The sequence below is a fragment of the Emys orbicularis genome, chromosome 1 (assembly GCF_028017835.1).
Source record: "Emys orbicularis isolate rEmyOrb1 chromosome 1, rEmyOrb1.hap1, whole genome shotgun sequence".
Taxonomy (NCBI): Eukaryota; Metazoa; Chordata; order Testudines; family Emydidae; genus Emys; species Emys orbicularis.
The window spans coordinates 234,852,156-234,910,624 of record NC_088683.1 but is presented as its reverse complement, the minus strand read 5'-3'; the positions used below and the strand labels follow the sequence as shown (position 1 = coordinate 234,910,624).

Here is a 58,469-nt window from a genome sequence, read left to right as displayed (position 1 = left end):
CAATTTTAATGAAGAAAGCAAGACTAGAAAATAATATATGTGAATCATGTAAGAGTTAATGGTGTGTTAGAAATCCTAACTTCTGAAAGCTGACTTCTGAGTGTTCATTTCTCGACCACAACATTGCATCATCTCCCGATTTTGTTTAATTAAATTTCCCTGTTTCCTTTAAAAGACAAAAGGGAGGAAGTTGGTGCTAAACCACAGAGCTCTCTTCCCTGAATTGAACAAAAGTTAACTGTGAGACATTCTTTATTAAAGAAGCTTTAATAACACAACCTGAAAAACCCAAAATAGAGTAATTCTAAAATCTGTGTATGAAATTGCTGACTTTGCACATAAAGTTGAGATTTACAGAACCAGTTTTCTTCAGACTTGGGCTGACATTTAAGTCTCACTGGGAACAACAAAACAAACTGAGTTTGATGTTTTTAGCTTGAGCTGATTTTGAGTTATGTGAGTGCAAAAATTCCACTTGGAACATATGGGGAAAGTGGTTTGTTTTGGGGTTTTTTTCTTCTGACATAACTCAACAGCTGAACCAATTTTGCTCAAACTTTCCAAGAAAACTCAAGCTGTGACCAAACACAGCATATTTCAGACCAAAAAGAATTTGTTTGAAAAAAGACTTACAATTAAACTGAAAAGGGAGGTGCCGGGAGAAAGCTTAAGATGAAAGCTAGAAGTTAACCTTAAATATAGTGGGTGCTACCATCACAGGTGAGGCTGTGTTTTAGCATTAGCAGGGACAGCCTTATGATTTACAGGGCGCCTAGCAAGAGCTAGAAGACAGGAAATCGGGCCATAAATTCTTGCTGCTTCCTTTCCCGTTGGCAGAGAGGAGCGAAGGCCTGGCAGTGAGAGACTGCCTCCCCATACATTCATGCTGCCAAAGATGCAGATTGTGTTGGAGGGTGAGTTTCAGAGTGTCCATGGATTCTGAGGCAGCAGTGGACACTTGCTTTGCTTGTTCTTAAAACCAGCTCTATTATCCTCACTATGCTTTTGTCCTTACGTGGAATAGCTGAGAGCTAATGGCTGGAGATCATGATTTAATCTGGAGCACGTCTTTCCCTTTGTGCCTTAAATTTCCAGTGATTATCCCATGTGTTTTTCCTTTCTTCCAGAATCTCTCCCATGCGATGCTATGCCCTATGTTTTTTCATTACTGCTGCAGCTTCACATTTTTTCCATGGAGATTATTCAGGGTATTATTCAGAGATTATACAGCATCATAGCAGGAGACTCCTTTATATGTGGTAACCAACCCATATAAAAACGTACCACAGTATTTTAAAGTAATGTTTCAAACCACTTCATCTCTCTGTAGAGATGCTGCTGTTTTAGGTGAGTGCTGTAGAATATAGTAGTATGTTTTCTCCTGATAAGACCAGGGGTCGGCAACCTACGGCACGCGTGCCAATTTTGAGTGGCACGCAGCTCCCTGCCGCGGTCCCAGCCCCCAGCCCCCCCGCCCACCGCTCTCCCCTGCGGGGGCAGGAGGCAAAAGCTTGGTCCTGCGGCAGCCAAGCTTCCCCCCTCCCCCGCTTCTTCCCCCCAGCGTGGTGCTTTCCTGCTCCGCCTCCTCTCCTTCCCTGGCCAATCAGCTGATGGCCCTAGCGAGGGGGAGGGGGAAGAGCGGCAGCGTGCACACAGCTCCGTAGAGGACGCAGAGAGAGGTAGGGACGGAGCCTGGGGGAAGGGGATGGAACAGGGCATATCCCTGGGCATATCCACGCCCCCACACCCCCATACTACTATATTCCATGAGCCGCTCAGGGCAGGGGGCTGGGAGCACCCCCACGAGCCGAGCATCCCAGCCTTCTGCCCTGTACCCCCCCACCCCAACACACACCCATCCCTCTGCCCTGAACCCCCCCACTCAGCCTTCTGCCCTGCACCCCCCATGCCCCCAGCTGTCTGCCCTGAACCCCCCACACCCCAACACACCCCCAGCCTTCTGCACTACGCCCCCCAGTCCTCTGCCCTGAACCCCCCACCCCAACACACACCCATCCCTCTGCCCTGCACCCCCCACACCCCAACACACCCCAAGCCCTCTGCCCTGCACCCCCACACCCCAAAACACACCCAGCCTTCTGCCCTGCACCCCCCACAGCCCCCAGCCCTCTGCCCTGATCTCTGAACCCCCCCACACACACCCCAGCCTTCTGCCCTGAACCCCCTCCCCCAGCCCTCTGCCCTGACCCCTGAACCCCCCCCCCCCCCGCCGCCGCCAGGTCTGGGGTCCCGGCCGCAGGCCCTAATCAGCCCTCTGCCGGCCTAGGTGAACAGAACCCCAGGCTGGCAGCGAGCGGAGCAGGCTGGTGGCGTAAGATCAGCATTTTAATTTAATTTTAATTGACGTTTCTTAAACATTTTGAAAACCTTGTTTACTTTACATACAATAGTTTAGTTATATAATATAGACTTATAGAAAGAGACCTTCTAAAAATGTTAAAATGTATTACTGGCACGCGAAACCTTAAATTAGAGTGAATAAATGAAGACTCGGCACACCGCTTCTGAAAGGTTTCCGACCCCTGTGATAGACCCAGAAGCATAATAATAATAATACTGTTAGTTTTAATCTCCTATTTTTTCCCTGGGTTGTCCAGATCTAACTGGTCTCCACTTTCTTAGGCTATATCATGCTTCCAAACAGGCTTGTACTATTTTCTTTGGGGGAGGGAGGCACTGTTCTAATTAAATGACCTTTTAAAATTTTAAGTTGATACGGAAGGTCAATAGATCAATCAATATGCTCATTTATGACTTTGAAAACCAACAGCTTTACATTGCCCACAGGTATTTTTAAACACAATTAAAATGCAGTTTAACATGCCAATGGTTCAGTCATGCCTTCACTAAACATATTTTGTAAATCATCACTCACTACCTTTTCTTTAATATTTAGAAGAATGTTCCATAACCTTTTAATTACCTTCAAGTGCACTGAAAATGATGCAGCATCATGTAGCTGTTATAACGTCATTTTCCTGTCTGTATATTGGTTGTTGATATGGAAAGATTTTTTAAAAGGGGAAAGAGATATTTCTTGTGTCAGGGCTGTGGGCAAATTCATCATCATGATACTTTTGAGGGTTAGAGTAAAGTAAGCATCTTTACCTGAAAGTATGAAAGGTGTTCATAAAATACTGGAAATTAAATATAGAAATGACTTTTTCTTTGTTGAGTATATGTCCGTGTGTACTCCGACGTAGGTGCACATGCATGCAAGATCAGTTTTTTTGACTAGCTGTGTCTGTCAGGGCTGCACATACACCCTCTGCCTCCTTGTGCCCCTGTGTGAGGTCATAAAGGACAGAGTCGTTGCAACCCCCCCATGGCAACAAGACAGAACTTGGCAAATGTTCAACCTGCTACTACTTACTCCTAGAGTCTTTAAAATATTTTTTTCACCAATTTTGTGAAAAAATCTTCCTTCATTCTTCATTAGGGCATTATCAGCAACTCTGCCATACAGAGGTCCAGCCACTTTGAACCAGCCACCATGCCCCTTGGTGGACTCCAAACCCTGCCTGTCCTATTATGAACTGATCCCTATCAAGATGGGCACAGTGGCTTTTCTACCCAGATAGATATGCTCTGTGTGTAAGTCCTTTTCCTCCACAAATCCAGGGAGGCTTGGCTCAAGCTACACCTGCAGGGGCAGTCCATTTGGATTGCTTCAGACCCAGAGGTGACCATCACTACCAGATCAAGGCGAGATAAATCAACATCAGCCAGTGCTCCTGTGAGTACACCTTATACTCTAGGATTGGACACTGGAAACAAGGCAAAGAGAGCACTGGCAGAACCAGACCTGGTGTCTTGGACACCAACCACCTCAACATCAATGAAATCTTCAGCACTGGACACCTCAGTATGGATGAACCTGGCACCAACATCCCAGAGAGTAAAGCCAGCATCTGTGCTCAGACATAAAGTTGACATTCTTTCACAGAGCTGGACGGAGCCCAGTATAGCACCAAATATGAAGGAAAGTCCCGGAAGGAGGACACACAAGAGCACTTCTCAAAGCACAGAGCCTCTGAGTTCTTGATCAGAGCAGGAATGGCACAGGGAACAAGAGACCAGGCACCAACCTCAGTACCCAGCAATGCTCTGATACACACCTGGAGGACACTGGATCATGTCCAGAGATGTTCCCTATTCCAAAGAGGTGACTGGTGCTGGAGATGGCCATTGATACCTTATCGCCCTATGGCACCACTGTTTGAAGAGAAGATATATCCCTCCTCACTATCACCAGTGTACTTGCTTTCACTGGTTTCAAGTACAAATCTGTCTTCTCTGCCCTCAAAGAAAGCACCAACCAGGGAGCTGTTATTCGCAGCTCCTCCCCAAATGGGATGTGAGTGGCATTGGGTTGGCCAGCCACAACCAAGCCAGTGCCCATATGGCATGCCATCTTGGCCACATCTCATGAATCCAGGAGCAGATCCCCCTCCCACATTTCCAGAAAGAGGAGGAGATCCCATTCCCCAGTGGCATCATTAGCCGGGCTGTTCGTGCCAAAACCAGATGTGGACCTCCAGGAGCAAGAAGCAACAGAAGGATTACATCAACCTTGTCTCCACCCAAGGAGTCGTCCTCATTGCCAGATGAGGCAATGACACCATCCCTGACACTCGGATGGACAACTTGAAAGCTTTTAATGACTTCCTGTCCCATATTGTGGAGACCCTGGTGTGACAGACCCAGACCAGTGGAGTACAGGATTCTGGTAGAGGGCAAATATACTGGTCACTGGATGAGTAGTTTTCTGTTCCCTGAGTGACCAGAGCAGGGGCTGCACTAGAGTAATCAGGAACCTGCTAGAACCAGTTAAGGCAGGCAGGCTAATTAGGACACCTGGAGCCAATTAAGAAGAAGCTGCTAGAATCAATTAAGGCAGGCTAATCAAGGCACCTGGGTTTTAAAAGGAGCTCACTTCAGTTTGTGGTGCGAGTGTGAGGAGCTGGGAGCAAGAGGCGCAAGGAGCTGAGAGTGAGAGGGTGTGCTGCTGGAGGACTGAGGAGCACAAGCGTTATCAGACACCAGGAGGAAGGTCCTGTGGTGAGAATAAGGAAGGTGTTTGGAGGAGGCCATGGGGAAGTAACCCAGGGAGTTGTAGCTGTCATGCAGCTGTTACAGGAGGCACTATAGACAGCTGCAGTCCACAGGGCCCTGGGCTGGAACCCGGAGTAGAGGGCGGGCCCGGGTTCCCCCCAAACCTCCCAATTGACCTGGACTGTGGGTTCTTCCAGAGGGGAAGATCTCTGGGCTGTTCCCCAACCCACATGGTGAATCTCTGAGGCAAGAAAATCCGCCAATAAGCGCAGGACCCACCAAGATAGAGGAGGAACTTTGTCACACTGGATACACTGCTCTACAGCCAAAATGCTTCTGAAATAAATGTAGTCAAACTTTACTAATTCTGGGTCACTGAGAACAAAAATGATGCTTAACATAGTTGATTGGCTCTAGTTTGCAAGATATGCTATTGGGTCAGTATATACGACCCTTGACTTGGGAATGGCGGAGGATAAGTGAGTTGTAAAGGGAAGGGATCTCAGTTTAAACCAGAAATGACTAAAATACATCTTTGACTGGATCTATGAATAAATCTATGACTGGGTTTGGACAGTACTTGCTTTTTAGGGAAAACAATGAATGATGCAATCTGAAGCTGGTATTGCGTCTGTCATAACTATAAAGGGAAGGGTAACAGCTCTCCTGTGTACAGTACTATAAAATCCCTCCTGGCCAGAGACTCCAAAATCCTTTTACCTGTAAAGGGTTAAGAAGCTCGGGTAACCTGGCTGACACCTGACCCAAAGGACCAATAAGGGGACAAGATACTTTCAAATCTTGGGGGGGGGGGGGAAGGCTTTTGTTTGTGCTCTTTGTTTAAGGGTTCGTTCGCTCTTGGGACTGAGAGGGACCAGACATCAATCCAGGTTCTCCACATCTTTCTAAACAAGTCTCTTTTATTTCAAACTTGTAAGTAAATAGCCAGGCAAGGCGTATTAGTTTTCCTTTGTTTTCTCAACTTGTAAATGTACCTTTTACTAGAGTGTTTATCTTTGTTTGCTGTACTTTGAACCTAAGACTAGAGGGGAGTCCTCTGAGCTCTTTAAGTTTGATTACCCTGTAAAGTTATTTTCCATACTGATTTTACAGAGATGATTTTTACCTTTTTCTTTAATTAAAAGCCTTCTTTTTAAGAACCTGATTGATTTTTTCCTTGTTTTAGATCCAAGGGGGTTGGATCTGTATTCACCAGGAGTTGGTGGGAGAAAGGAGGGGGATGGTCAATTTCTCCTTGTTTTAAGATCCAAGGGGTTTGGATCTGTATTCACCAGGAGTTGGTGGGAGAAAGGAGGGGGATGGTTAATTTCTCCTTGTCTTAAAATCCAAGGGGTTTGGATCTGTATTCACCAGGGAATTGGTGAAAGGTTTCTCAAGGCTTCCCAGGGAAGGGAATTAGCTTTGGGAATGGTGGCAGCGGACCAGATCTAAGCTGGTAGTTAAGCTTAGAAGTCTTCATGCAGGCCCCCACAGTTGTACCCTAAAGTTCAAAGTGGGGATACAGCCTTGACATGGTGGCATAGCGGTGGAGATCATTTTAAACCCAAAAGCCAGTAAGAGATTTTTTTTTCCTTCTAGCTGCTTGGAAAGCAGAGCTGAAGGTAGATGCATAACTTATCTCTTCTTGCCTGAAGGCAGAGGTGTTAAGTTTTTTTAACAAGAGCCTTTGTTAAGAGAAGGGTTCAATTAATGAGCAAACGACTGGTAAAAGGAATTTACAAGTTGAATTGTTTTTTTTTTCTTTTTACATCCTCGGGAGTAGCTAGTTAGAAAGTCTCTGTTAACTCAGCAGCAACCTGAGCTGAGTACATCCCAGTTTCAGTCAACTGCAAAGGGGTGTGACCCAGCACAAGAAAACAGAAAAATGACTACAAAAGAAGAAAAAGCCAAAGAGGAGGCCCACAAGAGCGCTATGGAGCTGAAAGAAAAAGAGATAGAGCTGAGAGAAAGAGAAGAGAAAGCCAAAGAGGGGGCCCACAAGAGAGAGATGGAGCTGAAAGAAAGAGAAGAAAAAGCCAAAGAGGAGGCCCACAAGAGAGAGATGGAGCTGAAAGAAAAAGAGATAGAGCTAAAAGAAAAAGAAAGGGAGGAGAGAGAAAAAGAAAGGAAGCATGAACTGGAAGTAGCAAGGGCTAGGGCGGATACAACAGCCAGTCCTAACAACCCCTCTCCAGGTACCACTTCCCATCCCAGAAAATTCCCCACCTACAAGGCAGGCGATGATACTTAGAGGCCTTCTTAGAAAATTTTGAAAGGCCTGCCTTGGATACAGCATCGCTGCAGACCAGTACATGGTAGAGCTGAGGCCGCAGCTCAGTGGACCCTTAGCAGAGGTGGCGGCTGAAATGCCTAAGGAACACATGAACAGTTATGAACTTTTTAAAAACAAGGCCAGACTCAGAATGGGGCTAACACCCGAGCATGCCCGTCGGCGGTTCAGAGCCCTAAGGTGGAAACCAGACGTGTCATTTACCCGGCATGCCTACCACATTGACAAAAATTGTGATGCCTGGGTATCAGGAGCAAATGTTAAATCTCTGGAAGATCTGGTTTCCCTAGTAAAAATGGAGCAGTTTTTAGAGGGTGTTCCTGAGGAAATAGAAAGGTACATCCTAGATAGGAAGCCCAAAACTGTAACCGAGGCGGGGGAGATTGGAGCCAAATGGGTGGAGGTGGCAGAAAAGAAAAAAACTAGTAGCAGTTGGAGCGAATATCAGAAAGGGCAAGCCGAAACAAAACCTTACCACCGGGGACAACCCAAGGCCCCACCCACATCCCAAGGGAAACCCCAGATGCCTTCTCACCCCACAACACCAGTCTCCATCAACCAACATCGCCCCGGTGATACCTTAGCAGGGCGATGTTTTAAATGTAATGAACTGGGGCATATAAAGGCTCACTGCCCCAAGAACCCCAACCGATTACAGTTCATTACACCCCAATCACACCAAAGATCCCCAGACCCAGATGCCTCTCTCATACCCTCGGAGCGAAGGGAAACTTTGAGAGTGGGCGGAAAGAAGGTTATCGCTTGGAGGGACACCGGGACACAAGTGTCAACTATCCACCAATCCCTAGTGGACCCCAAACTCATCAACCCGGAGGCTACAGTGACAATTCAACCCTTCGTGTCACAGTCTGTAACCTTGCCTACAGCCCAGTTGCATGTCCAGTACAAGGGCTGGTCAGGAATGTGGACTTTTGCAGTCTATGACAATTATCCCATACCCCATGCTGCTGGGGGAAGACTTGGCCAACCATGTGAAGCTAGCCAAGAGGGTGGGAATAGTCACCCGCAGCCAGGCTAAGCAAGCTTTCACCCCCATCCCTGTTCCTGAGCCGTCCACCAGGGCCCCGTCTGTGTTACCAGAGACCCAAACAAAGGTGGTGGAACCGGATCCCCTGCCAATGACTGCAACAGCCGTAGTGGATCCAATCCCAGAGACCCAGCCAAAGCCAGTCCCAGAACCGGAACTGGCAACGCAGCCAGCACCAGAACCATTGCCAGCACTGAGTCCAGCGCTTGCAAACCCGTCTACAACTCCAACGCCAGAGGGCACCAGCGAGCCTGAACTGGCGGAAGCAGCAGATAACCCTACCCAAGAGGCTCAGCCAGAGCCTGAAATACCACCTAGTGCACCAGCGGACAGCGGTTCACAGTCAATGGAAACAGCCCCAGCACCTGCATCGCTTCCAGATTGGCCAACCCCCAGTCCACAGTCCAAGGAGGAACTGATGTCTCCAGCATCAAGGGAACAGTTCCAGGCCGAGCAGGAAGCAGATGACAGCCTTCAGAAAGCTTGGGCGGCGGCACGGAGCACCCCACCGCCTCTCAGCTCTCCTAACCGATCCCGGTTTGTTGTAGAACAAGGACTTTTATACAAGGAGACTCTTTCTGGTGGGCACCAGGAAGACTGGCATCCTCAAAGACAGTTGGTAGTTCCCACTAAGTATCGGGTAAAGCTCTTGAGCTTAGCCCATGATCATCCCAGTGGCCATTCTGGGGTGAACAGAACCAAAGACCGGTTGGGGAAGTCCTTCCACTGGGAGGGAATGGGCAAGGACGTTGCTAATTATGTCCGGTCTTGTGAGGTGTGCCAACGATTGGGAAAGTCCCAAGACCAGGTTAAAGCCCCTCTCCAGCCACTATCCATAATTGAGGTCCCATTTCAGCGAGTAGCTGTGGATATTCTGGGTCCTTTCCCAAAGAAGACACCCAGAGGAAAGCAGTACGTACTGACTTTCATGGATTTTGCTACCCGATGGCCGGAAGCTGTACCCTTAAGCATCACCAGGGCTAAAAGTGTGTGCCAGGCATTAGCAGACATTTTTGCCAGGGTAGGGTGGCCCTCCGACATCCTTACAGGATTTCCTGGCAGGGACCATGAAAAACCTGTGGGAAACTCATGGGGTGAATCACTTGGTTGCCACCCCTCATCACCATCAAACCAATGGTCTGGTGGAGAGGTTTAATGGAACTTTGGGGGCCATGATACGTAAATTCGTAAATGAACACTCCAATGATTGGGACCTAGTGTTGCAGCAGTTGCTTTTTGCCTACAGGGCTGTACCACATCCCCGTTTAGGATTTTCACCATTTGAACTTGTGTATGGCCGCGAGGTTAAGGGGCCATTACAGTTGGTGAAGCAGCAATGGGAGGGGTTTACGCTTTCTCCAGGAACTAACATTCTAGACTTTGTAAGCAACCTACAAAGCACCCTCCGACACTCTTTAGCCCTTGCTAAAGAAAACCTAAAGGATGCTCAGGAAGAGCAAAAGGCCTGGTATGATAAACATTCCAGAGAACGGTCCTTCAAAGTAGGAGACCAAGTCATGGTCTTAAAGGCGCTCCAGGCCCATAAAATGGAAGCGTCGTGGGAAGGACCATTCACGGTCCAGGAGCGCCTAGGAGCTGTTAACTATCTCATAGCCTCCCCCACCTCCAACATAAAGCCTAAGGTATACCATGTTAATTCTCTTAAGCCCTTTTATTCCAGAGAATTAAACGTTTGCCAGTTTACAGCCCAGGAAACAGATGACGCGGAGTGGCCTGAAGGTGTCTACTACGAAGGAAAAAAGGATGGTGGCGTGGAAGAGGTGAACCTTTCCACGACCCTTGGACGTCTGCAGCGACAGCAGATCAAGGAGCTGTGCACAAGCTTTGCACCAATTTTCTCAGCCACTCCAGGACGGACCGAACGGGCATACCACTCCATTGACACAGAACACCTGGAGCACCTGGAAAAAGTCTTCGAGCGCATCCGGCAGGCAGGACTAACTGTTAAGGCTAAAAAGTGTCAAATAGGCCAAAACAGAGTGACGTATCTGGGGCACCAGGTGGGTCAAGGAACTATAAATCCCCTACAGGCCAAAGTGGATGCTATCCAAAAGTGGCCGGTTCCAAAGTCAAAGAAACAGGTCCAATCCTTCTTAGGCTTGGCCGGATATTACAGGCGATTTGTACCACACTACAGCCAAATCGCCGCCCCGCTGACAAACCTAACCAGAAAGAAACAGCCAAATGCAGTTCAGTGGACTGATGAGTGTCAAAAGGCCTTTAACCAGCTTAAGGCAACACTCATGTCTGACCCTGTGCTAAGGGCCCCAGACTTTGACAAACCGTTCCTAGTAACCACAGATGCCTCCGAGCGAGGCGTGGGAGCAGTTTTAATGCAGGAAGGACCGGATCAAGAATTCCATCCTGTCGTGTTTCTCAGCAAGAAACTGTCTGAAAGGGAAAGCCACTGGTCAATCAGCGAAAAGGAATGCTACGCCATTGTGTACGCGCTGGAAAAGCTACGCCCATATGTTTGGGGACGGCGTTTCCAACTACAAACAGACCATGCTGCGCTACAGTGGCTTCATACCGCCAAGGGGAATAACAAAAAACTTCTTCGGTGGAGTTTAGCTCTCCAAGATTTTGATTTTGAAATACAACGCATTTCAGGAGCTTCTAACAAAGTGGCTGATGCACTCTCCCGGGAAAGTTTCCCAGAGTCAACTGGTTAAAAATTGTTCTTGGACTGGAACATATTGTTAGTTTTTATTTAATCAGTAGTATGTCTAAAGGTCCATGTGTCTTATTAACTCTGTTTTTTCCTAGAGCTCCAGGAAGAAATCACAGCCAGTGTGGAACCGGACGTCCAACACTATCTGTGATTTGGGGGGCGTGTTATAACTATAAAGGGAAGGGTAACAGCTCTCCTGTGTACAGTACTATAAAATCCCTCCTGGCCAGAGACTCCAAAATCCTTTTACCTGTAAAGGGTTAAGAAGCTCGGGTAACCTGGCTGACACCTGACCCAAAGGACCAATAAGGGGACAAGATACTTTCAAATCTTGGGGGGGGGGAAGGCTTTTGTTTGTGCTCTTTGTTTAAGGGTTCGTTCGCTCTTGGGACTGAGAGGGACCAGACATCAATCCAGGTTCTCCACATCTTTCTAAACAAGTCTCTCCTATTTCAAACTTGTAAGTAAATAGCCAGGCAAGGCGTATTAGTTTTCCTTTGTTTTCTCAACTTGTAAATGTACCTTTTACTAGAGTGTTTATCTTTGTTTGCTGTACTTTGAACCTAAGACTAGAGGGGAGTCCTCTGAGCTCTTTAAATTTGATTACCCTGTAAAGTTATTTTCCATACTGATTTTACAGAGATGATTTTTACCTTTTTCTTTAATTAAAAGCCTTCTTTTTAAGAACCTGATTGATTTTTTCCTTGTTTTAGATCCAAGGGGGTTGGATCTGTATTCACCAGGAGTTGGTGGGAGAAAGGAGGGGGATGGTCAATTTCTCCTTGTTTTAAGATCCAAGGGGTTTGGATCTGTATTCACCAGGGAATTGGTGAAAGGTTTCTCAAGGCTTCCCAGGGAAGGGAATTAGCTTTGGGATGGTGGCAGCGGACCAGATCTAAGCTGGTAGTTAAGCTTAGAAGTCTTCATGCAGGTCCCCACAGTTGTACCCTAAAGTTCAAAGTGGGGATACAGCCTTGACAGCGTCATACATGATATGAATTGCATCATGTTATTCCTAGAAGTCATGGATGATGCAATCATAACGAAGCTTACATCACTCTGCGGAACAAATTGCCCTATATCAGCTCTAGAAATCATACAGTGTCGTGCTCTTATTCGTCAGTGTTTGATTTTGCAAAGGGACACATTTCTGTTTAGCCAAAGTGAGCAGAGATGCCTTGTACTTGTGTGAACAGTGCAGATAACTTCTGCTATGTTTGTGGTGAAGTGACTTTTGCATCACAAAAGCGCAGTATAACCACTATGGTTAAGAAAGCCTATCAGCTTTATTTTGGCTGCAAAATTGGAGATCAGGACAAGAGGTGGGCCCCACACATATGCTGCAACACTTGTGCAACAAATCTTCGCCAGTGGTTGAACAGGAAAAGGAAATCTATGCCTTTTGCAGTGCCAATGATTTGGAGAGAGCCAACAGATCATACCAGCAATTGTTACTTCTGCATGGTGCCTCCAGTTGGGAAAGGTGTTAAAGAAGAAAAAGTGGACTGTGCATTATCCAAACATTCCATCAGCTATACTCCCAGTACCCCACGGAGAAGGACTGCCGGTTCCTGATGCACCAGAATCATTCTCACTTGAGTCAGACGAGGAAGAGGATGAAACTTCTGGTCCTGAACCATCAATGTCACAGGACCCACATTTTCTCCCATCCTCCTCCTCTGAACCACACCTCATAACACAAGGTGAACTGAATGACCTTGTCAGGGATTTGGAACTACCCAAGAGTAAGGCAGAGCTGTTGGGCTCCAGACTACAGCAGTGGAATCTCCTGGCAGGTGATGTTAGGGTTTCCATGTTCCGTGACCGTCAAAAGGATCTTGTCCCATTCTTCTTCATGGAAGGTGATCTTGTAGCCTGCAACAACATCGATGGTGTGATGGCAGCCCTCAACATCGTTCACGATCCAGATGAGTGGAGACTGTTCATTGATTCATCGAAGACGAGTCTTAAAGCTGTTTTACTGCATAATGGCAATGTTTTGCCATCAATTCCAGTTGGTCATGCAGGCCATATGAAGGAAACCTATGACAACATGAAACAACTTTTGAGGTGCATAAACTATGACCAACATCAGTGGCAGCTTTGTGGCGATTTGAAGGTTGTTGCTCTCTTGCTTGGTCTGCAGACTGGATACACAAAGTACTGCTGTTTTCTCTGTGAATGGGATAGTGTGCAAGAGATTCCCACTACATCAGGAAAGATTGGCCACTCCGACAGTCATTGGAGCCTGGGAGGAAAAGTGTTCAGCATCCACCACTTGTTGAATCAAGGAAGATTTTGTTACCACCCTTACACATCAAGCTGGGTCTGATGAAGAACTTTGTCAAGGCCATTGACAAAACACAAGCAGCTTTCAAGTACCTCCGTGGAAAATTTCCAAGGTTAAGTGAAGCTAAGATAAAGGAAGGTGTCTTTGTTGGTCCTCAGATTCGTGAACTTCTTCGAGATGATGCATTTGACCATGCACTGCATGGCAAGGAAAAGACGGCATGGAAAGCCTTCCAGTTAGTGACAATAAATTTTCTCGGAAACAACAAGGCAGACAACTACAGGTTGTTGGTGGAAAACTTCCTCAAGGCATACAAAAGCCTTGGTTGCAACATGTCACTAAAGATACATTTTTTGCACTCTCATCTAGATTTTTTTCCACCGAACCTCGGAGCAGTGAGCGATGAGCACGGCGAGCGATTTCACCAGGACGTTGCAACAATGGAGAAACACTATCAGGGCAAATGGAGCCCATCAATGCTTGCAGACTATTGCTGCACAGTGACAAGAGATGCTCCATTTAATGAATATAAGAGACAAGCCAAGAAGCGCCAGTAGACACTGAATAGGACTAAACTATGTACAGAATAGTTTTTTGCCTTTTGTTTCATAATAAATTTTATTTATATAACCCTTTTGCTGATTTTGAAAGTGTTACATAAACAGGACAGGTGAAATATTATCATGTAAAGCAACCATAAACACATGAAAAGACCTAGGTTTACAATTTATGATTAAAACTCGACTAGCTACACAATATACATAGACATAAAATGTAAAAACTTAAATATCTTAGAAACAGTAGCCAATCAGTTGTTTTAATTGTCATATTTGAACTCAGCACATCAAAATACATAATAAATAGCACATTTTATCTCTGAAGCAGACGACTTCTCAAAAATTGTAGACCAGTGATATTGAGACTACATTTATATGAGAGAAGTCTCACCAACTCTTTGACATTTTGAGTGCCACATAACATTGGCCAGAATTTCCCTCCCTATTAACAGTCGATCCTGGAACTGGGCAAAGGACCATGTAAAACCCTACTCTTCCTCCCACTTTTAAAGGAACAGAGAAGAGAGATCAGGCGCCCCCAAAGGGGCACTTTACAACTATCCCAAACCCAAGTTCCCTGGTTGTTTTGGCAGCTGAGGAAAAATCACAAAAGAGATACGTACAGACAAAAATCCCAAAACGTTTGACCTTTATCGATGTAAGGCACATTTTGTCATCCTCACTGCAGCTTTGGGTGGGTGAACTACCAGGTTCTGTTTAACAAATACAATTTCCTCACTTGGAGAGGGTCACTCACTTCCTATTTTATATCCCACAGGGAAACGGGTAAGTTAAAGGAGATCATGAAGGAGGGTTAGTTGGTCATGAGAATATCTCTACCGGCAGCCATTGATGCATCTGATATTCCCTCAAGGTTGATGGCTACAGCTGTCACTGTGAAACTGGTCTCATGGCACCAGGTATCTGAAGGTACCATGGTACCATATGAAATACAGGCTATTACAAAGGACCAGCCCTTCAAAGAGATGGAGCTCTTCAGACAGAAAACAAACACAGCACTCTGCTCCCTCAAGGGCCACACTACGGTCCTTAGGGATTTACCCATTGGCCCTCTATAGGAAGTCATAGAATTACCAGAGGACAGTGTCCTACTCCTGAAGCTGACAGTCACAGTACCCACAAAGAAAGAAGCCCAAGTACTCTAGGGAGTGCCAGTTTTCTGCCTCTTTGTCTAACCCAGCCCCATCTGAGGCAGCAGATTTGACTGGAGAGTCGAGTCATACTGGAGTCAATCTGGAACCTGCACCCACCTTTGGGAATCGCCTTGGTCCTTTCTACCAGGCCTGAGTGGCCATTACAGCTGACTGGTTCATGGCTTTTGATTTGGAGGATGCATATTTCCATATAGCTATACACCAGATCCACAGGAAGTATCTAAGACTCATAGTGGGACCAAATCATTCCCAGTACCAGGTACAGCCATCCAGACTCTCCATGACACTGAGAGTCTTCATGAAGTAGCAGCACAATTCAGGAAGAAAGACATTCCCATCTATTCTTACCTGGACAATTGGCTGATCAAGGGCAGATCCCTGCAGGAGATGGCAACAAGCCTAGAATATACCCTCTCCCTGTTCTCTCAGAGCTCCTGGTGAACTATGAAAAATTGTCTCTAACCCTATCACAAACTATATTTCACAGACTATAGTTCATAGGAGCCTTGATTGACTCCATGGTGGCAGGAGTGTACCTCCCCAAAGACCGGTTCCTGTTGATGCAGTCACTCTTACTCGGACTAGAATCAAACCTGATTACGATAGCATGGACATGTCTGGGGCTGCTAGGTCAGATATGACTCCACTTGCCAGACTTCACTTGAGACTGCCCTAAATCTGTCCCTCTGTGAAACACCAAATGAGCAAAAAGATTTTGGTTACACTTCACATCATTGCAGAACTGAAATGGTGGAAGGAACCCAAAAATGTGTGTGGAAGGTGTGCCATTCTCTGATTTCCCCCCCCCCCCAGTCAATGTCTTTAATCACAGATGCATCAGGCACAGGTTGGGAGCCCACCTGGACCATCAAAAATGCAAGGGACCTGGTCCCCAGAAGACGTCTGGTCCATATCATTTTCCTGGAATTCAGAGCCATCAGGCTAGTATGCCTGTTCTTCAAAACTCCATAGTGCAGACCCTGACAGACAACACGTCTGCAATGCACTATGTAAACAAGCACGGAAACGTACATTCATCTCCCCTCTCTCTGGAAGCCATCCAGCTCTGGATATGTTGTCACCACACAGGATAGCAGAGATGCTCTTTCCCTTCCAGGAGTTAGCAACAACCTGGCAGACTTCCTGACCAGACAACCGGTGACTGCTCACAAGTGGTCCCTACAGAGATCCATCGTAGAACCAATATCCCATGGCTGGGGGTTCCCAGGACAGACTGTTTGCCACCAAGGTTAATGCCAAGTGCCAGAATTATTGCTCTAAAGGAGGCATGAGCCCAGGCTTATTGCCCAACACCTTCCTTCTGCAGTGGAGCCCACACCTCCTTTATGTCTTGTCACTGTAATTTCCCTGATCCCCAGGGTGGTTTCCAACATCAAAAGTGATTTTTCTCATAACCCCATCCTGGGTAAGGCAGTTTTGGCTGACAGACCTGTTACAGATGTCTGTTCAGCAGCTGATCTAGTTCTCACACTGCACAGACCTGATCTCACAGCACTATCGTCAGATACTCCATCCAGACCCGAAGTCTCTGCACCTGACAGCCTGGGTGTTGGCTCATTAAGTACCATGGACAGGAACTGCTCTAGGCAAGTCCTAGAGATCCTGCTATAGAGCAGGAAGACATCCACCAGAGGGATTTATTTATCTAAATGGATGAGGTTCTCAATTTGGCTGGCCCAGCAGAGCCACGTATGCTTTGATACCATGGATCTTCGACTACTTGCTGCATCGGTAGCACCCTGGCAAATCATTCTACTCCATCAAGTTTGCAATGATCTTAGGATGCCGTCCACCAGTACAATCATGCTCCATCTTCACTCACTGGCAGTATCAAAGTTCCTCAAGAGTCTGTTATGTACATATCCACTGGTCAGAGAACCCTGCTCCTGGGACCTCAGCATCATCTTTTTGAGATTCCTAGGCCTTCGTTCGAATCCCTTTCAGAATGCTCCTTACTTCATCTCAGGCTGAATACTCTCTTCCTACTGGATATCACTTCGGCCAGGAGACTGAATGAGCTTTAAGCATTTAAATGCTGACCCTCCCGCAATGACCTTTCACAGAATCAAGTAGTGCTGAAACTTCACTGCAAGTTCATCCCCAGGGTGGTCTCAGAATTCTACCTAAATCAATCCATTATCCTATCTGTTTTCTTCCTGGAGCCCCACACTACATTGAGAGAAAAGAAGTTACATACACTGGACGTTTCCAGAATCTTATGTCAACAGACCCAAATCATTGAGGCTGTCTCCTCATTTATTGCTGGCTGTAGCTAGCCATTCCAAGGGCCGGGCCATCTCACTTCAAAGAATATCTAAGTCGCTATCACAACATACCATACCATGGAGAAATCCCAAGGCAAACTCCACTATGTTGTGCTTGCATGGCAGCCAACTAGTACCACATTTGGCACAGGGCAAAGATAGGGTTCTGGATGCTTTAGAAAAGACGATCCATACAAATATAAACAGCAGGAGTTTACAATGCCACCTCAATCTTCACCAGCCAGGTCCCTTCTTCCCTCAGTCTCATTTCTTTCTTTTGTTAAAACACAAAATTACCTGAAGATAATAATGACTCAAAAGCTGCAAGGGGCACAAATTCCATACAGCAAAACCAGATTCTTATCTTCAAGATAATATAAAGATTGAAACAATAAGGCATAAAGGTGACTTTTCTATAGTTGATACTCAATTACTTCTCTACCTACAATATTGCTAACTGTGATATGTTGAAAGTAACTTGAAACTTGTTGGAATTTCATTAATAAAACCACTGTCTGCTTCTCTCTGATGTGGCCAATTAAAACAGAAAACAGGATGAAGAGAATGTACCATGGAACTAACATGTCTAGTTGCAATAAACTACAGCCAAGCATTTTCCTTTGATGGCTTTTCAACTAGTTGTTTCCAGTCAATATGCTTTTCAGTTTGCTCTGGGCTGCAAGACATTCTAGTCTGTCCTTGCTAGAGCAAATATACTTTACATCAAATCAATCACCATCCTATCTAGCACACCATTTCACTCATACATCCCTTCTAGCTGTGTGTGGTTTCTACATTAGCACATATTGTAACAATGCTACAAAGCTGAGAGTTTCAGTATTTTCCACTCTAAACATAATTTTATCACCCATCTGTAAAACTTTGCTCCAGGCAGGGCCAATCAGAGGGGGGCCAGGAGGGCCATTTGGCCTGGGCCTCAAGCTCAAAGGGGACCTCAGATTTAGACACTTGCTAATTTTTTGGCATTTGATAAGTTTTGTAACTTGTTTTTATGCACATCCCTATCGGACCAAAATGTGACACACTCTCTCAGCTTAGAGCTGCAAATTTAAGCAAATAAGAGATGTGATTTGGTTAAAGAAATAACCACAAAACAAAAACACATTTAAATCTACAACCAGAGTCGCATCCAGTTTATCATCCTCACAACTGTGGCAGGTCACGTACATCCAAAATTGTACTCTGCCGGCGCCAAGCCACAAAACACAGTCTTTGGTTATGAAGTGATCAGTGTTGGATGAGGAGTGGAAGGATGGTCCAGGGATTAGGGTACTAGCCTGGGACATTAGAGAACTGGATTAAGTTCCCGGCTCTGTCACAGACTTCTTGTGTGATCTTGGGCAAGTCACTTAGTCTTTGTGCCTCAGGTTTCCAGCTGTAAAATGGGGATAATAGAGTGCTATTACCTAATGGGTGTAGTGAGGATAAATCCATTAAAAAGTGTGAGGTGCTCAGATACTATGATGATAGGGGGCATATAAGTACCTGAGATAGATTAAGATAAGAGTTTCGTATGTGCAGGAGAGTCTTTGCCATCCGCTGGGTTATCTGCCATTATTCTCAGTGTCACTCTTTCACTGCTACTTTTACTAAAAAAGCCAGTCCAGCAGCAAATTATTCATGCATTACATTGCTGTGTTGGACACCTTGTCTGGGTTTCATGTCCTTCCCAACCTTTGGACTCCCCTAGATTGATTCATTTTCAGATAAACATGCCATGGTGCTTGAAGATTATTTGATTTCTGCACTTAAGACTTCCTATAAATTTGTCATCATGGCTGCTGCACTCCCTGTAAGATTATGCTTTTTTTTTTTTTTCAGTTGTCTGCTCAGAGCAGATTATCAATGTAGTATAAAAGTCCCTAATTGGCAGTGCTCAAAGGAATAGAAACTCAGAAAACTGATCTCTGGTGCTTATGTCCTGTATGTTCCTACCACAAAAAATTAAAGGGATAGAAAAAGAGGGATTAAATATAATTTAAAATAAAAAATATAGGCAAGTGGACTGGGAGGAGCTGAGCACAGCACCAGGGACAGGTCTGCCACATTTTTGCCTGTTTTAATTATAGGAATCAGTAAATTTCCTAAGGAATTCATGGGGGCCAGATTCTGCCTTTACCTGCACATGTGTAGCACTCATTGACACACATGTGGGATTTGTGTGTTGATGTCTGAGAGCAGAATATGATCCAAGGTGTTCAGGATTTTATTTACCTTATCAATCTATAGCAAAAGGACATTCTTTCTGCTAAGGAATTCCAAATGTTGCAGTACTGCTCCTGTCAGGTTACCTAAGGATCTGTAAAGTCCATATTTATCTCCAATTTTTCCTTGTAAATTGCAATTGGTGTCTACAGCAGTTTATTTAATTGGTACCACCCCCACCACTTGTCAGACCTCACCAGGAGCACGGGCAGTCTTTTTTGAACTATCACCTGAGTGGCCACATAGGAACCTGCACTTCCAACAGAGCTTGCATCTTATATGTACTTGACCAGCCAGCTAAAATACCTTTGCTCAAGCTTCTTGGGGAGAGAGATGTACAGTAGTGCTGTGTGAACCTTCTTATGCTTGGCTTGTGTGAGTTACGTGAGCCACATATGGTTTTCAGGGCTTGGTAGTAATGAGTCTGGCAAAACCCTGCCTTCAACAGTAACTGAGACCATCAGCCCAGAACTATGAAAGTTCTGTGGAGCTGGGCTGAAGAAGCCACCCACCCTGCTTACAATCCTCTAGGGCAGCCTCTACCCTGCAGCCTCTTCCCAAGCCCTGTACTATTAAATGTTTTCTGAGGGCTGGGTGAGTCCTGTTTCTTATATCCTGGAGTCAGGTGGCCCCTCTGTAATTCCTAGGGCTGCCAACTTTCTACTCACACAAAACCAAACACCCTTGCCCTGCCACCTGTCCCACCCCTCCTCTGAGGCCCTGCCCCTCCCCTTCTCTGAGGTCCCACCCCCCACTCACTCCATCCTCCCTCCCTCTGTTGCTCGCTCTCCCTACCCTCACTCACTCATTTTCACCAGGCTGGCTCAGGGGGTTGGGGTGTGGGAGAGGATGAGGGCTCCAGCTGGGGGGTGCGGGCTCTGGGATGGGTCCAGAAATGAGGAGTTCAGGGTGCGGGAGGGAGGCTCGGGCTGAGGCAGGGGGTTGGGATGTGGGAGGAGGTGAGGGCTCCAGCTGGGAGTGTGGGCTCTGGGGTGGGACCAGGGATGAGAGGTTTGGGGTGCAGGAGGGGGCTCCGAGATGGGAAGTGGAGTCGAGGGGTTTGGAGTATGGGGGGCTCCGGGCTGAGGCAGGGGGTTGGGGTGTGTGTGGGGGGGGTATGGGTTCTGGGCTGGGGGTGTGGGTTCTGGGGTGGGGCCAGAAATGAGGGGTTCAGGCTCCGGGAGGGGGCTCTGGTCTGGGGTAGGGGGTTGGTGTGTGTGTGAGGGGATGAGGGCTCTGGTTGGGGGTGAGGGCTCTGGTGTGGGGCCAAGGATGAGGTATTTGGGGTATAGAAGGGGGCTCCAGGCTGGGGCAGAGGGTTGGGGTGCAGGAGGGTGTGAGGTCTCAGTCTGGGGGGTGTAGACTCTGGTGTGGGGCTGGAGATGAGAGGTTTGGGGTGTAGGATTGTGCTCCGGGCTGCAACCAAGGGGTTCTGAGAGTGGGAGGGAGATCAGGGCTGGGGCAGAGGGTTGGGGCATGGGACGGGGTCAGGGGTGCAGGCTCCTGGCAGTGCTTACCTCAAGCAGCTCCCAGAAGCAGTGTCATGTCCCCACTCCAGCTCCTATGCAGAAGTGCGGCCAGGCAGCTCTGCATGCTGCCCCGTCCACAGGCACCGCCTTCGCAGCTCATTGGCCATGGTTCCTGGCCAATGGGAGCTGCAGAGCCGGCGCTTGGGGTGTGAGCAGCGATACAGAGCTCCTGGCTGCCTCTACACCTAGGAGCTGGAGGGGGGCATGTCGCTGCTTCTGGGAGCCGTGCAGAGCCACGGCAGGCAGGGAGCCTGCCTTAGCCCCGCTGTGCCACCTGACCGGACTTTTAACAGCCTGTTCAGTGGTGCTGACCGGAGCCTCCAAGGTCCCTTTTCAACCAGGTGTTCCGGTTGAAAACTGGACACCTGGCAATCCTAGTAAATCCCCTAGATCTTCAGAGTGATTATCATGTTATGAAGATTTGTGTGATGTGCTATGGGTGTCATTTTGTTTTGCCATTATGAATGGATAGAGCTGGGATTCTAGGTAAGTCCCACCACTTATTTTCCAATGTGGCCCCTTTGACTATAAAGTGTCCTGCAAGCAGCTAGTTTGTAAGGTTATGCTGACTTGTTCAGACATGGTCTGATGTGCACCATTTCAACTGAATTCTGAAACCATCCCGGTTTAGTGGACTAGGAATTCTATGCAAACATTTTGCTCAGGGTGCATGTATTTTTTCCGTTGATGTAGGCTTTAGAAACCATTACTTTTCATACAGACTAAGCTCCTTTAAACAAGACCTGTTATCTCATGCTCCCACCATTCTTGCATTGTGTGCGTAGTGGCGGGTCGAGGGTTTTCTGAATAATTTTGTTCTGAAACAAATGGATATGTTGCATGAATTTTCTAAATTTGTGTTTTTTTCCTCCTACAGGTACTAATATGGTTAATGCAGGAGACATGAATGGTTCTGGCAATCTGATGGATTTCCTGGATGAGCCTTTCCCTGATGTTGGGACATATGAGGACTTCCACACAATTGATTGGCTGAGAGAGAAGTCGCGTGACACTGACAGACATAGGAAGGTAAATCAAAACCAAGTGGTTAACTATGACCTTTTATTTCAAAAGGTCAGACTTTGGAAAATTAAGGGAATTAGTTTAAAAAGTCAGCTGGACTGAGGAGCTCAAGGGCTTAAATATGGAGGAGGGTTGGCATTTTTTCAAATCAACTATACAAAAAATTTGGAAATTTGCATCCCAAGTAAGAGGGAGGAAACTTGAAGAGAGAGGTTGTAGACCCACCTGGATAAATAATCACCTCAAAAAGGTTATTAGGAGTAAGCAGAGAGCCTATAAGGATTTGGAAAAGGTGTTAATCAACAAAGAAAGCTACACTATGGAGGTTCGAAAATGCCAGAATAAAGAGAGAATTGCTAAAAGTCAAGCTAAATGAGTTCTTGCTAAGGAAATTAAAATAAATAATGAGGTTTTTTAGTTGTATAACTAGAAGTAGACTAGGGACGGTTGAGGTTGGGCCACTATGCAGTGTGGATGGGAAGGAGATGAAAGATAATCAAGGTATAGCCCCAAAACTAAATGAATACTTTGTCTTGGTTTTAATAATGATGATAATATGGAATGTGGGTATGAAGGCAGTGTCTAGAAATGGAAATGACCACATCTGAGGTGGAAGAAAAACAGAAAGAGCTTAATGCACTCAAATCAGGCATACCGGACAATTCCCACCTCAGAATACTGAAAGAACCAGCACATGAGATTGCTAGTCCAGTTGCAAGGATTTGTAATAAATATATCTTTTTGGGGTAGTACCATACGACTGGAGACAAGCTAACATTGTACCTATATTTAAGAAAGGGAAAAAAGGTGATCTGGGCAATTACAGACCTGTTAGTCTGACCTCAGTAGTATGCAAGGTTTCAGAACAAATTATGAAGGAAAGAATAATTAAAGTCATAGAGGTAAAGGGGATGCAGTGTAACATGGTTTTACCAAAGGTAGATCAGGCCAGACTAACCTGATTTCCTCCTTTGACAAAATAACTGATTTTTTAGCTATGGGAAATGCAGTAGATCTAATATACTTGGACTTCAGTAAAGCATTTGACGCTGGGCCACATGGGAAATTATTTGTTAAATTAGGGATTGATATAGGCATTGTAAGGTGAATAAGGATTTGGCTAAAGGAGAGCAGGCAATGGGTTGTGTTGAAAGATGAATTACCAGACCGAAGGGAGGTTACTAGTGGAGTTCCTCGAGGATCAGTCTTGGTCCAACCTTATTCAGTATTTTTATTAATGACCTTGGCTCAAAGAGTAGGAGTGTGCTAATGAAATTTGCTGATGATACAAAGTTGGGAGGCATTCTCAATACAGAGGATGATCGGAATATTACATAAAAAGATCTGCATGACCTTGAAGACTGGAGTGATAGAAATGGGATGAAATTCAATAGTACAAAGTGCACTTAGGGTCTAATAATAAGAATGTCTGCTTCAATCTGGTGGCTCATCAGTTGGAAGCAACAGAGGAGGAGAAAGACTTGGGTGTGTGGGTTGATCTCAGGATGACTATAACCCACTAATGTGATGAGGCTGTGAAAAAGGCAAATGCAATCCTAGGATGTATCAGGCGAAGCATTTCCAGTAGAGCTAGAGAGGTATTAATGCCATTATACAAGTCACTGGTAAGACATCACACTGGTTCTTGCTCATATGCTCCATGTCTAATTGATTGCCATATGTGATATTCGGCTAGATTGGCAGTGCCTATGGGTTTTGTTTTTTTGCCCCATAGGCATGGGGGTGCAAGTCAATTGCCAGAATTATCTGGGAATATCTCACTTAATCCATTTTCTGCCATTGCAGAGACCCTGGGCATTGGTCCATCTCACTCCCTCCTGTTCTCTCATGGTGGCACACATTAATCTAGTCTCCTGTGGGCTGTAATCCTTTGGTTTAATTTCAGTTGTTGGGTTTAGCTTGCAGTGGTGGGTGATGTTGGTGTCATAATATACAGAAGGTCAGACTAGATGATCTGGTGGTGCCTTCTGGCCTAAAACTGTATGACTTTATGTAAGAGATGCAGACTCAAACACAAATGCACTCATCAACAAAAGCCCAAATTATATCTATACCTAAAGCAGGCAAATGTTGTTTTCAAAACTGTTGTATCATCTCATTGTGCACGCCCTGGTTCTTGAGCAGGACCTACAAAAAGATGGTCGTAATTTGCCTTTCATTGCTCGTGGATTTCATCTGTCAATATGGGAAGAAAAAAAAAAGGAAGAAAAAACATATTGAATCTGGTGGATTAGAACTGAAATAATAAGTAAAATTGTTAAGGTTGGACAAATTCACTTTAAACAACTTGATCACGAGCTCTGTAAAAACAATCAATGTTTTTAGTGTTCAGTCCATCTGTGTTCAAATCAGAGTCTTGCCTTGTAGATGTGACACAACAGAACCAACTCTTATGAATCAGTGTATGTATTTTTACAGATTACAAGCAAAAGTAAGGAATCCATATGGGAGTTCATCAAGAGTTTGTTGGATGCCTGGTCAGGATGGGTTGTAATGCTTCTCATAGGACTACTGGCAGGTATGTGCACAATAGCAGAAGTGCTGTGTCTGGAACTCTCTCTCTCAGTCTTCCTGCAGAGCCATCTGCTTATCTTTTACTTACTTTGTCTGGTCCCCAACTTTTCAAGATGGATGAGATAAAGAGACAGTTATGCACCCACACAGTTTTAATGCTTCACTTGGAAAGTCTCACACTGAGTGCTGACCTAGAAAAAGTGCTATTAACAAGTAATGTGATTTCTGTATTGCTTTTGAAAACATGCCTCTGAGTGGAAGTGCCTTGAACTGTTTTGACTATCTCAGCCTCTGATTCACATGTTCCTTTCTTGCTCTTGTGAATTTAATTCCATGGATAGATATTTTGATGCAGGAGGAGAGTACTGGTGTAGAGTACAATGAAAATATAGTTCTCTAATGCACTAGATTCATTGTAGACTGAGTTATCTCTTTATACATGCCTGAAAAAAAGAAGAAAAAAAAAAAGACCCGACACACAACCAATTTCAGACTGACTTCCAGATCTGCTCACAAGCCAGACAGACATTACATATTTAACAACAAACTCAGATGGGAAATTCATTAATTTCCTGAGTTGCTCCTGCTCAGTTTAGCATGTCTTCCAGTTTGGAAAGCTGCTCTCATGTTACCAACCTAAAACAGCGGCCTTGAATAGTTTTTATGCTGTCTCAGTTATGTCAATGTGATTATGACTGCTAGGAAACAGCACAATGCCAAGTTTTACACACCATGTTCTCACCAAAACTAGTGTGAATCTCCTGGTTTAACAAATGTAAAGTTAGTACCCTTAATATCAGTGTTTAGAACTGTGATTGAAAGCTGTTCTGGAACATTATGGCTAAAGCTAGCTGGAGCATTTTTGTTGAAGTGAAATTTTGGCAAAATATGCTGTTTCATGGAGACACATAAATTTACACAAAACTTTTCTTGGGAAGATATGAGACACCCACCCCCACCCACCCCTGGTGGTTAGGGTACCAATCTGGGAAATGCTCAAGTCAGTGCTCTGCCTGAGTTGGGAAGAAAAGCTCTGCTCTGAATCAGGGACTTGGACCTGTCTCCCCCACATTCCAAGCCAGTACCCCAATTACCCAGCTGTACAGTGAAAACATATGCTCGCTAGCTCTCTCATTCCAATGTGGAACCAAAATATTTTGAAACGTCAAAAGTTGATGCCAGATGGAATTGTTGTCCTTCATGTATGTCGTATGGGTACGTTGAGGTTAGGATGGAGCTAGTTAACATGTTAACTAACTCCACCCTTTCCCCGAATGTGGATACAGGTTAACACCTTTTATCTCAACCGGCTAAATCGAAATAAAACATGTTATCCTGCACCTATGCTAGGGAAAAGGTTGTGGTTAGGTTGGGCTTAGTTAATGGATATTAACTACTCACAGACCTACACCTTACCACTTCTTTGACTACTGTACACCACAGACAACACACAACACATTTAATTCTGCCCTTTTAGGGAAATGTGCCTTCCAGTGTCCCCTTTACCAAACGATCCTGTCCAAATACATCAGACTACCCCTCAAGATTGTCTTCTGCACACTTCTTCATCACTGTGGTGGCTTGATGTAGTAGAAAGAAAAGGCAAGTGGTTAGGGAACTAGCCTGGAGCCTGAGAGGCTCTGCCACAGACTTCCTGTGTGACGTTGGGAAAGCCATGCCGGCCCTGATTTTTAAAGGTGTTTAGGTGTTGTTTCACTCAGCATTGCAAGGCCTAAGGGATCTAGATGGCTAAGTCCCATTTTCAAAAGTGATTTAGGCACTTAGGAGCCTAAGTCTCACTGAAAGTCAATTAAACTAGCCTGACTTTCTGAGGTTTCCGAGCAGCTGCATCTCCCATTGACTTCCTTGGAGTGATGAGTTTTCAGCACTTACGGAAATCAGGCACAAGGTTTTCTGGCTCATAGGGCTCTACCTAACCTATTAGCACACAGTACTGCCCAGGCAGGTCATTCAGCCTTTCCATGTCTCAGTTTTCTTATGTGAAAAGTAGGCCACATGTGTAGCACTTTCATCTATTAGCAGATCTCAAAGCACTTGACCCCAGCAACCTCATTTTGCAGCTAGCATAACTGCAGTTTTCTCAGAGGCACCATAGTGTAATGGATGAAATGTGAGTCTATCACATCAGAGGTCCGGACATATGTCCCCAGCTGTGCTACAAACTTTCTTTGTGACCTTAGGCAAGTCACTTTATAAGGTTAAAAACAATCTTATACTCCAGGGGTGGCCAAACTGTGGCTCCCAAGCCACATGCAGCTCTTTTACTGTTAAAGTGCGGCTCAAGGCGGCACCACCACCCCCATTCTCCACCTACCAGACTGGTGGGGTGGGGGGAAGCTCAGGACCTTGCAGTGGGGTGGTGGGATGGGGGCTTCTACCCAGCAGGGAGGAGAGTCTTGGGGCTTCAGCCCTGTCAGATGCACCTGCCGGGGGGTTGTGCTGAAGCCCTGAGCCCCATCAGGCACCTTCCGTGGCGCTGAAGCCCCAAGCCCCAGCTCCTGGCAGGTGTGCCCCGGCTATTGAACTTCTGAAGATTGTCGTATGCGGCTTGGAGGGCCAGTAAGTTTGGCCACCCCGTTATAGTCCTTATTTACTCCACCTCTGAAGTGACACGAGTATTGATTTACCTGACAGGGCATGGTGGAAGGCGTCTCTAAGGATCTGTCTATACTGCACGCCACGGGCGGCAGCATGGAGGGGATGTGTAGCTACATGCCTCAGTGAATAAGCAGGTGGCATCCACACTGCAATGTGTAGCTCCATGTATCAGTGAAAGGCTCTGGCAGAGGGGTGAGGCAGCGGTGCCTTACCCTGTACGCTGCTGGGGTGTGTGCGTAGTGTATGTACTCGACATGCTGCCAAAAGCAGGGTGCAGGGTAGATGTACCTTAAGCGAAGCTTGGGAAGTGTAGCTAAATAGGGAGGTCCATCAGAGGCTGAGGTAGAGTCCGAACTCTGCACATTTTGGACAGGGCAGAGGTTTCCTTGTGCCAGTCCCAGATCTTGTGTTTCCTTGAACCAGTTAAAGATTCTGATCAGTGGGAGGTTTTTCAGAAAATCATAGAGCTTACAGCGAAACTCACTTAGCTAGGCACATTGGGGTCAGTAGCGTTATGGTGATTTACACCGCCTTAGGATATGGCCCACTGTTTCCATAGAAACTTGAGCAACCAGAAATGACAAGCCACAAAAAAACAAACCAAATCAAAAAAAAAAAAAAATCAAACTAACTCTACAAAAGCAAATACTTGGATTGCTACACCAGCTTTCCCCTTTGCTTCTCTAGTGATCTCACATACCTCTCATTGGCATATCTGTGTTCTCCTTTAGTTTGGAGAGAGATTCTTCCCATATCACATTAAATCCTTTATTGTTGTCATATGGCCTTACAGTGGTGACAAGTATTATCCCTCTTGCTGACGTGACAATAAATGTGATGTACTTTTGAAGTTATTGCAAAACCTTTCAGTTGTCTTTTTAAAGAGTTTGTTTCTAATTTAACTTTTGAATACAATTGTAATAGTTTTTCAATAACAGCATCTGGAGACATCAGTGTAGAATAAGTCCAAAATAATCACAGTAGAACCTCAGAGTTACGAACACCTCGGGAATGGAAGTTGTTCATAACTCTGAACAAATGTTATGGTTATTCTCTCAAAAAGTTTACAGCTGAACATTGACTTAATACAGCTTTGAAACTTTACTATGCAGAAGAAAAATGCTGCTTTAATTTAAATGAAACAAGCATGGAAACAGTTTTCTTACCTTGTCAAATCTTTTTTTTAAACTTTCCCTTTATTTTTTTAGGATGTTTAACACAGTACTGTACTGTATTTGCTTCCTCTCCCCCCCCCCCCCCCCGTCTCTGCCGCTGCCTGATTGTGTCCTTCCAGTTCCAAATAAGGTGTGTGGTTGATCAGGCAGTTCGTAATGCTGGTGTTCATAACTTTGAGGTTTTACTGTGATGGAAGACAGGCTTTCACAGTCTTATGCACGATGCAAAATGCATTGGTGCTAAGGTGACTTCTCTGTTTTCACAATACTAGAGCTATGGTAGATTACGCTGTTTGATTAGGACTTATACAGGAAAGTCAAGATCTTCTCTGGGAATCCACAGCATAAGGCATATACTCAAGCATTGTTTGGCCACTGGATGTCACTGTTGCTCTGTATAATTTTTGAAAAAGCTGGCTCCGGCAATGAAGGATGAAGTTCATAAAGAAAGCATTTTAAGGACATTTTTATTCTTGGGCTTGAATTACTATTAGGTATCTATATCAAAGACTAAATCATAGTCCCATTGATCTTAATGACTAAACTATCATAAAATTCAGTAAATCAGGATTGGGCCTTAACATTATTTTTATTACTTAAATTGCTCATTTTGAAGATCTGTGTACTGGGACCAACAGAAATAGGTGTGTGTGTGCACGCACACACCCCTCCTCTCATCTACCATGTGGAACAATTTCCCAGATCCTGCAGTCCGATATGTATACGTTGATTTCTCTGCATGTGTGAAGTCCCATTAACTTCACTGGTACTCCAGCAGTCAAATGACATGCTGGCATGGATCAGCGTGCAGGATTGGGACCTGTGTCTGTATTTGGAATGTGATGTCCTATTTTATCAGGGGCAGAGCCAAGATAAGAATTATGGTGTTAAAAAGAAGCATTGCACAGTAAAATGTAGAAGAAGAGAGGATATTTTTGGAGAAGCTCAGTTCCTCCCTACTAACTCTCAGCTGTTCAGTCTAATTATTTGGCACATTTTTATGCTCATATTGTAACTGGTCCTTCAGATCATGTGTTTTGTTTCAATATAATTAGATTAATATGTGTTCCACTTTATTTTTTATTTCCTGATCTTTTTTTCAGGCACGTTAGCTGGAGTTATAGATTTAGCTGTAGACTGGATGACAGATCTGAAAGAGGGTGTCTGCTTATCTGCATTCTGGTACAGCCATGAGCAGTGCTGCTGGACATCTAATGAAACCACATTTGATGACAGGGACAAATGTCCCAAGTGGCAGAAATGGTCCGAGCTTCTGGTAAACCAGTCTGAGGTATGCAAGACTTGGTTAGGCTGGAGACTGGGAAATACTAACCATTCCCAGAATATTCTTTTCCCCCCCACTACTCTGTGATATTCTCTTCAAACAGCCTGCCTCCCAACCCCCAATATATAGAGAGTTATGTACTGCCAATATTGTTACCTGGGGTTCCCACAAACATTTTCTGCTTAGCCTGTTATAAGCCCCAGGTCTCATGGGTGTGTGTGCTGCAGAGATGAAGTCTGTGAGAATGTATCCTTACTAAATAAAAGAATTACCTCATAACTAGATCTGGGTGAAAATTTTCAGACAAGTCGTTTATTTGCTAAAAAATGCAGTTGTGGCCAACCTGAAACTATTCACGAATTTGACCTGATTAGTTTCGGCTCGAAAAATGTTCTCCAATATCTCGCGCGCTCGCTCTCTCTGTGGAGAACAGAGTTATGTGAGTATTCTCCACCAGCAATTTTTAAAAAAATACCTGATGCTTGCTACAATCTCATCCATTCAGGAAAAAAGTGTTTTGGATGTACTCTTATGGGCTCATGGGATAAGTCATCTTTGGTTTAAGGGATTTAGCAGAATAAACATAAGGTTTGACTCCACCAGGGAGAACACCACAACCTTCACTTTAATTTGGCAGTGGAATTTTAACCTGGAACTCCATATAGTCTCTAAGAACCCTGTCATCACTGTAAAACAACAAGTTGGTCATTCTTAACAGTAACCCCAAAGCCGTTGTTTTAGTTTTAGCTGGACTGCACTGTCTGTGGACATGCCTGGCCTAATTTTCCAGAGGTGTTGTTTCACTGACTTCACTGGAACTTGTGTGTATATGCTGCACTGTTAGATACCAAGCAGGAATCGCTCCTGTACAGTGGGTGAGACACAATGCCATGCACTTTGTATGGCATTTCAACTGTCTTAGTCAGTATTTATAGACTGGTAGTTGTTTCTTAGTAACATTAAATAAACATTGTCCCAGGCTAAATTGTTGAACTGGAGTGAAGTTGTAGTTTATTAGAAATTCCCTGGATGGAGAAGAGGTGGGAAGGAAGAACCAGGGGGAACATATAATTGATATAGGCCCTGTCTTGAGGAAATCCACAGCAGGCCACTTGATTTCTTGGAGGACATAAATAGAAAACATCCTCAAGGATATTCGTTTTACCCATATGCACCAGAAACTCAACAATCAGGTCTACTGTATGTTATGCATTGCATTAAGCATAACAGCTGGATGGGTGTTTTAGTTCACATGTAGTTAATATTTTCACCATATTCAAGCTAGGTTTCTGATCCTCAAGGGTATTATTACAGTGAAAATAACTATTAGTTTGACAAAAACAACGAGGAGTCCGGTGGCACCTTAAAGACTAACAGATGCATCTGAAGAAGTGAGCTTTTTACCCATGAAAGCTTATGCCCAAATAAATCTATTAGTCTTTAAGGTGCTACCAGACTCCTCGTTGTTTTTGTGGATACAGACTAACACAGCTACCCCACTGTGTTATGACACCATATTAGTTTGACATGATTCTGGTGACTCCCCAAGACCAACGGAGCTTCTAAGATCTTCAGTCTTCCCGAGTCTCCCTGGCTGCTATAGTCAGTAGATCTAACTGTATTAATATTGTTGTTATATTGGGGCCTCTAGATGGTAGCATCTAGAGGCCCCAATCAGGGACCAGGGGCCCACAAGAAATGTACACACATACAACAGAAAGTCAGTCCTACCTCTGTACAAACTCTGCAGGCTTCTCAAAGCCTTGTAGAACTTCTAAGAATAATCAAGATTGATTTAATTACAGTCAGTACAGAGAGACATTTTCGTTCTCATTCATAAGTTACTACACCTTGCAGAAGACATCCAAACAACAGACACAAGCACAGTGAAAAGAACTGGTTGCCTTGAGTGTACAGAGGGAACAATTCACAGAACATTTTACATAAAAAGTTCTTGGAGGGTTTTTCCCAGATGTAATCTGTTCAGACTCTTCTATTTTATGCACAGCTGTGGCTCTGCTTATCATGTCTAACTGAATTTGACATTTTGGAGCCCTAGATGTAGATAGATTTTTTTTTTTTTTTTTTTTGCAAAACCATTTCTTCCCTGTGGTTTTGGGCATTATGGCTGCTTTCAGCCCCTTAAATATGTTGCCACTATGAATTCTGACACATCCTATAGGATCTGTCAATATTGTTTTAATTATAGTCTTTCTATGAAACCTCCCCCCAAAAAGCAGATTTAAATTAGAGAAAACATGAAAATAAATCAGACTATGCACCAGACCATATTTTCTTCCCGACTCCTTATTATACAGGTTACCTGTGTGGGCCATCCATTCAACCCTGTGCTCTTTCCTTCTCTTATTCCAGTGGCTTTCAACCTTTCCAGACTATTGTACCCCTTCCAGGAGTCTGATTTGTCTTGCGTACCCCCAAGTTTCACCTCACTTAAAAACTACTTGCTTACAAAATCAGACATAAAAATACAAAAGTGTCACAGCACACTATTACTGAAAGATTGCTTACTTCCTTATTTTTACCATATTATTATAAATCAATTGGAATATAAATATTTTACATACATTTCAGTGTACAGTAAATAGAGCAGTATAAACAAGTCATTGTATGAAATTTTAGTTTGTACTGACTTTGCTAATGCTTTTTCTGTAGCCTTTTGTAAAACTAGGCAAATATCTAGATGAGTTGATGTACCCCTGGAGGACCTCTGCGTACCCCCAGGGATACACATACCCCTGGTTGAGAACCACTATCCTATTCCACTGCCAGTACCACTCCTTTAAACAGCCAGCAGAGGAGGCTGTAGAAGTAGGATACACGTCATCCTCCTTGTGGAGACTAAACTTGCCTCTGGTAATACACTGGAGCCATCTGTTTTGGCCTAGAGTGTTGACTCCGACAGTCGACTCATAGGCTTAAATTTAAGCATGTAACTGCCTTCCTGAATCAGGTCTTGGTGATGGCAGCTAAAAGTGTGGCTGGGTCACTACTACTTCCCTTCTGAAAGAACTTATTAATCTTTAGAAACTGCTGTTTAAAGTTCCGAAAGTTTATGACTATAAGTGTTCAAAAAAGAACTCAATCTTGCCTGTGACCACGTGTCTAGTTCATGGAGGATAGGTCCATCAATGGCTATTAGCCAGGATGGGCAGGGATGGCATCCCTAACCTCTGTTTACCAGAAGCTGGGAATGGGCGACAGGGAATGGATCACTTGATGATTACCTGTTCTGTTCATTCCCTCTGGCTGCTGTCAGAAGACAGGATACTGGGCTAGATGGACCTTTGGCCTGACCCAGTATGGCCGCTCTTATGTTCATATGTCAAATGTTTGGAGAATGTGAGGATGAATGTTATCCCTAGTGAGGTAGTCGTGCAAAATAAGTGGGATCCTAGTAGGCTGACCCAGTATAATGCAGTATATGTATGTGTGTCTGTAGCAAATACATAAAACAGATCTGCAGTGTTTACATCTCAGATTTGAAAAAGAAGTCTGTCAAAAGAAACAAATATGGTACAGCTTAATTAAATTAAGAAGCAAAATAGCTGCTTTAGCCCAATGTTTTACAGCCAAATTCTCACCAGATGAGCTGGAGCTGCCGCAGGTTCACACTAGTGTAGTTGAGATGAGAATCTGGCCCTGGGACTGCAAACCCAGACTGTCCTCTAAGGCAGGGGTTCTCAACCTTTTTCTTTCTGAGGCCCCCCAATGTCCTATTAAAAACTCCACGGCCCCCTTGTGCAACAACTGTTTTTCTGCATATAAAAGCAAGGACCAGCGTTGGGGGTAGCAAGCAGGGCAACTTGCTCAGGCTTCAGCTTCAGCTCCGGGTGGAGGGGCTCGGGCCTCTAGACTTCAGCTCCATACAGTTGGGCTTCAGCTTTCTGCCCTGGGCCCGAGCAAGTCTAATGCCGGCCCTACTTGAAACCTGCTTGCGGCCCCCCAGGGGGCCCTGGACCCCTGGTTGAGAACCACTGCTCTAAGGGAATAGTGAATATTACCATTGAGTCTCTAATTGAAAGCACTAGGGAGAAGACATTCATGGGCCAATTAAAAAAACATTCTTCAGTTGGAACAATAAAAATCCACTATGACTATGGATGGGTGTCCGTGATAAGTGTGGAATTTATGACTTAAGTCTTGGGTCATGGCAGTTGATAACACTCTGCTCTTCTGCTGTTATCAGCAAGGCCAATCATTGATATTGTATTTGGATAGAAATCTCTAGGATTATGCTAGAGTTAGTTATTGTTATGGCATGTTTGGCAAACAGGGACCATCATGGCCTTGTCTGCTTTGTCATTCATGAGATTGGAACATAGGTTTTTCAGCATTGGGAACTGGAACAGAATAGGAGTAGTTAACACAGACTTCCTTGATTGTCTCACACGCAGCACTGTCTCATCTTAATCCTTCCCATCTGAAAAAGCACTCCCAGGACCTCAAATATAGGTTATGGACACTACTAGTCTTCACGCAGAGGCTTCCCTTGTCTCTGTTCTGGGCCATCAGGCAGCAGAGGGAGAACCTTTAAAGGTATGCATCATATTGTCATCTTTAGACTGATGAATCACAGCTCCATGCCGCCTATTGGATCAGTCTATTATGGGCTCTTTTTTGGCTATTGGAGTGTCTAAATCAGGGGTTCTCAAACTGGGGGTTGGGACCCCTCAGGGGGTCACAAGGTTATTACATGGGGGATTGCGAGCTGTCAGCTTCTACCCCAAACCCCACTTTGCCTCCAGCATTTATAATGGTATTAAATAGGTTTAAAAGTGTTTTTAATCATAGAATATCAGGGTTGGAAGGGACCTCCAGAGGTCATCTAGTCCAACTCCCTGTTCAAAGCAGGACCAATCCCCAGACAGATTTTTGCTCCAGATCCCTAAATGGCCCCCTCAAGGATTGAACTCACAACCCTGGGTTTAGCAGGCCAATGCTCAAACCACTGAGCTATCCCTCCCCCCTGTTGGTACAATAAGGGGGGTTGCATTCAGAGGCTTGCTATGTGAAAGGGGTCACCAGTACAAAACTTTGAGAACCCCTGGTCTAGATGGCTTTATTATTTGGATGGACACATCCAGTTGAAACTCAACACAGAAAAGGTCAAGGTCGTGCTCGTGGGTAAGGAAAAGTGTCTTGAGGAAAACTTGGGCAGTTTTTGTATGTCCATTCCAGGGAGAATGGCGTCACTGGAGATGGGTGTGGAACTTGGAGGTAACCACTGACTGCTCGCTCCGCAGTTACAACAGTGATTTAGAGTGGCTATTACCATTACCATTTCCATCCTGGTGGGAAAGCCCATCTGTTTATCTTGAGTACAGGCCTCAGCATGATTGCTTATGCTTTTGTCACATGATTGCTTGTGCTTTTGTCACAGGATAAACGACTGTAATACATTCATAATTGGGCGTCCTTTCAAATTGCTTTGGAGGCTGCGACCACTGCAGAATGAGTCATTACCTTATACCTTCAGATAAGAGTGAGGAATTCAGTTATACCTATGTTCTGTGAGGTGCACTGGCTGCTATTACACCAAAGAATATAATTTAAGGTATCAGACTTAGTATGGAGAGCCTCTTCATAATCGAAACCCTCAGAACTGGATTGATCACTTCGCATCCTATGTCCCTGCCTGATCATTACAATTAGCCAGGGTGGTTCTGGTCTTGGCCCTTCTATTAAAATTAATGGAGAAGTGTTGCTAAATCCCCGGCTTTGAAAATCTCAGTGTCCCCAGAGAGGCCAGCCGCTATCTCTCATTGGCTGGCTTTAAAGTACATTGCAAATCCCTCCTTTGAGGTATTTTTTTCTGGCTGTAACTGGGTTTGCCCTGGTGCTAGATTTGTTTGATGTTATTTGGACTGTGTTTATGTGCTTATCTTTTCTTTCAACTGTTTAAGTGTTTAGTTTGGTATTTTGTACAGTGCGTGAGAACCTTACAAAAGACACCATATAGATTGATTTAAATAAACTAAGATGCTGCATCTATATATCTTTGTGGAGCACAAAAAAGTGCAAATGTTCACATTTACTGAGGCAAAAGCAGCTTCAAACATATTACTAGTGTTGCAATAATTGAACAAAACCTGCTCCACCCCACTCCTAATCCTAATAGAAACATAAGGTTATTTCATTGCATTTGTCTAACAGTGTTTTTGCTGTTATTTTTCCAGGGTGCAAGTGCCTACATTCTAAACTATTTTCTGTACATTATGTGGGCTCTATCTTTTGCTTTCCTGGCAGTCTCCCTGGTCAGGGTGTTTGCTCCTTATGCCTGTGGTTCTGGGATTCCAGAGGTGAGTTTCTTCCAGATGGATGCAAATTTAAAAACTGAAAAATCATTTCATGTTCCAGACCTGTGCTATCATATAGCTATGCCTTTGGTATATGAACAAGCAGAAGCAAGGCATTTTAATTTTTTTCCCCCCACTGGACATGTCTTTATATTATGCCTTTTGCCTAAGCTGTGTTCATGTTACCGATCTAAATTCTTCATCTTAGACTCCACTCAAAGGCATATGCAATGGCTGTTGTTTTGGCCAACAACCCAAGGACTGAACTGGACACTCCCAGAGCTAAAAGCATGAACTGCTACAACTTGAGCTAAAGATCCAAGACTCCCTAGCTGGGCTGTAACAATTCATATCCTCTGTGGATTGGACACAGAGGGGGGCCATAGTGCATACTCATCAGTGGGTTACACATAAATATTTGCGTGGAAGTCCAGCAGATACAATTACATGTTCCAATTATAAGGGAGAAGATAAAAATTTAGGCCAAGATTTAAGCAGGGGATGGGAGGGAGGGAAAGGGAAGGGAGGAAGATTCAAGACCAAGCTTTCCAAAGTAACTAGTGATTTTGAGCTCCTCAATGTTTGGGGGCCCAACATTTGGAATTCCTTTAAAGGCTCTGATTTTCTGAAAATCAGGTGTGTCAAGCTGGGTGCCCAACATTCAGGCAACCAAAGTCACCAGTCACTTGAAAATTTGGCCCTAAATCCATATTTGGGTTCTTAAATGAGTGACCTTGAAATCAAGGAGATCTACAGGTTACTCAATACTTTAATAAAACATGTCAGACACTTATTTAAAAAAAAGTGCTAAATAACAGCTGGGTATTATTGTTTAAGAGCCTCCATATGGATTTCGGAGTCTAAATTTAAGCTTCAGTCTTTGAAAGTCTTATCCTTCTTCTTTAGATTTAATTCAGTGTACAGAGCTGTTTGCTCCTTTCCTCACCTCTAGGAGAGCAACCCAAGAAATCTAAAACTGATTAATCAAAAATCTGGAACTGGTTGGAAAAAATAATTGCAAAACCCTCCTGAAATATTGACATTGTTTCCATTGCTCAGGTGTCAATATGAAGCTATTTTAATTTTTTTTTCAATTTTTGTTGTAACTTTTAAAAAAAAATTAATAAAAATATTATCAAACATTTTCACTTACAGAAAACCTGAATTTTAATAAATGAAAATGTCTACTGGTTTTGATAACGTTTTGGATAAAAATTCTGATAATAAAGTCAGAAAAGTCAGAAGTAAAAAAAAGCCACTTTTTGATGAAAAACTTTTCATTTGCAAAATTTTGAGAAGTTTAAAAATCAACAAACACCAAAGCCAAAAACCTTATTTCAATATTGATTTGAGTGTACTTTTAGAAAACTTGCTTAGAGATTGATTTATTTCTTTATATCTTTGGGGAAGAATACAAAGGAAAAAAGGAAGGGGGGAGCATCAATCCATGTAAACTGGAACTTGGAATGGTGTGTACTTAAATTGACACAGCTTAGTTGGTTCTCGCTTTTAAAATCCTGATGGTCTTAACTCGTGCTATAATCTTGTAAAGGATTTTTTATTATTATTTTACGTGTATATTGCTTTAATGCCCATAAGCTAACCAGATCACGCACTCTAGAGATGTAGGCACTGTACAAACATATAGTAAATCATAGTTCCTTCCCTCTCAAAGGGCTACAAGGCACACTAAAACTGCTGTTGCTTGAACACGCTCAGTCAATTCCTTTTACACTGCAGTCAGTAAAGGAACTCCCATCAGAAACTGTGCCGCTTCAGATGCCAAGCCAGCCCCATGTCCTAGTCCCACTGGACTGGATTGCTGGAACAGGATGTAGAAAAATAAAAATCACTGCTAAGAATGGTGGCAAGTAATGTGTATATGCTAGAGTTACCTTCAATTTAGACATGTTTTAGAGGTAAATTCCAAATCAGATTTTTGCCTGTTGACTTTGTTTAAATATGGCAAGATTTGATCCATATTTTAAAAAAATTAAGAGAAACTTGTTAAAACCAAGATCTCTGCCAGATTCAGTTTCATGGCACTGCAATATTTTTTTGTGATGGAATTTTTAGAAATAACAAAACATTTTCTGTTTATGGAATCTGCCCCCCACTATAATTATCATTTTTTTTTTTTTGGTGACACTCATTTGCATCTGATTTAAGCCCTGATCCTACAAGCCAATCCACATGGGCAGCATCCTGTTGACTTCACAGAGGCAGGGGTCCACCCACAATAACTAGCTTGTAAAATTGTTGCCATGTTTACCCACTACTCATGTTAACCACTAGTACGATATCACTGTAGAAAAGTTGTCTTAATCTTTTGCTCTGTGCATCATTGGCTTCTAGTCTAGGGTTACCATACGTCTGGATTTCCCCGGACATGTCTGGCTTTTTGGTACTCAAATCCCCGTCCAGGGGGAATTGCCAAAAAGCCGGACATGTCTGGGGAAATAGGGAGGCAGCATAAGCCAGGGTCCGCCTGGCCCCAGCACGACCCGCCGGGTCCGCAGTGCAGCCCAGCCGCCCGGCTACATTGTAGCGAGCTTGGGCGGGGGAAGGGAGGGCGCAGCCGCAGAAGGCGGCGAAGGGGCCGCTGCTGCCCCCGGAGGCCGGGCGGACCGCGCGCCCCAGCCGAGCCCGCAGGACCATGGGGAGGCCGGGCCCAGCCAACGGCTCGGGCTTCCCTCACGGGCGGGGACCCCCCGGCCACTGGGGGACCCTTCCTGCGGCCCCATCACCCCGCGCGGCAGGAAGGAGGCTGCGGCGCGGGGCAGGGAGTGCGGCGTGTGCCGGGGCTGCAGGGACCCGCGCTGCCCCGGTCGCCACTGAGCATCCGAAGCCCCCGCCAGGCAGAGGCTGCCGGGGGAGCGGGGGAGCTGGGCAGGCGGGGGGGTGCAGAGGCTGCAGGGCGAGGAGGAGCAGGGCAGGCAGGGGCATAGAGGCTACAGGGGCAGGGGGGTGCAGGGGAAGGGCAGGTGGGGGGCGCAGAGGCTGCAGGGGCGGGGGGGGGGATGCAGGGCCAGTGGGGAGCAGGGGGCACAGAGGCTGCGGGGGGGGTGCAGGGGCTGCAGGGCGAGTGGGGAGCAGGGAAGCACTTAGCAACCCCCAACCAAGATCAGAGCAGGAGGGAGGAGGGGGAATGGGGGGTGTTCAGAGAAGGGGGCAGAGTTGGGGCAGGGACTTTGGGGAAAGGGTTGGAATGGGGGTGGGGAAGGGGTGGAGTTGGGCGGGGCCGGGGGTGGGGCCAGGGGCGGGGAAGGGGCGGAGTTGGGGCGGGGCTGGGGGCAGGACCGGGGCCCCGTGGAGTGTCCTCTTTTTTAAATGTTTGAATATGGTAACCCTATTCTAGTCTACTATAGCTGTTAAGCTGTTTTTGCAAAATTGAAGTTGCAGAAGTTTATTTAGTTCTTCAAGCTATTCTTCCTGCCTTCCAGATAAAAACCATCCTGAGTGGTTTCATTATTAGGGGCTACCTAGGGAAGTGGACACTCTTAATCAAAACAGTCACCTTGGTTCTGGTGGTGTCTTCGGGCCTCAGCCTCGGCAAAGAAGGTCCTTTAGTGCATGTGGCTTGTTGCTGTGGTAACTTCTTCAGCAGCCTCTTCTCAAAGTACAGCAAGAATGAAGGAAAGAGGAGAGAGGTGAGCTTGGACTCAGATTGTCATTTCTTTCCCCTTAAATATAGTCAACAACTCAAAGGGCTCCTGCCTTGAATGCAAATCTTTGTGTTGCAGGTGCTTTCAGCTGCAGCTGCTGCAGGAGTCTCTGTTGCTTTTGGTGCTCCAATTGGTGGTGTACTTTTTAGCCTGGAAGAGGTAAGAGCTACCAGTGAATCAGCTATGTTTCACTTTCATGATGTATGTTTGCAGAATTCATTTGCATCAGTAAAAATACTTTCCCTTGATTCCTTCCTTAAGAATCCTTTTTATTTTCCCAATATTGTTACGCCATATATAAGCATATATAATCTGTAGTTGTTGCCAATAAGAAGTAACCCTGTAGATTAGCATAATGTTGGCGGAAGAGGAGTAATAGTCTCCTGGAGATAACCAAAGGCATGGTTGTGCTGTGTGTGTTCAGCATTTGACTCCATATGAAAAGGTGTATGCCTTGAGCATTCTAACAAAAGATTACAGAAACTTGCTACCGCATGTCTAGAGATCATAACTGTTCAACAGCTTGCTATATGATTCATCTCACGTTCATTTTCCATTGTTCGCAATTTCCTCCTCAAGTCTGAAAATGCCTTTCCTTACAGATGTGTGACCACGTTCTGGTCGCAGACACACCCATGTATGTAAAGTCATACTAACCACAGACGGAATGCAGTAGGGCCTGTGGTGCTACAGAAAAGAGAGTAACTAAATCAAACACCTTACCTCCCGCTCAGTTAAGCATTCACTGTCTCTGTTTGTTTTAGGTTAGTTATTATTTTCCCCTGAAAACCCTCTGGAGGTCATTTTTTGCTGCTCTTGTGGCTGCCTTTACTCTGAGGTCCATCAATCCGTTTGGAAACAGCCGACTGGTTCTTTTTTATGTGGAGTACCACACCCCCTGGTATATGGCTGAACTTTTCCCATTCATTCTGCTTGGGGTCTTTGGAGGTCTGTGGGGGACGCTCTTTATCCGTTGCAACATTGCATGGTGCAGGAGGCGCAAAACAACCAGGCTTGGGAAGTATCCGGTCCTAGAGGTCATTGTGGTAACTGCTATCACTGCCATCATCGCCTATCCTAATCCATACACCCGGAGGAGCACCAGTGAGCTGATCTCTGAGCTTTTCAATGACTGTGGTGCTTTGGAGTCCTCACAACTCTGTGACTATATTAATGACCCAAACATGACCAGGCCTGTAGATGACATCCCTGACAGACCTGCTGGCTTCGGAGTCTACACTGCAATGTGGCAGCTGGCCCTGGCTCTGATTTTTAAAATTATCATCACAATATTTACTTTTGGCATGAAGGTAAGTTGGAGGGTGTGTAAAGTTCACAGCTGCAAGCCATATTGCATGTTGAAGCTAGACTTTTGCATGACAAGACCTGGTTAATATTAGAGCTTAGAGTGTCATGTTCAGGTTACATACATCTGGCATAATACCAGGGATGTGTATGAGAACATGCAAATTCTGAAGCACAAGGCATTGGAAAATTAAGGCTTAATTAGGATTCTGCTTTGATGGCAACAGATTCATCTAAAGATTCAGAAATTAGCAAGAGTTCCACAGACACTCATGGTGTCAGGGGTGAATTGTAAGATGCTATCACATAACCATCTCATGTCTTTCATTCAGTGTTTGTATTTCATTGTAATATACAGAGTAACTCAATTTAGCTGTAGCATGCTATCTATTTTTGTATGACTCGCTTCCCCTGCTTCTCATCAACTTGCATTAGATACAAAAAAGACAGTATTGGAATGAGCAACCTTGTTGTATCTTCTAGGTTTCTTTGATTTTTCTTGGTTTAAAAAAAAGATATTGTACTTGAGCATTTAAATTCACTTTTGCCAGTAAGTCAATTCAGCATGATTCCCACTTCAACTGAAGTTGATTCCCACTTCAGCTCCCTTGGAAATATGGAGTATTTTATGTTGCTGTATATGTTGTTGAATTTTTGTCTCAATATAGTGCAGTGTAGCCAAGTTGCACTGATTGTGGGAGCCATAAGTTTGAATTTACTGACTATTTATTACATTTAAAAGCTCACGAGATTTTGCAAATGTGCAAAATTTTAAATAAAAGCTCAGCTGTAATATTCCATCAGTGCAGGTTTTATTGGTTTGTTTTATTTTTTCCCCCTCATTGTGTTTGTCAAGTTTTGCTTTTTAGAAAGAAAGGGGAAATAGAGTTCTGTACATCAGACCAAATGGCTAAAAGAAAAAAGGTGCTGTTTAAACGTGAACCTAGAGCAATCAAGGGTTATTTTGGTTTAAAATCCCCCACTCCAAACAAACAGGGGTTTTGTGGTACAGATTCCATTTTATCCAAGCCCAAACTACACAAAATGGGCAGAGGCAAGTTGTAGCTATACGGTTGGTGATGGGGCCCATTTCTAAACATACGTTTGTCTGTATAAACTAGTAGCTCGCATTCACATGAATATATTGATGGTTTTATTCCAAAAAACGAAACTATTGAAATAAACCCAACAGTGTGATTATTTTGCTAACCTAACCAACTGCTATTTTCTCAGTGTCTAATTTAGGACCTGTCTATAGCAGAATGAATCAAGTTCTGCTGAGCCACCCACTTTAATATGGTATCAGTGCCATATGCTAAGCTAAAACCCATTAAAGTCTATCTTGCAAAATAAGCTTGAACTGAGGATCCATTGCCTAAATGGCCTAGTATTTTTTCCATGTGATGCTCAAACTTGGGGTTCTCCTTATGGTGCTACTCTTACTAGATTTAACTCAGTTAGTTTGTTTTATAAGGTTTCACTCTGTAGTTGTCTTTGGAAATAATAATAGGATAATCTAAGTCAAGAAACATGGGTTTTCTTACACTGGGGATATTGTTAATAATAAAAAGCCATTTAATGATTAAAATATTATTAACACTATCTCTCAATTTTAGTAGATTTCCTGAGTTGTAGGAACAAACAGAGTCCAAGTTAAGTGTTCTTAGACTCCTGTGGATTTAATGTAACTTGATGGAACTGGAGGAGGATTTGAAATAGGATGGTGACGCCTTTCACTGATGAAGTCTCAAGTTCAGATGTGGCTGAGGTTGATACTGGCACAAAGTTATCATTATGGCTGTTCAGTAGCTAAAAGTTCTCAGTACAGTTCTTTAGTGCAGTGCTTTTCAAAGACCGGTCGCTGCTTGTTTAGGGAAAGCCCCTGGCGGTCCGGGACGGTTTGTTTACCAGCTGGGTCTGCCAGTTCGCCGCTCCAGGCCAATGGGGGCTGCGGGAAGCGGTGCGGGCTGAGGGATGTCCTGGATGCAGCAGGTAAACAAACTGGCCTGGCCTGCCAGGGGCTTTCCCTGGACAAGCAGCCGACCAACTTTGAGAAGCACTGCTTTAGTGGACACCAGCATCAATTGGCAGTGTCAGCAGAGAACCCGAGGAGAGAACAGGCAAAGAGGCTTAACACTCTAGAGAAGGTCGTACCTGAACAGGAATGAGAACACTGGGGAAACTAGCACTGCTGCTACCAGTGCCATACCTTAGCGATTGGTTCTCTCATTTCTTCTTTTCTGTAGTATTGCTTAGTGCCTTGTGACTTGACTGTACAACAGACAGCAAGGCAATGATTCATAACGCTTCCTGGAAGATGTATAGCAAATTCAGATGAAGAAACGAGCTACCTCATTTCATTTATGAGCATCAGATTCCTCATTTCAATTTGTATGCTGTTTGGTGTTTAATTTAAAATCCAATCTAAATTACACTGATATTTAATAAAGTAAATAAAGGTGAACAGCAGTAATAAAGTTTTAAAGTATCCCATATGATAGAGGTTCATTTCTAGATGCTATTTACAGTTAAGCCTATACTTTTCAAACTTATGACACACAAAAAGCTACGCCTTCAGAAGAGGAGAAATTAAAACTATGCAATGTGCAAATTTTGAATTTAAAAAAGAAGATTGCTCATACCAATACTGAGAAATAAAGTTGGTGTGAATTCAGGAACTAGGATTAGGTCAAATAGATAAGCATGTATTTAAATTATATATTACTTTTTAAGTACCTGTATAATTCCAGTCATTGCAGAGGACCATCTCAGACCAAGGAGAAGATCCACTAAGATTTCCGGAGAGTTGTGGGGTCTGGCACTGGCTCCGATAAGGGATGTTGGTATTCTATTACTATATGTCTTATATGCATAGCTGAGACCTTTTGGTCAAAATGATCACTTGTCTGTATTTCATTTAAGATCCCTTCAGGCCTCTTTATTCCCAGCATGGCTGTGGGAGCCATGGCTGGTAGAATGGTTGGAATTGGAGTAGAGCAGCTGGCCTACCATCATCATGACTGGATCATCTTCAGGAACTGGTGTAGACCCGGAGCGGATTGTGTCACCCCAGGGCTTTATGCTATGGTGGGAGCTGCAGCATGTCTAGGTACAGTAAGTGGCGGTCTTTATTTGTGTGTGTGTGTGTGTGTGTGTGTGTGTGTGTGTGTGTGTGTGTGCTACAAGATGTTTTCCAGATGTACTGTGGGTTTTTTAAATTGTTAAGAGAATTTCATGCTCATGGAAGCATGCAAGTTTGCCACTCTGACAATCCTAGAAACAAATTATATGATCAGGCACAGCACAGGCAGTAGCACTGAACTCTTCCTTACATTGCCCCATCGGTGTACTTTAAACGTGGTCTAGAGGAGAGGGGGTAGTTAGTTGTCCCTGCCCAGTTACACTTAGTCCTCTCTGTTGAATCTGCCAAAAAAGGATGTCAATTGCAAACAATATGGGGGTGAGTGGGGAGAGAGTTATAAAAAGAACATGAGTTTTCTTTTTTATAAAGAGCAAGAAAACTCTTCCAAGAGGCTTGCTCATTTGCGATGGTTGTGATTTCCACTGTAATTACCCACTGATTTAAAATATTCCACTATTGAGCTAAGGAAAGCCATCTTTGGTCACTACAAATTTTGCCCAAATTGAAATAATTGATCTGGAAGTGAAAGGTCTGTATCCCATTACCAATCACACAGGCTATATTCAGTCTTTCATCTCTGATTATAGGTTCAAAGCCTGGTTCCTTTGAATTCAATGTGAATTTTGCTATTAACTTCAATTGGACTGCCATTCAGTCCTAAATGCTAATTGTTAAAGCAAGCCCAGTGATATAAACTAAATCTCGTACATCAAATGCCAAGTTGTACATGGAAAGGAAATGTGAAAACATCAATTCCAAGCATGTTATTTCTTCTTTCATTTTTTACTTGACCTGTATCTTACATAATTTCCACTGCTGCTTGGTATTTGGACTATGCAGTAATGGGCATATATCACAGAATTAGGCCTTGTCTACAACGAAGCTTTCTTGTGTAGATGTATCTTGTACAAGCAAAAGAGTGCTTTTGCCGATATAGCTTATACAAGCGCTCTGAACAAAATAAGCTGTTCTGGCAAAAGGAATCCTGTGCCAGTAGAACTGCGTCTAGCAGTTTTGCTTGCCTGGATATGTCAGTTAGGGTATGATTTTTCACACCCCTATGTTCATAGCTATGCCAGCAAATTTTAAGTGTAGACCAGGCCTTAGTGTAATTCAGTAGGCTTCCAATGAAAGCTGCATCCAGAGGAGCACTGGCAGATAAGTAGGATCATTTGTGACACCAGTCATGGTAGGAACCTAATGTCAGAAATAGTAAACCAGCCTCAGTTGTCCTTTTTTATTCTTTTCTTTAGCATTCCAAAACAGAATTGATCAGGGTAGACATTTTGCTTTTATATTAAAGAAAAGTTCTTTACTGTGCATCCATTAGCAGGCAATCCTATTCTGTTTTTACAGCCACAAACAGCTATGTAATAATTGTAACTGCATAGCATTACCCATGCAATTATATAAAAACAACTTTTAATAACCTATTTTCTTATTTCTCCAATCTAAACAATGGCACTGTATTTGGAGATCTAAGAATATCAAATTATCACAATTATCTTTCTGACATATTACCTGGAGAAACGTATACAATTGTTATACTGTGATTATATGATTCTTTATATAGTGTAATGTAAATTGCAGCAGTAAACAGATTAATTATAAAATGACACAAAGAAACTACAGTGAAGAATGTTGATGCTAGAACTGATTTATATACAGAGGGCATCACAACCAAGCTACAAAAACACATTTCATGGAATCTGCTTACATTATGACAAGCAATTTACAGAGGTTGATCGAGGAGCGTGCTATGTTTAATACAGTTCCCTTAATGCTTCTTTTTCTTTGAGTGTAATCCTTAATCAAGTATGTTTTCAAATTAAACCTTCAATATAATCAATTGTATATAAATAAAGAAGTCAATAATGAAATTAAACATGTCTGCACTTTAGCACTGATTTTCCCAGAAATACGGGCCTAGTAGTTTAGACTGACCGCAATCCAGTTTTGGTATGTCATGTATCAAGTATAGTTCAGACGTGTGTGCTTTGCTGTTGTGCCAGATTATTTAATTAAGGTAATCTCCAAGCACGCAGGTACCAGAGTCCGTAATTATCTGCTTTTCACATGCTAATAAATTTGGGTTGAGCATGTCACTGTAACCTTTTCTGTTCAAAATTACAGCAGATGAAATGGAAACCTGTACTTTCAGTGAACGACACACAGTGAGGGGTTTGAATAATTTCATGCCTTTATGAATATAAGATACTAGAAAGCCAGAAGAGTTGATACATTTATAGATTTTTGTTGTTTTTTTTTAGGGGGGAACCTGAATGATCTTTTTCTTGGCAGGTGGAGTTACCAGAATGACTGTCTCCCTGGTGGTTATTATGTTTGAGTTAACCGGAGGCTTGGAGTATATTGTACCTCTAATGGCTGCAGCTGTGACCAGCAAGTGGGTAGCAGATGCCTTTGGGAAAGAAGGGATCTATGAGGCACACATCCACTTGAATGGTTACCCATTTCTGGATGCTAAGGATGAGTTCACACACCGAACACTAGCAACAGATGTCATGAGGCCTAGGCGTGGTGAGCCTCCACTCTCCGTTCTGACACAGGATAGTATGACAGTGGAAGATGTGGAGACATTAATCAAAGAGACCGATTACAATGGCTTTCCGGTGGTGGTTTCCAAAGACTCGGAGCGTCTCATTGGTTTTGCACAGAGACGGGAACTGATTCTTGCAATAAGTGAGTAAAGAGTACAATATAGATTTTAATGGGAATGTAAAGGGTATTAGTGATACTGTGAAGCATGTACAAATAGGTAAGTAAGAACAAAACTGAATGTTTACTCCAAAGGATGTGGAAGGCCGTTTCTACCCTTCTTTATAAGAACCATGCCAAGCAACCTCCCCACTACAACATACCTTCAGCCAACCTCTGGGGTTTAATTCCGCATTCCGTTATGCTGAGGTAAATCTGAAGTAACTCTGTTGAAGCCGTTGGAGTTAAACCAGTTTCAAACTGGTGAAAGTCAAATCAGACCATGGTCAGTAGCATCTCTAGTCTCCAACCAAATCTTTTGTCACTCTCAGCAGTAAAAGTCCGAAGATATCTGTGAACCCCAGCCACTACATAACAATGTGCAAAGTGCTGGTGCCACACTGTGTTAGTTTCTGTTATCACATCATAGTTATTCTAATTTGTAAGCATTTAAATCTTGCAGATTTTGGTGACCTGAAAGATCAGTGGTATGATTTTCAGATGAGTGGAGGAGGGGAAGCTCCTGAGTTCTTTGGAAAATAAAATCTATAAATAGAAAATAACAGCTATTTTGGTGACCGCCTTTCCTGCTTACAGGGACTTTTTCATGAAGTAAAAATTGCTCTGTAAACCATGTACCCTTTACATTTTAAGCTGCTCTACTTAAAAGGATACTACCTAAAGCCTAGATTTACAAAGGGAAGTAAGTGTTGCAATGCTGAGCTTTGTAATGCCTAATTTCTCAGAGCCCTCCCTCTCAATTTGTCCCTTTGTGGATCTACCCCTAAGTAAAATTAGACCTAAAAACTAAATTACTTGTTCCCATCAGGTGTCCATCTATAATTTGATTTCCCATCTCCCTTCCTTCAAAACTGATAACTGGTGTCATATTATATATGTTAAGCACAAGGGATGGAAAAACTCTTTGTGCCTACTTTGGAATCCACTTCATCATTGTAGGTTTAACAGAGTGCCATAGACTCAAAAGTTATTGGATTCATGTTCTGCATAGGGAATGAGTGTTAAGGAGCAGATGAGAGAAGAATTCTAGAGCCCAGTTTCTAGCTAGAATACATATTGCAGCCTTCCCTTAAGCTACAAGTATGTTTGTTTTTAACTGCATGACTGAGAGGTGAGTGGTTTAAATGGCTTGCGAATAGGATTGCCAACTTTCTAATCACACAAAACCAAACACGCCTGCCCCGCTCTTCCCTGAGGCCCTGCCCTTCCCCTGCCCCTTCTCCAAGGCCCCGCCGCCGCTCGCTCCATCCCCCTCCCTCTGTCGCTTGCTCTCCGCCCCCCAACTCACTTTCACCAGGCTGGGGCAGGGGACTGGGGAGGGGGATGAGAACTATGGCTGGGGGTGAGAACTATGGCTAGGGGTGCGGGCTCTGGGGTGGGGCTGGGGATGAGGGGTTTGGGGTGCAGGAGAGGGCTCTAGGCTGGGGCAGGGGGCTAGGGTGCGGGGGAAGGGATGGGCTCTGGGTGAGGGTGCAGGCTCTGGGTGGGGCCAGAAATGAGAGGCTGGGGTGCAGGAGGGGGCTCCAGGCTGGGGCCCAGGGGTTCGGAGTGTGGGAGGAGGTTCAGACTCTGGATGGGGGTGCAGGCTCTAGGGTGGGGCTGGGGATGAAGGGTTTGGGGTGAAGGAGGGGGCTTCGGGCTAGGGAAGGGAGTTGGGGTGTGTGTGTGGGGGAAAGGTTTTGGCCAGGGATGAGGGGCTTGGGTGCAGGAGAGGGCTCTGGGCTGGGGCAGGGAGTTGGGGTATGAAGGGGAGTGAGGGCTCTGGGGTGGAGCCGGGGATGAGGGGTTTGGGTTGCAGGAGAGAGCTCAGCGCTGTGGCACGGTGTTGAGGGAGGGGTGTGGGCTCCTGGAGGGAGTTTAGGTGTGGGAGGGGACTCTGGGCTGGGGCAGGGGGTTGGGATGTGGGAGGTGTGGGGTCCCAGCGGCACTTACCACAGCTCCCAGGAAGTGGCTGCCAGGTCCCTGCAGTCCCTCGGCGCATGGGTGGCCAGGGAGGCTCTGTGCTGCCCTCGCGCCCACAGGCACCACCCCCACAGCTCCCATTGGTCACAGCTCCTGGCCAATGGGAGCTGTGGAGTTGGCACTGGGGGTGGGGGCAGAGCGCAGAGGCTCCCTGCCACCCATGCACCCAGGTGTCACAAGGATCTAGCAGCCACTTCTGGGAGCAGCGCAGAGCTAGGACAGGCAGGGAGCCTGCCTTAGCCCCGGGCCCCCGCTGTGCCACCGACCGGACTTTTAACAGCTCTGGTGCTGACCAGAGCTGCCAGGGTCTCTTTTCTACTGGGCATTCCAGTCGAAAACCAGATGCCTGGCAACCCTATTTGTGAATTCAGACTAGTTTTGCAATTATCAAAAATAGGGAAGTGCACACACCTCAAACTACAAGGCACCTGGCTCATCTAACTGTAAAAGACAACCAAGTAGTTCAAGGGAATCTGCTTTTTTGAATAGCATCAACTCAATAGCCCCACCACCACCCCTTCTCCTCCTTACCCCCTACAAAATCACAAGGAAGGAATCCTCAAAGTAATAACTTCAATACGAGACAATTGTTAAGTCATTTACAGGATAATTAAGCCAACAATTGTGACAGTGTCCCTTTCAATCTTTGTTTTACCTCCAGGCTGTCACTTCCTCTGGCAGATACAAAAGACACACCCTATGGCAGGGTCAGAAGGGCAAAATAAACCAGTGTTTGAGAGTTGACAAAAGATATAAAGACCAAGAGTTGGTACTTTTTATAAAATGTACAGAGTTTGCAGTTTTATATCACTTTCTTTCTAACTAGTTTTAAGATGCTGCCCATCCCCAACTCCCTAAATTCCCTTGTGAGAACTTGAAAATACAAATTAGATACACTGGGCCTGACCCTTGTCTGTCTTGTACCGTATGTTGTCATGCAGTGAGTGTGCAGCGAGTTGCCATGCTGGATTGCAGGCCCGTTGCACTAATGTCACACCAATATCAGTGACCAGCAAAGCTGCAAACAGGAAAGGATCAGGCCTGTTAATTTAAATGTAGAGAGATCAGACACCATCTGAAATGGGTATAAAAAGCTGAGAATTATACTTTTTGATGATGATGCTAAACGGCAACAAGGCTGGTTTGTTCGCAGGGAGGCACATGGATGTGTGGTCCTGTCTCTACGCTTTTTATTACTAGGGCAGAGTTAATTAAAAATTAAAGCTGGTCCACATTTTTCAACTGAAATATTTTCCTCTCAGAAAATGGTTTATGTGAAATCCAAATTTTCCACAGGAAAAAATGTGTGGTTTCCGGGGCGCTCTAATTAAAATCTCTTCTAATAGGCCTGGGGCAGAGTCAAGAATTAAAAATCAAAGAACATTTCTTCATAGATAAGCTTTCTTAAAACATCCAGGACTAGTGGGCTATACATGACTGCTTCCCACCATTTCTGCGGAGAGTGGGCTGCAGTGGGGAGTAACAGCAACTGTTTGGAAACCATATGACTGATTCTGATCTCATGTTACACCAGTTTTGCAATAAACGGTCTCGCTTGTTAATTTTCATGGTACATGGTGATTCTATATGATTTAATGTGTCTTTTATAAATCAAAATCCTGATTTAAATTTTCTAGCTCAAAAGGATTCTATTCTATTCATGCCCTGCACCATGCTATAGGAGAGCCTTCCAGGGGGCATGAAGTGCTATAACAAGCATCATGCGTGTCTTTTCTCCTTATTTATCTCTTCGGACAGGAAAAAAATTGCATGTTTTCTGAATTTTTTTATTAATTTTATTTTATTTTTCCATATTTTTATGTATATACGCTGTGCCATGTCTGCCTATTAGTGAAGGCAAGGCTGAAGAATTGCACCTTGCACTTGGAAGGGAAGGTGGTGAGGTTTGTGGTGGTGATTCACGTTCTGGAGCTACAGACAGATTGTTTTTTGTTGTTGTTGTTGTTTTTTTAAGTAAGCTGGGCCCATGAGCACTTTGAGGGTAAGACTAGAGATCGTGAACATAAATCAGTGTTCAATGGGAATTTAGTGTAGTGAGCAGAGGACTGGTTGGATGAGTTCATGGTGGCCCATGGTACTGAAGGGATGTGTTGCTGAGTTCTATACTGAGGACTTATGGTTGTATACCAGGAATATTGCATTGCTGAAATCCATTTGGAAGTAACAAAAGTACATATTACTTAGGCCAGGTCTTCAGCCAGCAGGATTGGATGGAGTCTTCTTGCCAGCTGTAGAAGATAATTGTGAACACTACTATGTGACAGCTTAATGTCAGTCAGGAATCCAAGAACACTCCTAATATATCTCATAGAACTGGAAGGGACCCCGAAAGGTCATTGAGTCCAGCCCCCTGCCTTCACTAGCAGGACCAAGTACTGATTTTGCCCTAGATCCCTAAGCGGCCCCCTCAAGGATTGAACTCACAACCCTGGGTTTAGCAGGCCAATGCTCAAACCACTGAGCTATCCCTCCCCTAAACTACAGACTGGCTTAACCAATTGTAGGTGTGTTTTGTCAACCACAGGAGACTTCACTGTGGCTGCAAACTCCTCTGCCAACCAACATAACCTCAGTCTTCCTCAGATTTAACTTCAACCAGATGTTCTTTGTCCATGAACTGATCTCAGCCAATTACTGAGCTAACTTAATGACAGTATGAAGGATAGATAGAGCTGTATGTCATCTGCATACTGTTGGCATTTGAGCATGTGATGTCTTACTAATTCTGCTAGGCTGCATGTGAATAAGGCTGGCGAGATAACTGAGCCTCCAAGTGAGGATTCTGGTGGCAGAGGAGGGCCTACAAGCAAACAGAGCCATCCACAATCAATTGTCCTGGTTGATGGGAGCCATCAAGATTCCAAACCACCATTAATGGCCCACACTTTGCATAACTACAATAGGACCTCAGAGTTATATTTATATTTCTAGTTTCAGATACAAGAGTGATACATTTATACAAATAGGATGACCACACTCAGTAGATTATAAGATTTGTAATGCTACCTTACAAGAGACCTTTTGCATGAAGCATATTCCAGTTACATTATATTCACACTCATTAGCATATTTTAATAAAATCATATAGAGTGCAACATCACAGACGCATTTCTCCAGTGTAGCTAGACCCTGAAGAAATAGTGCTTCTCTTCTGGTAGCAAAAGATGAAGGAGAGGCAAATGGAGGTCTGTATAGCTAAGGAGACAAATGCACACTTTTAATAAAAAATGATGTAATCACATTGATTTTCCATTACCTGTGACTAGACATGACTAGCTAATAAGTTTTTAAACCGTTCTTGTGGACCAGGGCAAACAATGTTGAATGCCATATTAGTTCAAACAAGAGAACTAACATGGCTAACTCCATGCACTTTTCCACTACAGAGAAATCCTCAGTATGGGAACTTAGGTTAGACAAGCTGGGATTTGAAGCTCATGTGGGTAACTTGGATCCGAGAGGCCATTTCCATATCTGCAGGGACTAATTCACCTTTAAATCTGACAGGAGTCATCTTCTGTGGATTACTCTGGTTCAGTGGAGTCAGCAAATATAGTCACCCTTCCTTTGGTGCTGCTTTGCTCCTTGGACTAAGTTTTGCACACTCACTGACTGAAATATATCTGTGCAATTACTATATTTTATCACGTCTCTAACTTCCCAACCCGTTCATACCCTATGTATAAATTTCACCCTATTTATGGTACTACTGAATTTAGACCAATGTTAATGTATCATTTGCAAAAGCATTGTCTCTAGAGACACAAATTTTACTTCCAGGAGTAAAATAATGGCATGGGTTTATCAGTGTTGTCCAGTGTCATTGTCATTTTGGGGGGAGTACAACTTTCGGAAAAATAGTTACCAAAATGTCATTGTCTGTTGCTTCCTGTGTAGATAAAGGAGTGAAAATAACTAGCTGATTTATTCATGGTTCTTTTTGTGAGGAACATTTCTTGACCTGGGTCAGACTAAATGAACCACCTTCAGCTAGATGATGTAAACCCATAGCTTACTATATCAAAGACCTGTGCAGGCACATGCACTTTTGAAAGTCAGATGTATAAATCAAGACAAGAAAAGACAAGATTAGCATCATTCCTGTAAATTGCAGGGGTATGTGTAATATATGGGGTGAGAAGGTTGAAAGTCACATGACACAGTAATATTAGGTGTGAACTGGAGCTATTCTGATTCCAGTGATATTACAACAAAATGATCTTTAAGAGAAAAATAATGCAGCAGGAATGTGTTGGAAATCATTACTGTCTGCACATTACAAGTCACAGAGCAGGTTTCTGCACTTTGATTGATGGAAATGAGCTCCAAGAATATATATATTTTCACTGACTGTCTCCAATTCCCTGTGCCTCTCAGGAACAGAAGCAACCTGAATCAATCAAAAAGGAAAATGGTTAGAATTAGCTATGATTTCTTTTTTCTTTCTTTTTTTTTAAAGTTGTGTTTATATTAGGGAGAAGGGAGGTGTCTATCATCATTCTTGAGATTTCACTTCATCTGTTGTTAGCACCATACATTGCAGAGTACAAACGAACAGCCAGTGAAGAGAAAAGTGCAAAGAAAACCAGCCATTTCCACTTTAACAATAACTGTAAAGCAAATGGCTAGGGCTATACGTTAAGTGACAGGCTTGTAATAATAGTCATAAAAGCCAGGAGTAAACTTCACTTCACAGCTTGATCCAAGGTGCCAGTGAGAGGTTTTGATTTGGAACATGGGCAAATATGCACAGTTGAGAAAACTGAGGTGATCAAATTCATTTAGCTCAGCACTTTTCCCCTCACTGTTGCTCCTTTTCCTTAAAGACAACCACGCCTCCTTCCAACATGAAGCCTAGGTAAACAAGTTTTATATGAGGAAGTATCCAGAGGTTCAGGAGACAGAATCTGCCCCCCAACCTGTGGGCAAGGCATGTGGTGGTTCAGCAATCCTGAAATAATGGCTGTGTCTCTTACACACACCCTGAATGGGATCAGTGTACAGACCGAGTAAACATGCCCACAGACTGCCCCTCTATGGTGGTGTAGAAGTCACAATGTCCAAATCCAGGTGCCATGGACAGCAGAAGTTCCACATTTCCATCATCTTGGGAGGTCTTCCATACCTCGACACCCTGGGTGAATTTCATACAACAACTGCATTGTGTTACCTGCTAAAACCAATAGTGTAAAACATTTGAATTTAAGGAAAATGATGACAATTAACATCCCAACACAAGAAATAGCATGTTGGTAAAGATATGCTAAGCAAAATAAAAGGGACAGGAACTGTCTTTATATTTGTTTTGGGATAGGATTCTTTGAATTACTGTGGTGACCCTGTGAAATGCGAGTGATTTGCTCTGTAATCCCATGTTCTGATACCTTGGCATATTAAAAGCAAATGTAACCATTCATTTCCAAGTAGGGATGTACATGAGTTTGGTCTGCCATGTGCCTGATTTCTTTGTCCTCCAGAGAACGCAAGACAGCGTCAGGATGGGGTGGTGAGCAATTCTATCATGTATTTCACTGAAGATCCACCAGAGCTCCCAGCCAACAGCCCTCACCCATTGAAGCTACGGCGCATTCTCAATTTGAGCCCTTTCACAGTAACTGACCACACGCCAATGGAGACTGTGGTAGACATCTTTCGGAAACTTGGACTCAGACAATGTCTTGTCACACGCAGTGGGTAGGTATATATAGATGAACCAATAAGATTAAGTACTTAAAGGGAAGGAAAGTGCCACACCAGCTTTGCTGTAGCTGTAATAAATATAGCACTTTTGCTATTCAAAGGAATTTCTAAACATTAACTAACTCTCAACAGCCTATGAAGTCAGCTGGGTAAGTATTATTATTTTCTCTAAAACTAAGGTAGACAGGTCAAGTGGCTGCCCAAGGCAACAGAAAAAAATCAGTGGCAGAGCTAGAATTAGAAGCAGAGATGTATTGGCTGCCATTGAGCTCACACTCAGACCATGTTCCCTTCTCTGTAGTGTATTGTAATTTAGGTGCCATATCGAAGATAAGGGACAATAAAATACAGATACTATCAGGCTGATGTCCCAATATATTTTGTTTTTAAGCAAGTGCAAATGCAGAGTTGGCAAAATATCACTGTTTGCAAAGGGTTTGCTTGTCCCTAGGCTTCCAGCCAGGCTGAAGTGCTCATGAAAAGCATGATGTGGATGACAACTGAGGAAAATAAATCTGCTCAGTTTTGTCTGACAGCAAGGGAAAGTGAGTTAAAACTCCACGAGAGACAGATGACAAAAAATGATCAGGAACAGAAACTGAATCAAAAGTGTGAAACAACAGTTTTGTCTGCACTGGGGAAATTTTCCTAACAGCTCAAACTGGTTTTAAAACCTTTTGGAGAGACAGTCTAGCTTGGGCTTTAGTGACTGGAATAAACAGAAAAATATAGTGGCCCAATTCCTGATAAATTTGGATGCCTAAAATTTTGGCACCTAAATAAAACCTGCTTGCTTTTCACAGGTGCTGAGTATCCACTGTCATTTTCTGTTCTGGGTGCTCAACAACTGTGAAAATAAGGCCTCTGATTTGGAATATGGGTTTAGGTGCCTACTATTAGGCACTCGGGCTTGGAACCTTTTGGTTTTGGTTTCTACCTCTAGCGGTTCTTGAAGCATCAGCCACAAATATTATTTTACGACTGAATTGAAAGGCAAATGGTGCTAAGAATGATGGGGTTCCAAAGTCCAGTATCTAACTATTTTCAAGAGTTGGAAAGGAATGCTTTGCAGCATGGGGAGGTATTCTGGCCCCCGAGGAGTCGTGAGATATTGGATATTAAAAATGTCTCACAACCAGCACTTGCGTTGCTGATTATAGCTTAATAAGGGGCAGATTCCAAAACTCTCACTCCTGTTGGATGGTCACTTCTTGTTTAGTTCCATTAAAGTCAATGGGAGTAAGGCACTATGCCGTGAAAATAAGGGCATCAGAATTTTTAAAAAGAACACACAAGCTGAAATTCACCCTTGTGCAGAATGCCAGGACAAGTCATAGGCCCCACTTAGCCCCTGATTAGATGGTTTAAGTGGTTTTGTGTTGCCTAGATCTTGTGCTGGTGGCCCCCTGCTTGAGAGTGAATTTTATTCGGATAGAATTTAATTATTTTCTCAAACAAAATGGTGTTGCATTAATTACAGTTCTCACTTGAACACAGAGTGGAATAGCTTCTCCACAAAAGGAGGTAAAGAGAATCAGAGCACTTCATTTTTATAATGGACATGGTTTTTATTGTCTTGGTGGTTATCATTAGGTGGGAATAGTTTTTTGTTTTGCTTTGTTTTTAATCATTATTTTGGAAACTAACGAGATCCACAGCTGCACATGGGAGCTCTCATAAAAGGACCCTACAGCAGAACAGGAAAAATAGATGAGATATAAGATGATTCACCTTTCCTTTTTTCTTCTCTTCTAGAAGGCTGCTGGGCATCATAACTAAAAAGGATGTGTTAAGACATATGGCTCAAATGGCAAACCAGGACCCTGAATCTATCATGTTTAACTAGACTGGTAACAGAAGATGGGAAGAAATAACCTTGAAGGAATCTCTCCTAGGTTAACACAAAGGCTGCATACAGTATTTTGTTTTGTTTAAAGAGAAAAATACAGTGTATGAGGAGTGGCCCAAAACTAAGCTATAACAGAGAGGATTGGATGCAGGATGAGACTTATTTAATCAGGTAGTCAGGTTAGTCGCTCTCTATAGCTGCAAACATCAAGCTATATTTCTTCAATGAGTTTCCTAGTAGCTCTGCTGGTATGTGTGATATGGTTTGAAGTGATATAGGTTTAAGTGCTATGGTTTGAAGGCAAGGAGCCAGGAGTACTGGAGAACACACCAACGTTCACACTAACTTATTAGACAGGTGCGAAGATGAGCAGATATTTATAAATAAGTTAGTAACAGCTGTAAACCTTTGTGTTCTAAACTGAGAACGGAGCATGTACGATTCATGTTGATTTATTTGTTACTGATGTCATGGTTATTTATTTGCTACTGAATTATACTAAAATATTTTCATGGAAAAAAAATCATCCTATTTATGGAGAAGTTTGTCATCTTCATTTATTTTGGTAAAAGTTAATTGAGACTGGAGTGGAACTCAAGCTGTAGAATACACTTCTGTTCACTTTAAACATCCTGTCCTTTGTTTCCTGCTTTAAGCCATTCAGTTTTACTTAGTTTAGCAGTTTTTTCAATCAGCTCTCCTCTTATTTTTAAAATGCAGAGATTGATTTGTAAGGATTCATTATTTCTCTATGCAAAAATTGGCAAATTGGTACTGTAATATTTAGTATGATGTAGTTTGCTATGACTATGGAAAAAGTGTAAAAAAGCTCACGGGGGAGATTTTCAAAGGCACGAAGGACAATTAGGTGTTCAACTCTCACTGAAAGTCAATGGGAGTTAGGCACCTCCCTCCCTCCATGTAAATAGAAGAAACAGACAAATGAAGCTCTGCAGTGATTTCTGCCCTGCTCCAGTTTATTCCTTATTCCTCCACTGGCAATTGTTTGCACTTGCTAAGAAATCACTTAAATTAACATAGTGTAATACTGACAGACCCCAGTCGGCGGCAGGCAGGATTGAGCCTGGGACCTCTGGAGCTTAATGCATGAGTCAAAAGTCACCTGGCCCTTAGCTAAGGCTGTAGAGCAGACTCATGAATCTCTCTGTAAGTGGTCTTGGTGTCATTAGATGGGACAGAGCACCATACCCAGGAGGTGTGTGGGTTACATACTTCCCCTAGCTGAGGACGCGCGTTCCGAGCGTCAGAAACTTCCCAGTTGAAATCCCGGACAAGTCCCCACTTGTAAAACCAACAGACCCTGGTCTCCAGCAGGCAGGATCAAACCTGGGACCTCTGGAGGTAAATGCATGGGCCTCTAGTGCATGAGCTAAAAGCCACAGGGCTATTAGCTAAGACTGTGGCAGACTCAATCTCTAAGTGGTCTCGGTGCCACTAACTGGGACAGAACACCACACCCGGGAGGTGTGTGAGTTACAATAGCATGGCTGAAACATTTATTTTCTAGCAGAGCTACTCACTCTTTAAGTTGCTTATACCATGTACAGGATTAATGCTGCAACCCTCCACAGTACCAAGCTTGGACAAGGGTGCAAGAAAGCAATTGTTGTTGTTACCTTGTGTCACTTATGTCCCGAGAATGTGAAGTTTAAAAGGAAACAACTCCAAGTATGTTGGGGTAATGATGCTAACCTGGTCCTAAAGCCTTCCCATTCTGGTGCTCTGTGGGATGCAGAATGTAGGTATTTTGTGTTGTAGCAGACTGTAATAGTCTGAATGCAGAAGGCCAAATGCTGTCATCAGTTACACCCTCTATCTCTGGAAGAGAGGAGGCTATTTTTAGAGTCACATTGGAATTTCGGAGTCCATGGCTATAAAGTATGCCTTATGTAATGCCCATAGTACAAGCCCTTTATGGTATCATCAGTGTTTTATGTCCATACAGT

The 58,469-nt window shown here is 43.9% G+C and overlaps 1 protein-coding gene across 2 annotated transcripts; it reads left to right on the top strand.

Annotated features, from left to right (window-relative positions):
* The first annotated feature begins 22,053 nt into the window (after positions 1 to 22,053).
* On the top strand, positions 22,054 to 56,499 carry CLCN4 (chloride voltage-gated channel 4). Of its 2 annotated transcripts, XM_065413116.1 has the most exons (11): positions 22,054 to 22,197; positions 24,631 to 24,730; positions 29,624 to 29,811; positions 36,003 to 36,125; positions 39,566 to 39,772; positions 39,866 to 39,946; positions 40,552 to 41,097; positions 44,015 to 44,201; positions 46,536 to 46,934; positions 54,431 to 54,647; positions 56,409 to 56,499. In XM_065413116.1, exons 1-11 carry the CDS (start codon positions 22,054 to 22,056, stop codon positions 56,497 to 56,499), a joined length of 2,283 nt encoding a protein of 760 aa, XP_065269188.1. The 2 variants fall into 2 exon arrangements, with proteins under 2 accessions (XP_065269188.1, XP_065269196.1); XM_065413124.1 differs by lacking the exon at positions 39,866 to 39,946.
* The last annotated feature ends 1,970 nt before the right edge of the window (positions 56,500 to 58,469 follow it).

Coding starts and splice junctions, on each gene's coding strand:
- CLCN4 (XM_065413116.1), top strand. CDS start 22,054: ATGGTTAATGCAGGAGACATGAATGGTTCTGGCAATCTGATGGATTTC. Junction 36,126..39,565: donor GTGGTTCTGGGATTCCAGAG/GTGAGTTTCTTC, acceptor CCTGCCTTCCAG/ATAAAAACCATCCTGAGTGG. Junction 44,202..46,535: donor GGGAGCTGCAGCATGTCTAG/GTACAGTAAGTG, acceptor TTTTCTTGGCAG/GTGGAGTTACCAGAATGACT.